This window comes from Amblyomma mixtum, chromosome 8 (assembly GCF_055824585.1).
Source record: "Amblyomma mixtum isolate Tamu chromosome 8, ASM5582458v1, whole genome shotgun sequence".
Classification (NCBI taxonomy): domain Eukaryota; kingdom Metazoa; phylum Arthropoda; class Arachnida; order Ixodida; family Ixodidae; genus Amblyomma; species Amblyomma mixtum.
This window is the reverse complement of record NC_143019.1, coordinates 103,335,452-103,407,540: the sequence shown is the minus strand read 5'-3', so window position 1 is coordinate 103,407,540 and position 72,089 is coordinate 103,335,452. Positions and strand designations below refer to the sequence as shown.

The 72,089-nt window shown below is 45.1% G+C and overlaps 1 pseudogene; it reads left to right on the top strand.

Moving 5' to 3' along the window:
- The first annotated feature begins 52,998 nt into the window (after window positions 1–52,998).
- On the top strand, window positions 52,999–71,065 carry LOC149333747 (uncharacterized; annotated as a pseudogene).
- The last annotated feature ends 1,024 nt before the right edge of the window (window positions 71,066–72,089 follow it).

Below are 72,089 nucleotides of genomic sequence, written 5' to 3'. Positions count from 1 at the left end.
GTAGAGTGACCACAATTGCTTCCCATTCATAAAGACATTCTTGGCGGTGCATAGTTAACACAACGAATCCAGAAGTGCACCGTGCCTTTCCAACTTTACCTCCTTTCAGAGGAAATTGGCGATCTTCTTTCTTTCACCTGTACATCTTTGATGTCCGTTCTGCGTACACATTGCAGTGATTGTGGCAGGGCGCAGCAATTTCATATCTGTCACCCAAAGCAGTATTTCCCAGCATTGCTGCGACTTGTTCCTCAATGGTGCCCAAGAACACGACAGCGAAAGTGGAGCAACTTGATGTCTGTGCTGCGAAAAGGTTATCACTGGAAGAAGTCGGGTTAAAGTCATTAGCATATACATTCATTTAAATTTCTATATCTGCTTTGTTTCCTTACTTAGTCCACGTTTGCGTAGGCTTCAAGAAGCCACGCCTGAATCTCGTATTGTTTTTGAAGCGTTTCATGAAATATAACGCGAAGGCTCCAAGAATGACATTGAAATGACATAGGAATTGTCAATGATATTCGTAATTCCATCCTCTAGTCTGTAATCCTTTACTCGACATTACAAGCTTTTATTTATACAATAAATTCTTAACACCTCGTACGTGCGAAGGCTTTAGGTAAGGGAATGGGAAGGGATGTGAAAGAAATGTAGTACGGGTCAGGGCAACAAATATGCATTCTTATCCAACATTCTCAGCCAAATTTTTTAAAAATTGAAACATTGTAAGATTGCCTTCAATATTTATGGAAATATTGAAGGTAATGGTCCATTCTTCTAATATGTAGGAAAATTTCTCTTAAAATGTTTTCATCGATCACATCGAACAGTTCAGACTGCCCGAGAAAACTAAACTGGAGCGCTTTAATTAATGTTAACAGAAAAAAAAACGGGAGACTGCCGGCGTGTGATCTGCGTATATATTGGTTTTTATGATGAAATCTTATCTTATATGAAAGAAATTGCGATTATGAACGGTTTTCCGCTGATAAATGCTTTTGTCGAGAATTGTTCAGTATGAGAAAATCGAAGAGGAAAAGTTCGATGCGACGAACGCTCATTCTGCGCTTTTAGGAATGTGGTTTTCCATTTGATGCATTTGCATTCCACCGCAAACCACTGCCTGAATGTTGCGCCAGTAAATTTTAGTTTACTTTGGAAGGCTTGCATGGTTCGCTGATAACTTTATTATCTACGATTGCTGGGTGTGCATTTAGCTTTATTCTTTCTCGCTTAATGGCTCCTTAGTGTTCTTGCTGTGCGCTTATATTTTTTGCTTCATACACATTGCCTTCTAGTTGGCGTGATGCGTTCGATAAGCCGATAACGCGCGCCCGCTCACAGGATACTCAGACAAGCGCTCACTTTCGGAGCCCCTTACCTTCTCTCTACACTAGCCGCATGGGGGAGTTGCTGTGCCCGCCTCTCTGCCTTCGCCGAGGATAATGTTTTCTTACTTCTATCGTCATTTTGCTGTTGTTGCTTTCAGAGGCTTTACTGCGCGGCCAGGCAGACACATACTGGTATTTCCGTCTATTGACGCACTACATATCCAGTCAAGCACGTAAATCATTAGTTTAAACAACAAAGAACACAGGCGCACACCACTGCACATTCTCAATTAAGAGTCCGGAATATAGTTTGTGTTGTACCAGACAAGTAAGTGCAGCAAGCTCAGAAAATAAAATAATCAGCGGCAACTACACGATTATGCTTCGTTGAGGTTCTTGCACTTGCATGCGAATGAGAAAATTCTACAAGTGCCGCGGCTCAGCGATGAATTTCCAACTTGTTGCAACCCAGCATTCCTCGCCGCTCGAGTCACCGCTTCTTTCCGGAAACGGCCTTATCCGTCGAGCGGACCGATATCCCGAGCGTTTTCCATTGCATTTTAAATAGCCTTAACTGGGGCTTTACAGCATGTCCGAAAGGCTCCCTCACAATGTTGAAAAAGAAAATGGAGCCCTAATTAGTGTCACAACTTGTGGCCTCTGAAGCATAGTAATGCGAAGAAAAACCATTTACCTCGATGTGTTTTGGGGAGGGGCTTCTATGCCTCAATATGCAGCTAGTTTTTTTTTTTTAGAATAAAAAATGCCGAAGTTAACAAGAATCACGCAAGTGTGCGGTGTGAAACTAACGCCTTCAGGTCCACGTGAAGTTGCTAAACTTCTTAACTAATCTGGTCCGAACTCGCGTAGCCATCTCCAGAGGCGTAGCACTTTCGCGCCTCAACGCAATATCGATGCTAATTAGGGTATCTGGGTGGAGCTTTTCCGAGTAAAGCCCTCCAGGACCACTGCTATGTTGCATGGAAGCCGAGGAGAGCATTTTAACAAAAATAGCTAGCATTATCAGGCTATACTGAAGAGTAAGTAAATTTGCGCTACCATTAATATTAAGCTGGTTGGAAAATTCAGCCTTTGTTCAGCGTCGCTCGCGAGTAACTCACGTAATACCTAGACGTATTACGTTCTTTTTGGTTAAGTTTTTGGGCACGTCATTATAATCAAAGTGCCTATTGTTTTCCTAGTGCGCTTGCACGCAGCCGTCTTGTGAAATTACGAACCCAAAAAGCCAGACCATCATTTATAATGGCTTATACTCAGGAGCAACACCTCATAACGATAGCGCTGGGAGTTGAGTACTAGTCCTTGATTCAGATCAGTTTTTGCTTTCACTTCGACAGCAGTGAGGGGAACTAAGGATCAGATACCTTTTTTTGTCGGCTTGTCCAGGTTTCTCGTGATCGCACTACAGTTATTTTGTGAGTGAACTCGACAGGATTCTTTACAAGAGTACTACCGGGCTGTTAGGGTTAGGGGCTCTAGCCATACAAACAATGCCAACAGTTACGCTGCTTGCAAGACAAGCTCTCCTGCTTATACTGGGGCAGTCATTTCACGTGTTTGTTGGCTAAAGAAGTTATCAACGATGACGCAAAAAGTCAGCGCTAAAATCGGCGCTACTTTGCATATTTTCAGCAAACGCCGAGTATTTCTTGCCCAGAGTTTCTCCTTGATTACAGCACCGCAGGATGACTCTTCAGAAATAAAAAACAAAAACAAAGAGAAAACTGAAAACCAAGCATTCAGTCTGCCAACTCAGATAACCAGAAAGGCTAGCATACGGTAGGGGGAAAGAGCAAATTCATCAATAACTCAAACTGGGAACGATGTTTGTCCGTAAACATATTTTAGGGGAACCCCGCTAAGAGTTTGTTTTTAACTAGGAACTTTGTGCGGAGCCTGCATAAATTTCGTTTGTAGCCGTAAGGCAGCGCTTGGGTGGGTGCCAATGTGTCATTATTCCCTTATTACACATCAACTCCACTAGGGGGATTGGCCCGAACATTGCACAAGCACAGCTTCTGTCCTGTCTTTGTTATTGATCAAATCACTCCCAGCTACCATATGCAGGCCGTCCCTGTTCACTTCGTAGAGCGGGTGCCCCGGCGAGGCTGTGGTTCCGTGTTCTAACCCTGGACCACGCCGACTATTCCTTCAATTACAAATTTCTGTGGAAGCTGCATAGGTTTCCTCTGTAGCCTCAAGGCTTCACATTGGTAGATGCGAATGACGAATTACTCCCTTAATATATCTGGACATGTGTCTTATGTAATGTAGAGGAACGTCTTTGTGTTTTATGCTGGTTTGTTAATTTGAAAATAACCATCGTCTGCAGCCAAGGGTATAAAGGCCAGCCAGTCAGCTAACTGTGTCAAACATTGTATAAGCACTGTATTCATCGTGTTGCAGTAGATTTCTTGTCTACATTGTGCGGTACATCCTGCAAGGAAGATGATAGTTTCCGCAAAATTTGGCAAAAGACATACTACTTGATAGCCACTTTTTTTAATATGACTTGCAGCACTTGTGAAAGATGAAGAGCCCAACCAGTTTACTTCTAAGCCGTTTGTTGTTGCTCTGGCAGCACGAGTAAAGTTCAATCTTGGAGAGCCATGAGGACGATAGCTTCTGTGCCCATCAAATTATTACTGATGCTAGCAGTTTACAACACGCCCAAGAGTTTGGCCCACATGCAAACGCCTTGGGCTATAAACATTTCATAAAAGCATTATCTTTTCACTGCCAAAGAAATACCTGTCGTCACGTAGTTGTGACTGCAGTCCGGCGAACAGGAAAACAGTGAGAATCGCTTCTAAACGAAACTCTTTATTTGGGCTGACTTGCGCCTGCAAAGAACTGAATCACTCGACGGCGGCGTAAGCAACAAAGTGCTCAGTGGTCGTTGAACAGAATGGCCGCCACTCTCGGCCGTGCTCGTTTTAAAGCTGATAGCGAACGTTCGAGATAAACCTTGGCAAGTTACTAGAACTCAGGAACAACGTAGAAACGCCTCCGCCTGGATGCGATCAATCGAGATAAATCTAGGCGCGTCTTGCATCACAAACAAAGCGATAAAGAACGAAGAATGAACAGCTTGAAGAAGCTTTGAAGACTGAAAAAACAAACACTACAAAGATTCGCGGCAGTATATTCTCAAGAAGATTTCAAGCACGAAGAAGAAGACTTCACCACACTTTTGGGCTCATCACAATACATCGAAGCTGCTGGAAGAATTGACGAATTACACACACCCTGCGGTGAATCATTTTTTTTTCCATTGCTACACTGAAAAGCCATGTTGAAATGCAGTAACTATGCCGTGAAACTACAAACAAGTGTCACCACCAATACGCTCCGAAGGCATAAGCACCGGGACACTAATCACGAAAGGGCGCAGCCGTAGAAATAGCTACGAGGCTATGTATCGACGCTCCACGTGGCTCGCAATTACTTCCGTGATCACAAAGCCCTCGGGAGAAACGGGCTGCCGAGTGAACTCAGGCTCATAGGCGGGCACCATTAGGTCTCGGATCGCGTCAGGCGCTTTGCCGAGCAATCGTTCAGAACAATGTACATGGCTAGACGCTCACGCTCCTTGGCTTTTGGTGCCTGCAAGCATCTCCGACACTGAAAGGCTTCTTGTCCTTACCTTAATTGTTGCATGTAAGAATAGGCCTAGCGTCTCGAACTAATCGCTTTTTCCTGGCTTTTAGGTGCGAAGTCTAATGTTTACGTTTAGTCTTCCGCAATTCGTCTGCTGTCTCCTAATTGTGATATGTGTGCGGTTATCCTTTATACATATTTACGTATGTCATCCACTGAAAAGTTGTAACGAGCAGGCAGAAATTGAATGGCGGCAAACGTATATTCGCTCCTTTTTGCTCTTGAGCCAACCTCCGCTAATTGCCAGCGCCGCTGTGCGCTGATCATTTCGCACCCAAACCATCCAACCGGAAATACTCGGGCACGTGGCATCGCGACGACTACGGAGGTCCCCCGCAGCTACCACGGGAGCTAAATTAGCACTAATTTGTTGATTCGCGCTCCGCCTACATGTCTGTATGATCGCCTTGGTGTGAAGCTCTTCGAGCCCCTTTATTACGTGTCTTCAACATGAGCTGCTATTTTTAATTATTGAGCTCTAATTTAACGTTGTACCACATTGAAATGCAGCGCATGTGTTGTTTTTTTCTTCACTCATATCATCCTCTTGCCGCGATCACAAGCAAGTTTGTGGCATAGAAGTTTTTCTGTAAGAAAAGCATGCCATATTATTTGTATTCGCTTGCCAGTATGGTTAGCCAAGAGGGGTTCTTTGGAACGTGATGAAACACGCAAGCTCTTTTTAGGATAAGTAACGGCCTTGAGAATTTCACATTGCAACCACAAGCATACACCTGCACATGTATGGTATTCTTTTTTGCTGGTGTAAATGAGTGAGAATTGTGAATTCTCGATGGGCGCCGCCGTGGTGGCTCAGTGGTTATGGTGCTCGGCTGCCGACCCGAAAGACGCATGTTCAATCCCGGCCGCGGTGGTCGCATTTCGATGGAGGCGAAATGTTACCGGCACGTGTGCTGTGATGTCAGTGCACGTTAAAGATCCCGAGGTGGCCGAAATTTTCGCAGCCATTCACTACGGTGGGCCGTATTGCCTGAGTCGCTTTGGGAAATTAAACCACAATAACCTACAGTAACGTAACCTAATTCTCAATTGGAGATTATTTCAGTGGAGTTAAGCGACATCGCAGCCCCGTTTAATCCATTAGTCGTCGTGCAATAGCCCTGGAACGCTAAAGGAGAGCTTTACTTCTTTTGGTCGATGTATGATGCCATAATGCTATGTCGAGCAATGTCAAAAAATGTACTTTTTGGTAAAATTCATTATGCATTACAAAAACAAATCACCCAAATTCTCTATTTTCCTCTCTACTTTGCCGAAATAACTAAGGCTGTGGCAGGAAAAAGACTAGACAGTCACAAAATCTGGTTTATGGCTTGGGGGTATCGAGTAACAAAAGAGCCCGGATTAGGAAAGCCAACCATTGAAGCAGCATTATCCGTTCTCAAGGAATATGTTGTTTATCGAACAGCCTAAATGCAAGTACAGCAGGTCGAGGTATTCAAACGCAATATAAGCTGGTGCCCTGATGTTTCCACGTATTGGCAAGATATAAACTTCAGTAGAGGTAAAAGTCCCCTAAGGAGCAGACTATCAGCTCATTTAAGACGCAAACATATATTCTTCGTCTTGAATCTATTCCCTTGGCACATTCTATAATGTAGTGCAAGACCATCAACTAGCCAGAGAGCGCACAGTGGCCAAGAGTGTTGGTGACCGCTATGTACTGCAAATGTTTGGAATTAATTCTAAAGCAGTACAAAGAGATAGATTTTTATGTCCGTTTTTTTTTGCGTTGAAACAGGCCTCCGGGCATAATGATCATGAAAAGGAGCTGAAAATACCATTGAGTGGCGTTAATAGGTTTTACAAGCGATTTCGTACCGACAATTTCTTTCTCGGTCGGCGCCCGTTCTCTAGTTCATATTGACGATCGTGAGGTTGACCTGCCAAACTGGGCTACCACATTCCGGTTACATCAGCGTCGTCGGCAAGCTACGGTGTTCCTGTGAACAGCAAGGTGGTTCTGCGATGTCACAATAACTGCGCCAAGTGAACCTTTATATTTCTTCATCTACGAAGAATTACCGAGCGGCTGCTTGGAAAACATTAAAAATCACATTAAAATATGTTTCACTACAAAACCTGCGACTCAAAACTGCTACAGGACGTCTTATTGTGCCCCTCAGACCAATTACGCTGTTTGTTTGCATTCAGATTTTTGTGTATTTGGCCCTTTAAATACCGTAATGTGTACTGATTCATTACGCACCTTTCAATACCAAAGCGGCACAATATTTTAAATGCATGATTTCACTCCCCTTTGTAGTACTGGCCGTTGCCAGTATGTGTCCAATATTGGGCCGATCATGTGTGCTGCTTGGGAAGAAGACTCCAGTCCACACTGTTCTCTGCTCAATAACCAACCTTCGGAGAAATGTCTTGAAATCCTCCGAGCAGTGCCAGTCACTTCGTAAAAAGCTGAGACGGTTGCAAACAGGCAAGACGAGAAAATATGAACGCGCAAGTTGCTTTTTACAGGCCACTGAAAAGACTAAGAGATTAAAGTAACTAATCAGCTTTTTAATGTTTAGTTTTGGTGTGCAATATAGTATTGTGAGCTTTTGAGGCAGTCAGTAGCGAAGGTGAACGCAGTTTTGGTACAGACAGAGTGATTTTAAGTGCATAATTTTTTCCCCTTGAAAGAGGCATACGGGCCTATAGCATCACCAAAATGAGCTGAAAACACGAGAGCTTTACGTGAATAAACCAATACCAACTATTTACAATTGCAGTTCAGCCCTTCATAGGTACCAGCGTTGGAGTGCGCTTTGACGTCACGGTCGACCGGCCAAGCAGGACTACAACATTCCTGATCAAGCCCGCGTCGCCTGCTAGCACTGGTCCTTTATGCGATCAGCCACTTGGCTCAGTGACGCCACAATAAAGACGGCAAACATACCGTGACCTAGCTCAATCTGCTTGTAAATGCCAAACGGCTCCCTGCACAACTTTCAAATTCATAACGAATTGTATTTCAATCCGTGCCTGTGACTGAAACTTTCTAGAAGGCATCTCCTTGCGGCCATGAAACAAATCATATTGTTTGTTTGTGTTCGAAATTTTCTCTGCCTACCCGTTTCAATGTTCTCACTGGGCCCTGTGACTCAAAATCTCGATTATAAAAAATGTGCCTCGAACAGGCGTCAAGCTTCGTCTTTCCATGTCAAATATTGATACATTCACGCCGCTCGGGTTATATTTTTTGCTGTGAAAGAAGTTAATCTCATTTCGGCAACGACACGCACACAGCGATGTCATTTTTTTGTATGAACTTTTGTGCGCTGTTCACCGCCTCGCCTTCTTGTGTAATTCGTTTTATTAAAATAAAACAGAATGCATTTTGTCAATTGTGCAGTCCAAAGCTACTGATGCCTGCAAGAGATACAATCTGTATTTTGTGCGCTGTGCTGCTTTGAAGGTCCATTTATGTTGCTTTTCTTTCGTTGATATTCTCCCTTTGAAAAGGTTTCAAATTTCCGTTTCCTCCGACTCTTCATGAGTCAGCAGCGGCTCGTTATCCGCCTCGAATTCATCAGTCTAAAGGCTGAATCCTTTGGAGGAACTGCAGTGCCAGCCGTTCTTCACTAACGGAGAATTCTCGTTAGAATTTTTGTCACCGCACTGTTTATACTACGGAAGTTAAGGAAACATGCTTGTATGTAAACGGAATCTTTCTAGGCGATCTTCTGCGATATCTACGCGAAAAGCTCTTTGTCGCCTTCTATTGTGTGTGTTTTTTAGAGAGATGTGCATTTATGTTCCACAGTCTGTAGCGCAAAAGCACCCCGCAAGGGCTTTTTTTTTCTTTCTCTTTTTTTTCTGGCCTATTTTTCTGTTATGTATCCTCATCCCCCCTGCAATAATGCCTACGGGCGCTGCAGGTATTTCCAATAAATAAATAAATAAAATAACGGGGATGCTGCGACCAGAAATTTTCTTTTAGACTGATGTGCATTTGTGTTCCACAGTCTGTAGATCAAAAGCACTCAAATTGTAGCAATAGCCGCGAAACAGCTTCCTGCTGACCAACAAAGATACTGCAAAATGCGGGCTCTGTGTGTGGTTTACTGATTGATAAGGCAGTGAAAGAAAAACACCTGACACTCAAATTCGGCGCATCTTTGAGAATCTGCTGCTGCCAGATATATAGCGTCTTGTGCGGCTCGCGTAGGAAAGATGCTAAAACGACCAAGCTGGTATCAAGTTTCGCCAATCTCCTCCTTCCTGCAGGTGCGTCTTCGCGGCCGCTACATTTTCTGTACCCGAGGAAGTTTCTGATATTTTAAAGCATCCACAGCCCGCGCACCGAAGCTCCTCTAGGTCGAGGAGAGTGAAACTCTTTGATGTTCACTTAGTCGTCCTTTCTCCTGGAGTTTTTTTCACGGATTTCGCACAGTTCCTCTCAGTATTTTTTAGGGTGATCAACCTCGATCAGTGTAGCAAGCACCTGAATGGCTGAGCAGTTAGAAAAAGATGCACCACACCTAACGTGACACATGCCACGATGGGATGAACTTATGTATGCTCACTATATCGCAATTGATGAAACTGTCCTGCGCCCCAGAAGAGTTATCACTCTAAACTCACGCAGCAGGTCTATTTTGTTTCCTTTCCAGTCATTTAATTTTTGGGGAATATTTATGCGCACAAGAAGTCAAACCGCCTATGCTCTTGTTCTTTCGTTGCTAACGTATGAATCTAATTAGTGAACCTATCCAATTTCTGAATAAACTGCGTTGCAGTTGAATAAATTGTATTGCTTCGGTTGCAATTAACGGTGACTATTACAGCTAGTATCATTATCTGCAGCAGTTACCCACTGAAAATGAATAAGTTGTTCTGCCAAGTGGTGCCAGCAAAAATTGAACCAATGGAAAATTTTATATGCCCGTAGCCTGCCAAGGTTCTTACAGACAGTTAAAATGCTAAAAGTCGTCCAACGGGTCATTATGCTGGTGCCAATTGACGTAATTGCAAAATTCTTAAGGGGCCCGTAAGCTAATCAAGAACTTTCAAGACCTGAGCTGTGTTTGTTCAGAAGTGTTCTCATAGCAATTCCTTTTTTCTTCTTACACACCTCACTTCTTTGGATGCCATTAGTGTTTGTGTAATTTCTTGAGGGGGGACCTTCAAATTGATCAATATTGTAAATACACTGACTCATTCAGAACATGTAAAATGGTGCTAATTCGCAACTGTCAGCGAGAGAAAAAGAGAGCGAAACAAAATATACATCGCGGAACTCAGAAAAGGTATCACTGCGGTCTTTTTTACCGCTTATAACTTGCTTATCAGCCAGCCGGAGGCAAGTCAAGCGAAGGTAGAAGTTAGGAAGCTGCCAGTTCTTCACGTGGCGCCATCTAGTAGTAAACTACGGAGCCACACTATACTTTAGTTTTTCTTCTCGAAGTTTCTTGCCAGAGCTTTGGAAGATACGTAAGCTTGTGCAGAGGTTGAACTAAGGGGCACTAATGGCCTTTCCTCGTGATCGATCAACTACGGAGTAAAGAACAACCCATTAGGCGGTTCTTCTTGATATTAAACATACCGGAGACACGATGTTCGAGCGTTCAGTTGCGATATCCTCTGTCACTCGGACAGGCCCCGTGTCAAAATAAAAGAATGGCAAATGCACTGCATAGGAAAAAAATAAACTGAGTGGATTTAAAGCGTGTGGCAACAGGCGAAAAATGTTCAAGCCAGAAAAAAAAACATGACAGAGCATGCGAAAGGCGTATGGCGACGACTTTTCTTTTGGAGTGACGTCCACAGGGGCACGGCATTTCCACCGCGATCCAAATAATGAACTTGTCGTAGTTTGAGCTACCTCAAGTGCCCCGTTCCACGCCGCACGCTGCACAAAAAGCCCAGGCCGAGATATATGTGAAAGTAAGACCGCCTCTAGGGATATGCACGCATCATTTTTCACAAAAAGACCATTATTCAAAGAAAGCAGGTGTGGTATAGCAATAGTATCTAACACTTTACGGGGTTGCCGCAGCTCAACTTGAATAAGTGGGAACAAATTTCCAGAGCAAGAAAAGGCACCTAAGAGGGTGGTAGCAAATTCTCACAGAGTTTTCTTTTTCTTATCGATGCTGGAATTGAGGGTAGTAACAAAGGTTTTCTCACTGCGCCGCAGGAATATTGCTCTTCCAGAAGATATTTCGTGTCGGCAGCTGCGCGCCACGTGATATTTAGAAAATTCTATATCAAGTTTTATCTCGAATAAAAGCGAGTGTATTCTCTTTTGTTATATATTTGCAGTGATAGCCGTAATGGCAGAAATTGCAGGAAAACTGGCTGATATTAGGGAATCTTACAAGGAAGCTTTAAAGAATTCAAAAAAGCAACCAGGCTGCTGATCTTCCAGCGTTCCGCAACGTTACCGAGAACACATGTTTCATTGTAATATTTGAGCAGCGGAGATCGGTCATCCATGCCAAAGTGAGAGAGCGAGTTGAGTAAGAAATGCCACCAGATGAAGATAAACGCCCGCGCGAGGCAAGATAGGCGTCTAATTCAGGTATCGCGCTGAGAAAGTCGTAGTGAAGTCGAGAAATTCGTGAAGAGGATGCAAAATCCTCCGAACTGGATGATGCTGTCAGAGTGGCGCTAACGAACATTTTGCAGAGATCTTTCGCTTCCTCTAGTTCAGTGCGGCATTCGTGAAGACCTAGGGCACGGGAAGGATGACTTTCTAATGGAGATGAATCCAAACGACGGGAAGGGGCAGCGGACGTGCGCCCGCCATGCCACAGGCTGAGATAGATAGATATGTTTATTTGAGTGTGGCTCAACAGCCAAGCGGCCTAAACGAGCGCACACTAGGTCAGATACATCAGAATGACCACTTAAAAACATTTAAAACCAGGCATGAAAACAACAATTAGGCAAATATGTCCGTGTCAATAAAAAATTGTTATACACGATTTGTAAACAAGTCATTGGACAGATAGTGTGCAAATCGGGATAAAATGTGTCGAAACATTTTGCGGCTTTTGCATGTGGCACACGAAAATTCAGCAACATCAGTAAAGCCCCACAGTTAATGAAACCGCGGACGACTCTTTGCAGGAGCTGCATGTCACGTAAGCGTCGCCTGTCGCCAAGGGTACACATATTGAGGTCTGCCAAGAGAGAATCATAGTCCTAGAAACGACGGTGACCAATAAATCTATCATAATAGATGCGTATGAAGTTACGCTGGACATTTTCAGTTTTCATGCAATAGGGGACAGATACGCGATTCCAGGCTACTGACGCGAACTCAAGACGCGCAAGGGCACAGTATAGAGTGCGTAGACATTCGTGCCGTCGAAGTTTTCTTGTTAGTCTAGAGATAAGACCAATATGCCTCAATGCGCGTAACACAATTGAATTTACATGTAATCTAATATCAAGCCTTGAATGAACAACAACACCAAGGTCTCGTACAAGGGCCACACAAGAAATTTGACCCGCAAAAAGTGTATAATCAAACGTAACTGTGTCGGGTTTCCTAGTTAGATACAGGACGGAAGTCTACTTAAAATTCAGTTTTAAGCGATTCATCAAACACCAATTCTCGACGTTGTTAATGTCAGTTTGCAACTGGCGGCAGTCCTGAATATCTCCAATATTACGGATTAATTTGAAATCATCTGCGAAGAGCAAAATTTTCGAGTTCTTGACATGTAACGGCAAATCATTAACAAACATTAAAAACAACACAGATCCTAAGTCGCAGCCTTGAGGTACTCCCGAAGATGATACAAAATCGTTGGACACAAGCCGGAAAATCGGACCATGTTGCGGTGGCTGCCAAGGTAGCTTTTGAGCCACCTGCAGTACATGGGACAAAGTCCGTATTTTTCCATCTTCATCAGAAGTACCTCACGGGAAACAATATCGAAGGCTTTAGTCATGTCAAAGTAGATTGCATCTACCTGACCACGATTAAATACATGTGGCCCAGTATAATCAAGAAAGCTGCATAAGTTCGTTTCCACAGATCGACCTTTTAAAAAACCGTGCTGCAGAATTGAGATCTTCTGTTTGAAGTATGAGCCATGCGTTCGCACATAACCACTTAAAAATCTTTCGCAGAAGAACAAATCATTGACACAGCTCGAAATTTGTTTACATCACAAGCATCGCCAGACTTGAATATAGGAACAACTTCTGACAACTTCCAATGACAAGGAAAAACACCAGTTCGCAAAGATAAGTTGAACAAATGCGCCAAAACAGGGCCAGAAATGTCAGAGCATCCTTTGATTACGAAGCTGGAATTTCATCAATTCCTGTTGAAAGGTTTGGCTTAAGTTTCTGAATCACCGAAAGAACCTCATGCTCGGTGACAATATCATAAGCTAAACAGTCAGCGCTGTCTTCAAGAGTGATAATAGCAGTTGTGCTATCATGGCGCACAAAACAAGAACTGAAATGATCAGCAAAAGTTTGGCACACATCTTGAGGTTTAAAACAGATACCATCGCGCGTATTTATCACAGCAGCACTAACATTATTATTACTTTGCTTGCGCACAAAACCCCAAAACCTGCTTGGTTCCTTTTTCAAAGTTCTGTTCAAGAAGTTTGTGGTACTCGGCTTCATCCCGTGCAATCAGCCTTTTCAGAATTTTTCTGCACAATGAATATCTTTGGAACCAATATTCACCTTGATTTCAAGTAGAGTTTGTGATACTTCAGTTTTTTTCTTGAAGTAATGTCTCAAATCGTCTGAAAACCAGCAAGGAAATCTACACTTCTTCCATTTACGGCGAGGTATACATTTTTTCATTATGCCCTGTAAAATTGATGTAAGTAGCTCAACGCATGTGTTTACATCCTCATTTTTAAACAGTTCTGACCAGTCGTGGGCCAGAAGATCACTGTACAGCCTAAGCCAATTGCCATACGCGTATCTAAATTTTTCTGGCACCATCTCACGCACTGAACGAGAAGACAAGAACGAAAAGGTAAACGGGCAATGATATTTGTCTACCAGACCAAGAGGATCTCGCACCACTTGCACGCCAAAAAGAGGCACATTACATAGAATTAGGTCTAAAATGTTTCCACCACAATTCTTTATTGCAATACATTGATATAAACCATGGAAATTAGTAAAATCAATTAAACATTCGGTTTTTTCTCGGGTTGCTATGCAGTCACTAGTGACCAAACAAGTGACCAATCGACCTTGGGAAGATTAAAGTCCCCGTAGATGTGAAGATTGTGCTTCGAAAAACCGATTTTTCCCCCAATATCCAAAAAATGGTCGGTAAAAACGTGGGGAGCAGAATTTGGCGGAAAGTAGTAACAGCAGGCTAGATAGTGCGATTTGTCACTCGTTCGAATTTCCAAACACACATTCTTCGTATGTCTCCACGCCTGGTCTCCTAAATGCACTTGGCACAGAACGGCAGACTATCAGAACTGCGCCCCCATATTTAATCTTGTCAGAATACACCCTATCGGCCCTGAAAACAGCGTACTCATCTGAGAAATAAGACGCACTTGAACATTGAGTTTAGCCACGTTTCCGTTAGAGACATGGTGTCATACTCACATTCGTATGCATTCGCGAAGAGAGCTTCCCTTTTAGTTCGCAGCCCTCTCGTGTTTTGGTAATACAGCTTAATTTCCTGTGCCATTTTCAGATGTAGCTGGAGCACCGCTAGGGTCATCAAAGCGCTGTGAGGGCCACAGCTTTCCATAAAAAGGGCGAAATACGCAACGATCAAGCCATACTTCCGGTTTTCTCACAAGTTTGAATAAATGTTCATCCAGAGAAACGTTGAAGCAGTAATATGTATCGTACTTAGTGTTCCGTTTTGTGCAAGTAACAACCTTGTTACCTATTGTGTCCGCCAAAAGTTCTTGTATATCCGACGCCGTTGCTGTATGTCCGACGCCAGGCGAGAAGCAAATAAGCTTTTCTTTGCCGGTAGTTTGGGCGCTACTTTAGGCATGGACTGCTCAGTTGGCCCAAACGTTGCTCGAGGCCGAGTTGGTTGGCTCACCACTTTCGACGGGCGTTGTAGATGAGTACTCTGGTCCTGAGCAGTAGGCTTCAATGGAGGGGCCGACATTCCAGCAGGCAGATTTGCCGCCACGGCTCAAGCATGGTTGCGAGATTCCGAGCACTCAGAATGCGAGCACTCACTCTGGCTGACGGTAAGAACAAATGCACTCAGGCCACTCAAAGCTTCACGCAGGAGCGCGTTTTCCGCACGAAGCTGTCGCACCTCATCAGTCAACCCATACATTCGACTAGCCATTTTTTGTAGCATTAAACTAACACTCGGGGAAGCACTGACGGAATATGAGTCTTGAAAATCCAGGGAAGAGCGCTGCACTTCGGGGGGCGTTTCCGTGTCGCCGGCTCCGCCGATAAGCTCTTCCGACGAAGGATAACGCCGCTTCACGCAAAGAACACATTTGTACGTGCTGGCCCCAGATTCCGTGAGGATGTTGTATTCCTCTGCCTGTATGTTGATGCATTTGCAGTGAAAACGCTGACTGCAAGACGCGGACGGCAAACATCGCTGCCTACCACGAATCGGCTGGGAGCAGCGCGCACATGCGTCCGCATCAGGCGCCATATTGATGACGTATCCTGGTTAACTGATCTTGGTTAGCTCACAAAGAAAAAAAAATACACAGAAAAGAGGTAGAGCTACTAGCAGGAGACGTTCGCTGACGCCTCTTCTTCCTCCTTCACTGAGGTCTGAGAAGATTCCAGTAGGAGCCTGGCCAGTGGCATGTGTGTCGGGGCGGGGCGTATGCGGTTGCCTCAGAGACGAATGACAAGAAATGTTTAAAGTTTTCTGCCCATACCAAATGGTCAGTTTTACAGCTGCTCATTGAAAAGCGCGAACCTTTGACTTCTGCGTTTCAAATCGCATAGAGCCTAGCTTTCCTGTAACTATCAAAACTAGCCGGAAAAACGAGCACAGACCAGAGTGCACATGAGTCACAACTCCTAAAACGACTCGGTATGCAATGACTGCTTCCAATAACCGGCAACATTTGAGTACAGGCTCGCGAATTCCATGCTTGGATTTAAGAATGTAGAGCGGTAGCGTAAGCCAAAGAGAATGACATGGAGAGATGGTTCTTTCAACACGCTCTAATTACACACCACGTACTAATCTCTCTTTTAAGAACGTCTTTTAGACCAGGCTGAGCAGATCTTCAGCTGTTGGCAGGTTTGTTCAGTACCGATGGCGTATCCACAACAAATTTTACTTCATTTTATTTGGTATGAAATGTCTGTAGGCGTTCCGCGAGGCGTTACCTTCACCTTCCAGACTTTTCACTTTCCAGTCATCTTCCACAGTTTCTCTCGCATGTGTGGCCGATACCGTCGAAAATTGTGGAAATACCAGAGCTATGAAAACACGGGCGTTGGCGTTTTTGGCCTGCCAATGTTGAATAAACAAATTTATTGCGGCAATGCACACATCCTAAGATGTCAGGCAAGGGGCGGGTATGAGGATTCCGAGTTCAATATCGAACGAGCGCCAAACTGAGCGAGTTTTCCAATAAATCAAAGTTCATATTGAAACGCAGCCGAAACCCGTCCTGTAAAAGGTTTGCGATGCTTACAATAATAAAGTCCGACGCAGCCTGTACTGTATATGTGAAATACCAGTAGCAATAACCTCCAAAATTGCTGCGGTGTAAAAAAAAGTCGCATTTGACGGGCACTGAGTGAGAGTTGGTCGATGTTTAGAGACACCGTGGACATAGTTGCCACAGCGATGAACCGCACGAACCTTGACAGCATTTACCACGTGGCAGAGAGCTGGTGCGAGGCATGCTGGTAGCTTTGCAGTAGCGCACGCGTTTAGCTCAGACCGCAAGACTGGAATGCATGATTTTCCTTTTCTAGCGTATCTGAGACCCGCCGTGTTCGCTGAATGGTCAGAGTGCTCAAATACGGAGCCACACTTCCCGGGTTCCAACCCGCCTGCGGCAGCTACCAGGCGATGGAGCGAACCTCGTGCGAACCTGTGCGACGTTAGTGCACGTTAAAGATTCTAGGTTTTCGAAATTACCCTAGAGCCCTCCACTATGACACCTATTCTTCTCTTTCTTGTTTCACTTCCACCTTCCCCGCTTTCATTACGGAGCGGTTTGGGTGTCGACCGTGATGTAAGACAATTACTGAGCCATTTCCTTTAATCAAAATTCAATTTCCAGAAACCAAATTCCACTATATGGCATCCATATTTTCAGGGTAGAGAGACAGGAAATAAAAAGAAAGTTTGGCAATCTAACGATTTCTAGCAAAGCGAACGGGTATCGTTGTTTACAGCGAATGGAAGAAACCAGGGCACCCATATTTGAAGAATTTGCTTCTGAAAAGCATGTGGGATACGAACAAAGGAAGGTTAAGAAATCTGTACGCGCCAGGAGAAAACGAGCTCACTGTCATAACGAATACAGATGACATGTTAATGTACTCAGTATTTCTACACAGATCTCTACAGTAAGCAAATAATCAGGATGCCGCTAAGGTAGTCAGTTCTGTCGACGAATTTCGCATCTCGCAGGCAAAGAAACATCAAATAAAGAAAGCTGTGTAAGCAGTGCAATGGTGAAGATATGCAAGTGACACTCAGATGAATGCAGCTTTGTTTAGTGGCAATGAGTACACTGTGCCAGCTAAATATTCCACACAGGGAGTGTCTCATGGCCTTAGCGCACCGGATCCTGGATAAAAGCTGAAATCAAAACGGGATAGAAATGACTTTCGAAAAGTTAGAGACCAATGCATTTACTATCCTTCGTTGACAAAGTTCTCACTATGGTCCTCGCCAACTGAATTAGATCGTTCCTACCTTTAAATCAAACAAGGGAGTGTTTCGCATTTTGGAACAGCTACAGGACAACAATCCATACTCTTGCCATCAGTCAGGATTCAGAGAAGTACGCACAACACAGTGAACATAAATAGCTTCAGTAAACTAAGAAAGCATTTCACTAAGTCTAAATATCGGCAGTCACTCAGGCTTTGTGTACCCAGGGACTGGCACAGGCAAATATAAAAAGGTGCTCGGAAGATTCCTACAACGGAAAAGTGATTCATGCTATTTCAAAGGGTGTCCGGCAGAGAGACACGCCATTTCTGGTACTTCTCGCCGCGTGTTTATGGGCGTATTCATAGAGTTTTATTGGGAAGAGTTAGAGGTAAATGTTTTCAAAAATTACTCATTAATATTTGATTAGTAGGTAACAATGACTAGATAAGTACCTCAACAATCTCCAGAGCGCGTTTCACAGACAGGCAATGCAGAAATGTTTGCCTAAAAGTACATGTTCAGGAAACAAATTATTTTTCCATAGTCTCGGAACTAACAGTAGTTGATTCAAACCACGAGAGCGAGGTAACTAGTAGAATAACAACAGGTTGAGTGCAATTCGGACAATAGACCTTATTCACACTATTAGTGAGGCGATACAGAAATGCGCAGAGTATAACCAACCCTTATAGAGAGCCTGTATTGACTGCGAGATATTTCACTCAGCCCAAGCTTGAGCACCTATGCAGGCATTGCAGAACCAGGGTGTTGAAGACCCTTAAGCAGAAGTACTGGAAGATATCTATAGCGAGTGCACAGCTATCATAGTCCCAAAAAGTCTGCATTAAAATTCCAATAAGAAAGGTTGTCAGGCAGGGAGGCACGATCTTGCCAATGCCATTCGCATCTTCTTTACAGGAGGTGCCCAGACGCCTGGATTGAGAAGAGTTGAGGATAAGAGTTGTTACAGAATACATTAGTAATAGGCAGTTCGCTGAAGACATTGCCTCGTTACGTCACTCAGGGGATCAGCTGCCAAACGCGATCAAACATGAACATGCAGAAAACCAAAGTAATGTTCAACAGTCTCGGAAGAGAACAGAAATTTACAACTGGTGACGAAGTGCTAGAAGCGGTAACGGAATACGAGTACTTAAGGCAGGTAGTGACCACCAACATAGATCACGAGGGTGAAATCACTAGAAGCCTAAGAATGCGGTGCTGCGCATTTCGCTGATTTTCTTAGATCATAAAGGGCTGTTTATCAATATCCCTGCAGAGAAAAGTATATAACAGTTGTATCCTACCGGTACTCAACTATGGGGCAGAAACGTGGAGGCTAAGAAAAAGGGCTGAATTGAAGTTAAATTGAGCGCTGCGAGGTATGGAAAACATTTATAGGCGCAACGTTAGGAGATAGCAAGAAAGCCGAGTTGGTAGATATCAATCATGTTAATGGCATCCTAGTCGATATCAAAACGAATAAATTGTCTTGGGCAGGGCATGTAATGCGAAGGAAAGATAACCGATGGTTTTTAAGGGTAACAGAGAGCATTGATTGGCTTGGGAAGCATAGGAGGGGCTGGCAGACACTTAGGTGGGCAGATGAGAATAAGAGGTTTGCGAGGAAAGATTGCCGCAGCTGGCGGAGGGCAGGGTTAATTGGAGAGATGTGGGAGAGCCCTCTCTCGTGCTATGGGCGTAGTGAGGCTGATGATGGTGATGAGTGCGGTTTGCAAGTACTTTCGGGTCATAAATAGTCGTTTTGCAGTATCCCTGAAAAGGGAGGTATACAGCACTGTTTTTTTTTACCAGCGCTCACGAATAGGGTACTAAAATCGACGTTCAAGAAAGGATTCTTGGTGGCTATAGAGCGAAGGACCACAATGAAAATAAGAGGTGCATCACGACACTAGAGCTCGTGTCATATTTACGCGCTTCTTCTTGGCTCTTCGCGCTGCTACCATTACGAACACAATTCAACTATTCTTTCTTTCTGCCTAACTAATAAAAAGGATTTAATTTAATTTCACCACCGCGCAACAATGAAGGATAAAATGATACATGAATCGTTAAGGGATACATGAATCGTCGAGAGTTGAAAGGGTCAAGGAGAAAAGAAACTCGTGCCAATGATATGCCAGTTAAATTGAAGGTAAAATCAACATGAGGCAGGCATGAAATTAAAAGGCTAGATTACTTACGCTCATTTACGGAGACGAAGTGAGTTCCCAACAGATGACGAGCTCAGCAGGTGGGCGGCGGCGAGGCACTGCGGCGGATGAGATCAGGATGTTTTCGGGAATAACACCCGCAGTCGGCACAGGCAAGGGTTAACTCGAGGAATATGGGAGAATCCTTTGTACTGAATTGTTCGTGATTCATCTGATGATTATGATGTGTAATCGTTTTTAAGACTAGTCGGCTATTTCTTGTCCGTTAAGGAATGGCAGCAATGAAAAATATCTTGAGGCACAATATGTTGCGTCTGTGCATTCGTGTCATGTCCCTGTCTGTTGCGCTGTTTGCTTCACCTAACTTCTTGTGCCAGGTAGGCAGCCAAAAAGCCCTACTATACATAACCCATTGGTACACACAATTAGGTAGATTACACGACAATGTATCGTAGACAAAGGCGGCGCAGTTTCTTTGCCGGGACGATATTAGCCTATATGGTATTCATGAGAGGCCGTATCCTGCAACGATCCATTTCACATCTTGTTTCATTTGGCTGAGACGTCGATGTGTGCTATCAAATAGGCGTGCACTCAAATGGGCGGTAATCAAACGCCGAATTCGTAGTGGCGCCGCCGCATACAGTGTGGACGAGTCAAACGGACCATGATGGGTCAGCACGTCGTACAAGCAATGCCTTTTTTTTTTAGCCAAGACTGGATTAGCGCCGGTAATGGTCATCAAGCGAGTCTATGTCGTCATGCTGCGTCGTTCCTCGGCCTCGGATTGACAGCGGGACATATGGCTCCGAAGCGTTAATGAAAGTGCCTTCGTAGGCTTGTTTTTTCACGACCAAAGCAACTTGTCCTCCGACGTCCTGCGTCAGTGAGACCAGCGACATATCGCATACGACCAACAGTAATTGAAAGGCGATGAATCGTTGCAGAATAGATCCCGAGGGATCTCGCATGTGTTGTGTTGCTTCGTCATTCGTCAGAATCGGCGCCAGTGTGCCAGCGGGACATGATCAAGGGAAGGGATAAAAGATTTTACTGACGTTGCGCGCATGTTTCTCTCAGCACCGGTGTGTGACTTCCTCTCCCACTATCTGCGTCATTGCACGAGGAGTAGCGGGAAGGAGCTGACCAAATAAACAAATAAAATATCAGGGGGCACTTTGTTGACCCCAAGTGCGGTGAGGCGAAAGCCTTCAGTGCGTTGTTGCTGCTTGTGTCACTGATGCGTTGTTGAGATGTTAGGCTTCGCCTCTAAGAGCGAAACGCGGCAGCGTCTTGTAACGTTGGCAGGGAGTCCATACAACGCCATCGTCCGTTCGGTTCTACGCCTTGCTCATCGGTGAATTGGTTTTTGAGGCAAGGAAATGTATCTGTCTCGCATATCTGGGTGGACACCTAAACGTCGCCGTAGCGGGAATAGAGGAAGATGGGAGTTAACGAAGACGCCATATTGATAGGCGCGCCTTTGTTCATTCCAAACCACCGAGCTGGCATGGCGGAGTGGTTAGCATTCTCTTCTCACACTCCGAAGACCGGGGTTCGAATCTCGAACACTACCAGTTTCCTACTCGGTTTTATTTATTTATCAGGCCTGACTAGAATGGTTAATTAGGGTAATTGGTTAATTAAGCAATTAACTACACTCAGCCCCATTTACTTGGAGCATCACTGTACGATCCCTTTAAATGGTTGCATGGTTACTAGCCAAAGTACAATTGGCCCCGTTTGAAATCCGTGCACTGTGACGCTAAGACCGCTTCGACCAATTGAAAAGCGTGACATTTCTGTCGACAAGTCCTGCTTACAACGGCTTCTGCCTTAAAAGATTGGTTTTTGTTTACTTGTGTTCGACGTCCCAAAGCGCCTCAGGCTATGGGGTCACAGTACTGTAGGGCTCCGGACATGTCGACTAATACACGGCACTCTATATTTTCGCCTCCATTGAAATTTCTACCGCCGTGGCCGGCATCAAACGCGTCTTTCGGGTCAGCAGCATAATGTCATAACTACTAAGTCCCCGTGGCGGCCTGAATTAAAAGAGTGATTTGAAATTGCGGCTCCTTCCTTTTATTCCCCCCTCATGCACTGTCTCACCATCTCCACCCTGGTTTTTCGCATGAGCATTAATCAAATGGTTTGGTTTGTTGGGGTTTAACGTCCCAAAGCGACTGAGGCTATGAGAGACGCCGTAGTGAAGGGCTCCGGAAATTTCGACCACCTGGGGTTCTTTAGCGTGCACTGACATCGCACAGCACACGGGCCTCTAGAATCAAATGTTATCTCCTTCGACGGTCACGTTCTCACTATGCGAAAACAGCACAACGTAATCGTACCACGGGCAGGTGGGGGAACGTGGTCATCCATAGCTTAGTCTACTACAAGCTAACTGTCGTTGGGCGGTCGCTGCGTGAACGTTCAAAGACAGGCACTGGCCTAACGAGGTCTCTGACGAGTTGAACCGTGCACATTCAAGCATTTAAAACTCTGTTTGGTCCGCTGGAAACAGGCGGCGATCTCGTACTTTCCGCGTGTGATTCAAGGCCACCGCTGGCCATTTAATGCAGCTCGAGTTTTCTGGTTGAGCTACTCTCTAAGGGTTCAATGCATCAACCATTGAACGCTTATAAAAAGACCATGCCAAGTAACTTTAATTGCTTGTTCCGCTCAGCCGTGTTAAGAGGCGACTAAACTTTCTCTACAGCCCTAGACAATGGTTCCAGTGTGGTAGCCCTTTGTCAGCGGAAGCGGGCAATTCTTTTTTTGATAAAGAAGAGCAAGTCCAGTAAGGCGAGGTTCGGGTAGTTTTAGTGCGCTTGGTTAGCTAACACTTGATGCATACATAAAGGCTCTCTTTCCCGGTGACACATCACACATTGTACAAAGGTAAAGTCGCGATGTGTAGGATGTAAATTTTTTAATTCAGGTTTTTAGTTTTATGTTCAATTTTGCTGCATTTATAAGAAAGATTACATATTTATTTATAAAGATATTTCCTGTTGCAATCAAGTCACAGACAGAATGACGAATGCCGAGACGCAGTAGCGGCTTTGACATTGCTTCGCGGAGCACATTTACAAAAACATAAGTCAGAGTAGAGAAATTATTTTAAAATTAATGAAATAAATGTAGGGAAAAGACAGCAATACTTATTCCCTGTTAAAGCCTTAAGCTAGAAAAATAATAGCACTGATTTGAAAGCGTTATTACCTTCTCGAACCATAACGATGTGTTGTATGTTCTTGATTTTTGTGTTTATCATGGCTAGGAACTGAAAAAATGCTTAGAGCCGGGATTTTCCCTGGAAAAGTTGAGTGTATTAAGTCTCAAATGTGCATATCCTTTCACTCCTAACGCTGTGATGCATTGATATTTTTTAAATATAATTGGTTATGTAGATGCCTAGAGAACTGTCAAAATTGGGCATCGAAAAACATGAATGCAATGAATATAAGTTTTCTACGACATGACGCGATCTCGAGTGGAGATGGACATTCTGCAGCGATTTCGAATGCAAGAGCGCGAACTGAAAGGAAACTCTAACGACCAACAGAGGCTTTTCACGGAAGCGCCATTCCTAGGGAGCTGCTTTTATGATGAGAGTTTGGAAGAAGTCAGGCTGAGCTTCATCATATTGCGCTTCTTTACCTAATGCCATCCTTTGTACAACTTGCGGCCTCTTTGATGCATCTTCGGAGTCTTTATCTCCAGTGGAAGGTTTTCTATTCTGACCCGCCCCGAAAATGTTCCGACGGTCCCAATGGAGCCTCTTGCGAATACCATAAAAGACGTACGTTCTCTCCTGCAGCCGTTTCACCGAGGCGGCCTTAGAATAAGCTCATGTCCAATGCAAGGCTCTCACGAACCCTAACCTAATTTTTTTTCGTATCCAAGAAGTAGAAAAACAATAAATGAAGCTGGGAGTATGAACTGTGAAAATGTCAGTTCTGGTGTTTTTGTCTTCATTTAAGGGGTATCTGATTATGCAGGGGTTGATTTAAATGTTTCTGTCGTTTTCAGTGCAGTTTTCACCTCATTCCTTTTTCGCTGCTCGTTTCGCTTGCGTAGAAAAAAACTGCAATTGGTTCCGTTTTTGATAAGGCTGCTTTACACTGCGATCTACGAGCGCACCATTTTTCGTGAATTCAAACATTCAAGTCCGTGATTAGGCTTTAACAGAGCCATACTCTGAACTGCCTAATCAATAAATACATCGCTTTCAAAGCCATTCCACCAAAAAGGCCGAAAGAAAAAATACTGATTGATAATACGCGCTATCTCCAAAATACATGAAGTGTGAAAATCTTGACGACTAAGACATGACAGTCTTATTCATCGACACCTTAGCATCGACGAATAAGAATGAAGTGTGAAGGTTTTAAAAATGGTTTGGTTTATGAGGTACAACGTCCCAAAGCAGCTCAGGCTAGGAGGGATGCCGTAGGGAAGGGCTCCGGAAAATTGAAATTCAGCAAATAAGTTTTAGGTCAGAAAGTTTAAAATGATGGGGAAATTAGTACTCATAAAATTAATAGGGGTAACGGTTTTAATATTTATTTCAGGGCAGCTTCTATGAAAGCTTCTAATCCTGATTAACTATTTACTATCACATTGTGTCTAGCCTGTCATATTCAGTACACTTGTAAAGTGAAGTCAAACTGCGACAGTGCACTTCGCAGTTGAGTCAGGTGGTATATACTGCTCATACAATTGTCCACTACTACGCTTGACTGACTGAAATATTGCTATGCTGTTCACCGCTAGCTCAGAAATGGCACCACCCCACGCAATAAAAGTGGTTCAAACAGTACTGTCCCACATATTTAAATGGACAACAAATTGAACTAACGCACTGAACAGACTCAGGAGACGAAGTTGACAATACTAGCGCAAACTTGCAAAACTTTTTATTACTTTGAAAGTAAAAACTTCTGTAGGCAATAATAAAAAAGGCATCCGCGAAAAGGAGGATACAATTCAAACCAGTGTGCAAGTCATATGAAACGCTGCGAAAATTTATATCCCAATTCTGCAGAGGAACTAATGAATCACTGACGCAGGCATCAGCGGTCCATTTCACGCGATTCGCTTAAAAGAACTGACAAGCTAATTAGCTCCTGAGCCTACCTATAATCCTGACGTTCTCAAGTCATGTCTCAAAACACTTGCATGCAATGTAGTGAGCGGCCACGTGCGACCGTTCGTTATATTTCATCGATAGTGCATGTTCCCTTCCCCGTTGGTAACACAGCGGCCCATCTACCCTTTGTAGACTCATTTAGACATGAGCGGAATTTGGTAGACGATAGCCGTGGAACATTTCACAAACTCTCTGTTCTGCTTCGTTCCGAACCCACTTGGTCGAGTTTAGTCTCCACTTACCTTGAGACATAGGCCAGCGTGCTTTTGTGGGGATGAAAACACCTCAGGGACTCCATGTCTGTTTGCCACGTTCGCACCTCATGCTGGTCAATTTGAAAAGTTTAGTTTTATTTTCAACCACTCATTGTGGCTTTTAGCAGTCAAGAACGCTCGCAGATACTTAATTTTTTCTAAAAAATGCCTGAATACACGTTAGAGATCAAATTAAAATGTGGCAAGTGCACCTGAGGAAGCAAAGCATCGAAACAAACAGCCGGCCTCGTAATCTACCGAAAAGGGCAAGGGCACCATGGTCTAAAATGCTTTCTTCTCGGCTTGAGGACTGTTTACTTGTTTTACGAAAAGGGAGTAAACATTCATTGTTTACTACTTGTTTTATGTGCCACATCTTGCATCTATATCAAACCCTCAGCAATGTATTTGTTTTATCTATTCGACATTCGGCTTCTGAGCCATCGTAAACATGGGCCACCGCGACGCGCGCTTTAGCGAAGAGAATGTGCGTCGCAAGCACACACGGTAACGAGAGGTCAGGCGCAGCTTGATCTGCTCAAGGGGAGCCGTCTTCGATTCTCGCTCGGGTCTGGCTGCTTGAATTCCCCAACGGAACGACCTAGGGGCAGTGTTTACCGAGAGTTCGCCGCACCGCTTGGCTGCGGTATTTTTTTTTCTTTGTCTTTCACGCCGATTGACTGAAGAGACTTAAAAGAGGTCGGTCTTGAGAAGTAGAAGTTGGATGTTTACCTTTGCGCCGTAACTGCCTTCTCGCGCTGTTTTCCTGAACTTGATGCCCTTCCGTCTTAGTGAGCATTTCCTATTTGCTACGTGAATTTATACGCAGATCACGCCTACAATACTTTTCTCGATCCGCGTTCTGGGACATTTTCTTCTTTTTTTTTTCTAGACTTCTGCCTAGGGTTGTGTGAATACTTTTTTTATGGGGAAAGTGGGGGGGGACGGTTGGCACAAGCCAATTGCCTTTGTAGAAAAAACTTTTGAAACCACATTTTTTTACTTATTACTGAAACCTTGCTCATATGCGTGGCAAGAGTAAAAAGAATGCGTTAAAAGGCGCTGAAAGAGCTCCTTATTTGGCTTATGTGCTTCATTTGCTTTACCGGCCGGAATAAGTTTCGTATGGCCCTGGAGGTACCGAGCGTTGTGGATTATTCCGCCTACAGCATACTGACTCGAAACGAAATAAAATGCCTAACATGTATGGTTTCATAAATGAACACTTGAATATTTGAGAAATATTGCCGTGCAAAGAAAGGATTACGACTATAATTTGATGTTCGTGAGTATTGATAAAAAGGTCGCTGCATGGTTTTGTTTTGTCTTACCTCCTGCACATGCTGGCCCGAATTCTGTCGTTAGTTTTCGGAAAATAACGGATAGGATCAGTTGAGCAAAAAAGCCACTTTTCTTTTTGAGCAGTAGGCAGCAGCGCAGATACAAAGCTGCCAATGACGACCAAGCATTTTAAATTCTTCAGATGGAAAAAACTGGCGGCAATGCGCCGAAGCCAGGCGAACGGTAATTAAGTTCGTAGTAGTGAGAAAGCAACAGCATATGGAATGCGATTAGGTGACTGAACGCCCTGAAGACCAACTGAGGACGTTCCAAGTCCCTAAAAACCATAGTACTCTAACAAGTGGCAATGTCTCCTGTCACAACTTCAAATCGAGAGTCAGTTAGCTCCAAATCAAGAATGTCTTTAATTGTGGCCGCCGATAAACATCATATGAGTGGTATGCCCACTATTTTCACCTGCAGGTTACCTGAATTGTTACGTTGATTTTTTAATCAGAAATATCTGTTTCTGCACCTACCATTATTATCTCCCCTCCATAAGTGCATGATGTAGTGCTTTGTAATTTATTCAAAAAAATGTTCAGTGCATTTCTTCTCAATAATAATTTTATCGTAACCGCTATTGTCTGAGACCTGAACCAACATTTGCACACTCCGATAAACGTGTAAATGGCGTGAATTAATTCCTATTAAGATGGAGCGGGCCTCAAATGTCATATTTCAATCCTGTTTTGCAACGCTAGCACGGTCGTGACGACGGTGTTGCGCATCCCTAGCTACCTGATGTTAAGGTTGAAAAACAGCGCACAAAAGACCTGAGACAAGAGTAAAGGCAACGACAGGACTCTTGTCTCTAGTCTTTTGTGCGCTGTTTTTCAACCATGAACCCAAACCAACTCGCTCTACTTAACGTTCTACTAAGTCATAACTGGTGTTAAGCTCGCCACAAGGATTTCACGCAATCTTAGTAGAGGTTCAGTGATCTTGGCTTGGTCGTTAGGCGAAATCCTTTCTTGGCTCATTAGTGGCGGGGACGGGGGTTATAGGTAGAGGCGGTCTACAAAAGTGTCCGCTCGAACTGCCAATAAAAGGAAAAGAATAAGGAAAGAAAACTGGGGTCTAGGTGGGAATCGAACCCGTAAAGCCGGTGTGCGAGACGGGGAGGATGCTACTGCAGCACGACACTTTTTTTTCTTTATTGCCTTTCTCGACAGTTTGCAATAGGTCACAGGTTATGTTCTGCACTGCACTGTCAAATGTCAGGAACGAACATGCGTTTCGCTCCCTTTAGAAACTGACAACTGTATCAATGAACACAGCTGCCCCTGCAAAACATGGACGTATTTAAGCTCCGCTACGACAGTTCAAGGTTTCAAGCTTAAGAAAGGTGCGTCTTGCGAATGCACAGATCTAAAAACATATCGTTGAGATATGCACTAAGGCATACATCAGTTATTCTTAGCATGCCAATTACAAACGTCGCAATCAAGTGGATACCAAATTTCATCCGTTTTCGGTAAATTTCCCCCGTGCTGGGCGTGCAGTCGTAGCGCTATCATGCGGCACCCACTGAAAAGCCCTTCGCAAGTACGGCGCTGTCCCAGCAGGTGGCGCAGGTGGTGGACCACGCACAGCTTTCGCATTTCCGCACGTAATGCTAATTAATTCCGCCTTATATATTTTTGTAAAGCATAATGTCATCTTGGAGGCATTTTCTTCTCTACTTGCTTCCAATTACTTTTCGTTCTAAGTGGTGAAAACTCTTCGTATTCTCATAATGAAATGCACAATTGTTTTCAGAATTATGTCTCCTTCTTTCTTATATGCAACATCATTACTTCTCAAGCAAAAACTGTAACCTACCAGCCTTTTTTAACAGACGAATGAATATAGACCGGTTGCTTCAACGGAGCGATTTTGAGATTTATCTGCTGAACCGTTCCTCTTGGTTTCATTTGCAACTTCCACAGCCGCATTCGATGCAGGTAAGAAGTAAAAACGATTCTGAGCTAAAATTTCTTGCCAGCTTACGAACTTTAGGCGGTACAATTTTATCTGTGATCTGAGACTGCACTTTACCAGTTGTAGTCCGCATTCTCTTGCATTGGCATTTGATAATTTCAGAATTTAATAAGATTTAGAATAAAAGGAAACCTATATACTTGAATACTACTCTTCGAGGCGTGTTTTTCACTAAAGAATAAAGCACAATTACGTTTCCGGTGTGGCGGAGAATAGGAACTAAAAAAAAATTTCGAGATCGAAAAGTACTCACATAACGTGTTACAAAATGCATGGACATGCAAGAATGGTGAATGTAAGCAATGCGAATGCATTCCTTTGAGGGAAAGCATAAATTTCATATGCTTCCCATATGTAAACTTATCTTCCGTTGTAACTTGATTTCTAACGGCAGAAATAAATTTCTAAGGCCAAGATATGAAAAACTTGTGCCGTGGCGTTATCAGTGTAGGAATATATGGGCATGGAAACTGTTTTCTGACTGAGAATGTCGGTCCACGCTTTTGAACGAGCGCGCTATCTGAAGGAATACATGAAGAATCTACCTGAAGAAATACCAAATTAGAACTGTTTCAGTGAGCCCTGTCGTCTTGAAAGAATATTATTTACTCGTTAGAATAAAAAAGTCAACGAGCAACAAACCACACATTGCTATTAAAGTGTGCGTGCGCATGCATTTCCTTGAAAAAAACTGCCGCGTCAATTAGCGGCTCTCAGAAGACCTGAAATTGTATCGCCTTAAATAGGCAAAGGCGTAATAGGCTAGACTAGAGGCCATGGAGTATATTTTACTGCTCTTGTATGCACCCAATTAACCTATCTTCTAATCTTCGGCTCGGGCTGCTTAGTACTGGCCCAGCATGCTCAGGCGATGCTTGAGCACTGCTCCTCGGTCTGGTCGGCGGAGTAAAGAGTGCTTGAGAGTCAGTAGGCGTTGCTGCTCCTGTGTCAGGCAGGTAGGGTTAATTTCGTTATTTCGTTCTGATCAAGCTTGCAAATGGGCTTTGCGCAAGTGGGGATGCCTTCTTTCTAAATTCAATTGGTGCCGTGTCTAGAGCAATGAAAAGAAATAAGTACGAGTAAAACGCTTCCTCATTATGGGTAGTCTATAGGTATGGTAACATAACCAAGCGTCATTTGAAGAATATTCCTATTTGCACCATTCCCAACTGACAAAGTCCCTACAGAAAGTTATTTCTTAGACGGGTTTAAATTTTTTTTTAAAGCTATGTGATACAATGCTCGAAACTGAAAATGTTCTCTAATGTTGTTGATGAGGGAACACTTCATTTACTAGCCAATGATGTTCCATGATTGAATAGTAGTGCTGTCTTCGTTTTTTTAATGCTAGGATGCCTTCTGGCCAGTTCTTCGAGCATCAGTACGTGCTGCTGCGTGAAATACTGCTTCGTGCATCGTTTCAAGGTTGGTCGTTCGAAATCAGCTCTCGCGATGTGTCGTGTGCCGTAAATCTTGTATGGTGAACACGTGGCCAGGGTACCAAAAATAAATAAATAAAGTTACACCTAGGTGGCATGCCTTACCAGCAGTAGATGATTACATGCCCCAGCCAGTAATAAGATCTGTCGGCTGCAGACACTCGTAGGCGGGCCAGCCAAAGAAGCTTGGGATTGCGGCCGCACGCTGGGTTCTGAACGCTTACTTGCGCCTAATGCCGGCCCAAGGACAATCGATAATGGGTTTTGTTCCTTTGCTTCATTCCTCGCAATGGTTCACAGCACCAAGGCTGTTCTTCAAATAGGAGCAAAGAAAAAACTAAGAACTACCAATACTTCGCGATGCCAGTTCAATTTTCTCGAGGTTTAAATTTCGATAAAATTTCAACCCTGTAAGTCTGCATCACAAATTAACCCCTACAACTGCTCATACAAGAATATAACTCAGTGATAAATATAAACACTTGCGCATTGATGCCACGTATTATTCGGCTCAAACCTAATTTTTGTGCTCTTAGCTTATTGGTGAAGTAAATTGTTTCTCGGTCGCAAAATACTTTGCGGTGGCGTAAACCATAGTCATACACTGAACCGCGCGCTCACTGTGTTAGATTTTTGTCATTCTCAATTTTGTCATTCTCAAGGAAAAGTTATTCCGATGTCAAATTGGGATATATGTACGGCAGAGAGAATGTTAAAGAAAAGTGTTGAAAATCTGCACGTTTTTGTTGGCAGTAATATGGAAAGCATTGTTACTTTTTTGTGTGCGTCGCGCTGCGTATGATTCAATACCGCTTGATTGGTATATCGAAAACGAAAATTTACAGGTCACTCCCAAAACAAAGCAAACTTTCGAATTTTCATGGAACCGGAAAACATCACGTGTTTTTTTTAGATACACAGAACCTTTGGTATTTATGTTTCCTAGGAAACCGGAAACGTCGTGTTTATCTTTGACTTCGGTCAGTGAACTTGAAACATTTTTTTTTCAGATATTTTACGAATGTATTTGATTTTGCGAATGATTCTTATTTTAAAGTAAAACCGCCAAAAATAGTTCATATACTAACGAATTGTTCATGGTGGTGTATCATGACAGTAAAGTTTCGCCTACACCAAAGCGAAAAGGTTCTTTTTCTCTTCCTTTCTTCCTTTGCAATAGGGGTGCCCCGTCGGAGACGACTTTTGATGACTTGAAGGCTGAATGAAGTTCTGGCTCTTTCTACACTGGCACAAAGCGGTCCCGGCGAGAAACACGCGTCTTTCCCCGAAAGGGGACAATGGAAGGCTTGGGCGAACCGGCCGCTCTCTCTCTGGCTGCTGCCCGCCTTGAGCGCTAACTGCCGCCTCCCGCTTTGCGCCCTCCTCGCAGCCCCCCGCCGGGGGCTCTCCGGAGTCTGCAGCGACGGCACAGGAGGCAGAAAGATGGGCACTCCTAACGAAACCGCGCGCATCCACAGATATTTTTGAGGCCCGCTCAACGGCGAAGCTCGCCTCCCTTAGCCGCGAAGAAAACAGGGGGGGAGGGGGAAATAAACACACATGGCGCATGCTAGCCCTCTACACGCCCCCCTCAAAATTCATCTAAGGGTTGCAGCACGCTTAGATGAATAAACACACTCAAACAAAAGGGCTAGTGGCTTAACTACAACGCCAGCAGTCCCGCAACTCGGTTACAGCTTCCGCGTTACGCGCTACCCCTGCGGCTGTAGTCGGTCGTTCCCCTCCCGCGTAGTCAACAAACAACGTCGCGTAAACACATGGCGCGAGACAAAATAGAGACGGCACTCCACACTTGCTCTCCATGCCAGCGAGGAAATGCCGTTCAAGCCGTGCTTACCAATGCGAGTACAAACAATGAAAAGCTACGGCTTCACGGTCTGCATGCAGTGTCCTTCACAGCCCGCGGCACAGTGTTCTCATGTCCGAACTGTGCCGTTGGCAGAGTTCGCACTTTTCACCACACGTTCACATCACTGTTGCGGATGACCCCAGGGGTTCCTCCCCGTCCTCCGCCACGGCCCGTACGACGCCGTCCGAACGCCAACAACAGTTATGTAGCCGAGATAATGCGTCAGCGTTGCTATGCGAGCTCCCTTTGCGGTTCCGCACCACATTGTACCTTTGCAGCGCTAGCGCCCAACGTGTTAGCTTAGCCCCGTGGGGAGTGCTGAGCGTTAGAAACGCAAAGGGGTTGTGATCCGATACGCCTGTAACCGGTGCACCGAAGAGCCAGATGTCGAGCTTATTTAGACCCCAGATTACCGCAAAGGCCTTCCTCTCAATAGTGGACCATCGGGTTTGCGTCGGAGAGAACTTGTGGCTCGCGAAGGCGATCGGGACCTCTGCACTGTCCTCATTCCGCTGAGAAAGGCAGACCCCGGCGGTGAACGCGGAGGCGTCTGTATAAAGAAACAATGGCTTGTCCTGGCCCGGAGACCCAAGAGCAGTGGCCTCACAAAGCGCAGCCTTGAGGTGCTGGAACGCGTGGTCGGCCTCGCTAGACCACGGAATTTTGTTCGTGACCCTTTTTCCCGTCAGTGCTGTCAACGGCCTCGCCACCTCAGCGCAGTTGCGCACATACTCTCGATAGTGGCCGCACAAACCTGGGACGCTGCGGAGCTCTTTCTTCGTCGTCGGCGCTTTCAGCCTCTGGATTGCGGCTAACTTCTCTGGGTCGGGCGCGTGCCTCGCCGAACCGACGGTGTGTCCCAGGTATCTTATCAACTCTCGCGCTACTTGACCCGTTTCTACCTTTACCTTCAGGTTCACGCGCCTCAGAGTCTCGAAAACCCTGTGTAGGTGCTGCAGGTGTTCCTCCAGGATCTCACTGAACACCGAAATACCATCCAGATACGCACACGCGTACTCCGCATGTCGCCGCAGGAGGTCGTCCATCGCCCTTTGAAAGCTTTGAGAGGCGTTCTTTAGCCCGAAAGGCATCACCTTCCAAGCGAACTGCCCCCGGTGGCACACGAATGCCGCCAGGGGTTGAGCGGAGGGGGCCATTGGCACTAGCCAGTACCCCCTTCGGAGGTCTAGGAGTGTGATAAATCTCGCCGTACCCACTCTCATTATTAGTTCTCCCGGTGGTTTCATAGGATGGCCGTCTGCGACCGTTCCCGCATTCAGCATGCGGAAGTCTGCGCACAACCTTATGCTGCCATTCCGTTTTGATACGCAGACGACGGGATGGGCGTGCGGGCTCTCGCAGGGGACAATTAAGCCGAAATTCAGCAGCTCATCTACTTGCTTGCTCACCTCCCTTCTCAAGCTGGTTGGCACCCGGCACGCATGCGACGCTCTAGGCGCAAAACCTTCTGCCAGGATTATGTCGTGCTCTTTTACTTCAGCCACCCCGGGTTTTTCGTCGAACAGGTCTCGGTACCTCTTAAATATGTCCCGAGTGGCACTTCAGTCCCTCTGCGGCATGTGGGCGGTCATTTCCGCAGAGAGTATCTCTGTTCCTGGCTGGGAACTCTTTGGGCTAGGTGCACATTCAACTTCCCCGAACGCGTCATCGTCCTCAACAATGACGCTGAGTGTCATTACCCTACACTGATATGCGCGGAGTTTCCCGGCATGAACGATCTTTTTACCCCCTTCAGGCACCTGTACAAAGTAGGAATGGTCGCGGTACTTGCCGGCGACCGTACCTGGCCCCTTCCATCTTGGAAGCATTTTCCCTCCGCGCTGATCGTCAAACACGAGCACCGCTTCTCCAGCCTCGAAGGTTTTGACGGAAGCACGCTGATTATAATGGCAGGCGTACACGTTCTGCTGCTTTTCCCTGATGAGCTCCGCCGCTTCCCCCGCTTGCCGTAAGTGCGCTTGCAGCTGCATTACCGGCTGCCCCACTATCCTATCCGTGTGGTAGAGAAGCCCATCGACTACCGACGTACCCCCCTTGCCTGCCTGCGCATCTTTCCAGGCCTTCTGTAAAGTCTCATCTTGCCTTTGCTCCTCCCTAAACACCTCCGCCACGCTTTTCGCATTCCCATGCGTTACTGTGGGTCCGGCAACTTCACTCTCCTCAGAGCCTACTCCTTCGTCGCGTAGAGAAGTCTGGGCAATTAGCGTACCACCTGTCTCTTCCGCGGCTTGCTCTTTATCACATGACTGTATGAAGTCTGCGGTTCCCTTTTCATCAGAAGCTATAATCCCTTGGGATTTTCCTTCCACCTCGAGGGACTCCCATGCCTCCTGCAACAGCAGGCAATCGGTTTGCGTAACCAATTTTTCGGTGAGCGCGCATAGCACAGGTACGGCTTCCATTACGTCAGCGAAAACTCCTGTGTCCTTGTGCATAGTCATTGGCAATACCGCAAGCTTGGCTTCCACCTTTTCACCGAATGCGGAAATCAAATTTATTTTCCCATGAGGCTTCGTCAGCCCGGGTGGTACGACAGTTTCCCTCACAAACGTAATTTCCGCGCCTGTGTCAAGGATAGCGTTTATTTCGTTACCTTTGCAACGGAGTGCCACGGCCGTCAGCTCACTACGCCCGCCTCCTACAGACCTCATAGCTACCCGAGCGGACAGGCTATTTGCGTTCTCACTGAGTGCCTTCGGGATGGTCTGGCTTGAGCTATGCGGACAGTTCGATTTCAAATGTCCTGTTGAGCCGGACCTGAAGCAGCTGATGAAGCGCGACTTAAAAAACACTGCGTAGCTCGACGGCCGTGGCGGCCATGTTGACGGCGGCAGGCAGAGGACCGGAAGAGCGGGCTTTCTGCGCTGCTATTGGCTTGTTTCAGCCGCCGCTTCCCGTCTCACCGGACGCCGCGCGTCAAAATCTACCCCGTCCTGATCGGCTGCGGCGGCCGTTTTTCTCGACGCCGGGCGTCAAACCTGTGCCGTCGGGCGAAAATCGACAACTCGCCGCGGTAAAAACGCTCCATGTATTCCGGCCTTTAGCGCTCGGCACCTGAAAATTTAGCGTCAACGGTTCACCCCTTTCCTTGGCTGGCGCGATACCTCGTGCGCTGGGACCCTAGAAATTTTTCTGCTCGGACTTTTTGCCGGCGCTATTCTTACCCTCAGCCTCCTCAAACGTTTGAAGGAGCGCGGCCATCTCGGGCGCCTTCACCCACTCCTTCCCTTCTTGAAGGATAATGTACTTTAGCGCTTCCTCCGACAGGTGGCTCTTTACCTGCTCCGCCACCAGTGACGCGGTTGGTCCCTCTAGGGTTTTGACTCCTCTCGACTAAAGATACAGGTGGAGCTAGCTCTGGATGCGCGTTACAAACGTCCGTCACCCTTCGCTCGCTATCTTGTGCGAGCCTCGGAAGCGGCTGCGGTATTCTCCAGCGGAAAGCCTCAGCTCTTCCAGCACCGCCCTTTTGAGCGCGTCATAATCTTTATGCTGAGATGGCGTCAGCCTAGTTGAGAGAAACTGCACTTTTTCCGCTATTAGCGGGAAGATGATCTGCCCCCATCGGTCTCTTGGGACGTCGTACGCCTGGAGCGTGTTCTCCGCGGACTCAAACCACACTGGAACCTCGGCGTCCGCCGGAAATTTTGGGAGGGCTCCTGCGAGTAGCTTCAAGAAGCGCCTCAACTCCCATGCCTCTGGCGAGCCCGAGCTCTCTCCTCCGCCTCTCCGCTGCATATTCTGCAGTTTTGCAAGCTGAATTTGTTGCTCTACGAGCAGTATCTGTTTATCTAACATCTGGTCCCTCGACGCAACGGGCTCCACCGGAACATCACTCGTTCCGGCGCCCTAAACGTACTCCTCGCCACTCATTTCCTGGGGTTTTTCTCTGTCGGGGTTTATGTGACCGAAGCGTGTTTCTATGCACGCTGGAAGCATTATTCGGACAGCGGCGTTCGCACCAATGCGAAGAACGAAGAGGACTCGCCCCTTTGATGTGGAGCACTGCTGTCCCTCGCAGATCGTTGCTGTCCCTCGTGAAGTTGGCCGCCTGTGATCAGCTGCCCCTTGCCGCCCGCTGGCCTCGACTGCCGCCGCTCCACTGGTGCCGGCGTCAGTTGACTTCCGATGACCAGACCTGGCTTCCTCGACGGCTGCCGCTTCTCTCCGCCTGCACCTCGTCCTCCCGAACTGCCGATGTTCGACTTGTTGATGCCTGGACGTCTCCCCTTCCTTGCCTTCCCTTTTCTTGTGCTTCCTTCTGATAGCAACAGGATCCTGTCGGCTGCGCCAGTAAAGTTTCTCCTACACCAAAGCGAGAAGGTTCTTTTTCTCTTCCTTTCTTCCTTTGCACCACGCGTGCCCCGTCGGAGACGGCTTTTGATGACTTGAAGGCTAAATGAAGTTCTGGCTCTTTCTACACTGGCACAAAGCGGTCCCGGAGAGAAACACGCGTCTTTCCCCGAGAGGGGACAATGGGAGGCTTGGGCGAACCGGCCGCTCCCTCTCTGGCAGCTGCCCGCCTTGAGCGCTAACTGCCGCTTCCCGCTTTGCGCCCTCCTCGCAGCCCCCCCGCCGGGGGCTCTCCGGAGTTTGTAGCGGCGACACAGGCGACAGAAAGATGGGCACTCCTAATGAGACCGCGCGCATCCACAGATAGCCTTGGGGCCCGCTCAACGGCGAAGCTCGCCTACCTTAGCCGCGAATAAAGGAGGGGGGAGCGGGAAATAAACACACATGGCGCATGCTAGCCCCGTACAATGACTTAGGAAGGTAAAACTGCGTGTAAAGCGTGCAAACAATTCTAAAATGATGGATTCCAGAATTTGCCACTGAAGTAGAACCGTGTATGTTTGAAAGCTTCAATTCCGGCAACAAAGCAAAAGCAAAACGCTTATTGGCGTTTTCCTATGCATGTCTTATTTTTAAACTCAATCGAAAGAGAATATCGATAAACGTTCAAGTCCTTGCATGATACTGTAAAGATCGGGTAAATAAGGAGTCTCTGCTGTGCGCGACCGATCAGTACAGTGTGCGCACAGCCCTATCTTTCGTGGAGTATGCTAAACTCGGTGTGCATTGGGCTGGGGCGGGGGGGGGGGGGGTAGCATTCCAAAGGCACTCAGACTATGAAGGACGCCATAGAGAACAGCTCCGGAAATTTCGACAGCCTGGGGTTTTTAAACGGGCACTTTCAGCGCACAGTACATAGGGGGTGTTCCACAGTGACTCCACTGTGCCAGGAATGGACGGAATATATTGTCGGTATATACCCAAAGATATACTGCCAATCAGTGGCACACATACGTTTCGAATGTTGCTCGTAGACCTATATTAGCGACTAAGTTAGTAATGTACTGGGAGCGCCAAAGTTCCGAGGCTAGAATGTTTTCTTTTCAGGCGTATATTCTGTCACATGAGGCGCTTATCAGGCTGACAAGCTTCTTAGATGGGAGTACGATACTCTTCTAACCCCCATAGAAACTTAAAGGTCGTGGTGCTATATACAGGGGGTTTCACCTAACACTGCGCAGTTTTTAAAAATACGCTTTTTGACTTAGAGAGTGCAATTTTTTTCGGCGTAGCACTGTAAGCGGTGTAGTGCATTAGAATAAATCTACGACGTGCTAACTAGCAGGCTGCTTAACTAATATCGAGGAATTAAATTTTTAACTCTGACTGTTCAGACTCCCTAATTGTTCAGGCGTGCAACACGGCGTTAGTAATATCCATATCAGTTTTTATTATTTAGAAAACGCCGCTACCCTCGGCAATGTGGCCCCACAAATTTGGGCTATATCGACAAGTTACCATATCTAGAGAGCTTGCTTTGCCTTCAAGCTTCCCGAAAGAGAATGTATTAAGATGGAAGCTTTTAATGCCTCATCGTTGTAAGCAGTTGTCGACAGAAATGTCACGCTTTTCAAGTGGTCGAAATGGTCGTGACGTCAAAGTGCGCGAATTTCAAACGGGCCAATTGTACTTTGGCTATTAACCATGCAACCAATTAAAGGGATAATATAGTGATACTCCAAGTAACTGGGACTGAGGTTAGTGAATTGCTTAATTGACCAAGCAGCCTAATTAACCTTTCTAGTAAGACCAGATAAATAAATAAAACCGAGTAGGAAATTGGTTGAGTTGGGGAATCAAACCAGGGCCTCCGGAGTGCGAGACGAGCACGCTACCACTCCGCCATGCCAACTGGATGGTTTGGAATGAACAAAGGCGCGTCTAGTAAATACGGTGTCTTCGGTCACTCTCATCTTCCTCCCTTCCCGTTACGGCGAGGTTCAGGTGTCCACCGAGATATGCGAGACAGATACATTTACTTTCCTGAAAAACCAATTTACGGACGAGCAAGGCGTAGAGCCGAACGGGCGATGGCGTTCTGTGGACTCCCTGGCAGAGTTGCAAGACGCTGTCTCGTTCCACTCTTAGAGGCGAAGCTTAACATCTTAAACACACATCAGTGACACAAGCAGCACCACTGCGCTTTTCCGACTCATCGCACTTTAGGTCAACAAAGCGCCCCCCTGAATTTTTTGCCACGATGAAGCCAAATTTGTTGGGCCAATGCGCCGAGAGTGCCCACGTTTTCGAAATTTTAAAACAAAATATGGAGATTACTTATTGCGCGCTAGACATCTCTGAATAATAAGTGTGCCTAACAGTAACAGCAATTCAATATTAGTTAACCAGCCTGGTAGGTGTGTTAACGTCGTAGGTGTATTTCCGATGTACTGTACAGCCGAGAATGTTGTGACAAAAAAGTGCTCGTCTAATTCACAAAGCCCATTCTTAAAAAATGCGTAATATCTTAGGTGACAGACCTTGTATATTCCACTACCTAGCGCATACGGCGGCCTGTTAACTTTTGATGTCATTTGTACATAAAGCGAATTCAGTTAATAGCAAAGAAAGAGGAGCGACAATAGAAAGGAAACCCAAACTTAAGTACGTTTCTACTTGTTAGGTGTGGTTGGAGAATTGTGCCTTTTTATTCTTACATAGAATGCAGGGTTTTAAAGAAAGGGTTAAACAGTGCTTGTTTTCTTCTCGCATTTCGTTGGTATAGTTGACTCACAGGGCTAAAATAGTTGCCTCGACGGACTAAATAGTCACATGGATCCCAATAAATGCGTGTAAAACATATTTCGGGTAATATTGTTATATGTACGGAAACAGGTAAGACACTGCCAGAGCTGTGTGTAATGTAATATCGTACGCCCAGTCTGGATCGGGCGCTTACCATTCCGATGAAGAAAAGGTTACCGCAGGAAACTGCGCTGTAACGGTCACAGCAAAATCAATATGCGCCTTCGCGCGATTAACGTGCCGATGAAGAATGGCGTAAGGAGAGGAAACGTGAAGGCCTTCTGGCAGTAGTCTCATCTACCAGAGCAAAACTGGTATGATTTTCATGGACATAAAAGCAAAGTACACACGATCCCAAACACCATGTGAAAATAATTTGCCCAGCAGCTTTCTAAAATTATTTAAAAACTAGAGCTAAGAATGCGAAGTGTTGGCTCCTCAAGTTGCAGTATATAATAGATATAATGGGAGGACATGTCAGTGGGATCAAGCCGGATGCTTCAAAGAGATGATCTGTTTGTAAATATGTGCTGAGTCACCTTTCATGATTTCGGATCTTGTGTGTTTTCTTTTGTTTTTCTTTCTATCTGCATTTGTGCAACTAACGTTGATAAGTGTGTTTTCATGGATAAAAAAGCAGCTTTTATTTAGTGCTGTCCAGTCCTGAATGTCAATGTCTCAGAAGTGCAGTGAAAGTGAGTGAATACGAACTGGCCTGGATTTCTGTCGCTCGTAAATGCATGTGCCTAATACAAATCTGCTTGCAAAAGGCGAGTGATGTCTGATCTTTCATCCTTTGCACGGATACTAAAGGTAATCAGGTAGCTTTACATTCTGAAACAAACGTTGGTAGAATAAATTTAGACAAGTTGACATGAGTGAAACACAGCCCGATATTTTATTCTCTTCTTGGATGCAACACAATCGAGTCCATTTATCGTAATGTAATCCAGCTTGGATATAATGCGAGATGAAAGGCCGATCGCTCGGTGGCTCTATATCATGGTTTTTCCAATGCGTCAAGCTATCATTTGTGAGTTCTTGGGCTATGGGCAGCATACTGGCACACAGCACTTTAACAATTCACGTATTGGACAGACTGCCATCCAGCAAGCCGTATTGATGTGGGGATCCGCAAAGTCTTGTAAAAATCCTTGAGATTAGATGGGAATGAAATTGTTTGCATGTAGCAGTATATGCAATAATACAAAGATCAGCGTTGCAAGACATCATCATCATGTAATCCATTGTATTTCATACATCATAAAAATTTTGTCCAGGCTGACTTATCTGACGGTTTAATGATTAAGAGCAAAAAGCTACAGGATGAAAAATCGAAGAAGGACCAGGCTCAAAATGTATAGATACCCCAGGATACCTCTTTTTTGAAATTTCTAATTCTTTTTGGCAGTTGGTAGCTCGAACTGTAGAATTCTGTAGGGGAATAATTGTTCTAAAGAATATATGACGAAAAGCTTTGACCAGCCAAGTAATAAAACATTCTTGTCTTCTAAGTTTTTTATTCTTTCCAAGTTCTGCTTTCCGGGCAGCGATAGTTTAGTCGCGGGGGTTGCAGACTTCCGCATTTCACTTCCTCTGACTATCTATCCTAGAAGTGCGCCCGTTGTGCTTGTGGCGATGCGTTTACGCCAGTGCTACGTTTATTTCTTTTTCTTAGCTGGCCCGATTAACGATGGCCTGGACGTGAAGGTAACTTTATTATAAACGATTCTATACCAGCGATGGAGCTCCTCTTATTGCGGAAGCTTATGCTGGCTACTGTGACACGCGCGGGTTGACCAAGCTACCGAGATGCCACAAGAAGGCACCCCAGAGAACCAATTCTTGCAGTCCGCAGTTTATTGTCTTTCTTCATCTACCTTAGACACTCCTCTTCCTTTTCATTTACTGCTCATAATCACAACAGCTTGTGCTGCTCTCGTCAGCGCGTCCAATCAAGCAGAGTTCTATTGGTCTTGAGCAAGACACTGTCTTACTTCTTTCCTTTTAGCTATTTCGTGCCTTTAGATGCAATTTGTGCCGAGCCTACCTTCCGGACACGTTCACTTTCAGTAATAATGGCGCTACCCGATGAGGTCACACTAAGCAACTGCCCTCGTGATTATTTTCCCTGATTGGGTGCTGCCTTCTCAGGGTTCTTTCGGCTGACGTCATGACGCACCCCTCTTTGCTCCTGTCTTATGTGGCTAGCTGCTGCTTATTGAATTGGGTGCTCGTCACTAGCGTGCTCCTTTACGGCTCATGATCGCTTGGTGGTAACGTCTATACATATAGGAAGCGTTATATTGCAAGACTATATAAAAAAATGGTTTTTCTTTGTTCCTGTTTAGCTGAGTATGTTTTTCATTTTGGCTTTTCATTTTAGTATTTGAAATCTAGTTACAATGCGCATGAAGTGGAGGGAGCACTGATCATATCCAACAATTCTGGAGAAAAGCATTTTTGAACCGGAAAGAGTTTATGAACGCATTTTTTCTCCATATATTGCAAGATTTCTCTATAACAATCCATATAACCGAAGATATCTCGTCGGCGGGCTTGCATTTTTTGCTGTCAACATTTTTCCTATCACCAAAAGCGTTCGCCATTGGTTTTCTATGGCAGTTTTAACTGTCGATGCAAACGATGTGTGCACTACAAAAAAAAAGATTTTGCTACACACGAGAAGAATCCCGATCAAAACGCACGACAGAATTTTTTGTCGCGTATCTGTCGCGCGAAAAAATTTTGTGTCGCGCGACAAGCTCTCTTGTAGTGCATTGTGTCGTGCGACAGGGGCTCGTGTCGTGGGTTCTTTCTCGCGACAAAAGTGTTTGTAGTGGGTTCTGTCGCACGACAGTCATCATTCCTGTATTTTGTAGTGTGCAGAAGGTGCCTGTCGCAGGATTTGTCGCGCGACAGGTTTCTGTCGTAGGTGCTGTCGTGCTTCAGGGAGAGTCGTGCCGCGCGACAGGGCCTGCGTGCCTCGACAGAGTTGCCTGTCGCGGGTTGAGTCGCGCGACACTACAGCCTGTCATGGGTTCTGTCTTGCGACAGATACCTGTCGTGGGTTGTGTCTTGGGACATATATATCTGTCTTGGGACAAATAGTAATCGTCCTGCTATCACAAAGGCAGCATGTATGTTACGCACACATGACCCTGTATAAATGATCAGGCGACTCCCGTATCAAGTTTCCACGTTTCAGTTTTTAGTCGCGCATGCTGCATGATCATCATAAAATAAATATATTTTTTTACGACTTCGTTCATTGCTTCCACTGAAAATTTCATGACAGTGACACAACCACCTCGCCAAATATAACAGCGTACACATCCTAAGGCCCCAGTACATCCTTGAGCATATATGTTTGAACACGCCTAGAAATATAAGGGCGCGCGCGTGGACCGTTGCGTCGATCGCGCCTTCTCTGTAATTTCCCGAAGGAGCAAGAACCCATGTATTTGTTAGTCGACATGGCGTTGTACCTCGCGACGCCAAGGATTGGGTGGCGAGTTCTGCGACATGAAGTCGTGCCGCAAGAATTCGGTCAGCGAGTGACTTCCCCATGAGGACTTGTTCGGGGCTCCCCCTCCGTGACCAAGGGGCTTAATTAACTCGCGCGAACTCCGACTCCCTACTGTAAACGTGCGTTTAATGCCCATTCACACTTGCAATAGCAAAGGGCATGCGACCAGCAGTCACTTGCGATCGGGCAGCAGCTCCGCAACACTGTTCCTCACACCTACAAGAGTGACATAGCTGCAGCTCGCCTGCTCATTTAATTCTATATAATTTGGTGAATCAATCCGCTCTTTTACAGACAATTCGCAAAATGCTGCGTTCAATGGCTAGGTTTAACCAGTGGGCCTGTGGGCGCCACTTTTATATTCCTTTGCCCATTCCTTATGGCTGCCAAATAACTGGCACATTTGAAGATCATGATGGCGTTCCTTGAAAACAAATAATTTATGAACAGTGGGACTGTCATTGTCACGCCTTTCTGCCACTGATGCTCTCTACAGCATCAAATTGGTAACAATAGTCTTCTCAATGTAAAATCGGTGCCCTCCAAATAGTGCTTATAATTTGACATGCAATGCTCTTCACCAAACGGCACTGATGCTAGTATTGTTGGAGCTGCATGACTATTATATCTTCAGGAAAAGTTGCCAGTCTTCCCGAAGTGAGTCACATCACCAGGCACGACTGCTCACTGCAGGCTGCAGCTTGCAGTTCTGCATTCTAGCACTAGATTAGTAATGTTGGGACAGGAAGTAGGCATTGAAATTATTTATTGCCAGGGCCTTACAACAACACAGACAACCCAAACATTTCGTAAGGTCAGAGTCAACACAGCCCTCATCATCTGCAGAAAATTCAATGTAAACAAAATACTTTTGTTACAATGGGTACAGTCAACAAACTACTCCAACCAACCACCATAGGCACCAGCTGTGCTGACTGCATAGTTGCACAATGCACATGTGGAAAACAAAAACTGCATTTGTTATAGTTATACTTCACCTATCAGATGCAATTGTTGTCCTAAGTGATGGCACACAATACAGTCATAGAAAAACAAAGAAACCGTGGTGAACTTACTAACAATGCTTGGTGATTACAAATGGCAAAAAAAAATGTACAGGCGGGGACAAAAGTAAACAGAGCACGCAACTGTCTTCAAATATTTTTCACGAGTCACCTAATTGAAATTTCCAGCAGTGGTACGCACATGCTGGTAGAGGAGGTTGGTGGGCTTTCTTGTAGACAAACAATGCTTCTTCATTACCAATAAAGAAAGCGTGATATGCACTTTGAACGCAATAGCGTGCTCCATTTACTTATGGTCGCGCCTGTACACAGCCGCATTCATGCATTCCTGTACCGGGGTACTCGAAATGCAGAACATAATATACCACAACTTTTGTGGTATAATCACACCACTGCAAAACCACAATCGTAATCTACAAAATATGCATATGACAATATTGTTATAGGGAAATGACAATATGTATACGCTGCCAAAGAAGCAAACATGTTTCAGAAACACAAACTAATAGTACAGGAACAATACAAAATGCTGGTTACATGTGCTGTAACTACATGTGAGGTAAACTAAACACATTTTCAGGTAACAAACAGAAAAAATTGATGACAGCATGTCCTTGCTAAGAACTTGTTGGGGCCAATGATGGTTTGTCAGGAGTGTGCAGAAAGGCCAGGAGGCCAACAGGCAGGACACAGGGCCACAAAATGAAGAATGAGAGGGATTCTTGCAAAATGGTACTTCATGTACATGCGACCTCTGGGCAAAAAACAACGCCTACACACTGAAAAACAGCTGGCTTGTAGAAAGTACAGTAGTTGAGTCGAAGCTATCCTTTTGCATGAATGACAAATATAAAGGTCAAGCAGAATATGAACAGCACAAAGAGGTAATTTTGAGTTCTGCGTCACCAAGAGCAGCACAGCCATACCTTTAGTGCTTTCTTCTGTGGTGAAGGGTTGCACTAAAAGTAAGTTCTGACTCTGTTGCACATCACTTTAGGTGGGGTTACTTCTATGCCTGGCAGCTGCCTATTAATGGACCTTGCCAATCAAGTACATCATGTGCAAAGATAGTGCTTGTGAATGGTCTAGCTTATAACATCAAGGTCTTTACCCTCCATCTGGCCCATGGCTCGCCAGTGTTCTGCCATTCTACACCGGCAACTGACAAAGGACAGGGTTAATTGGAGAGACATGGGAGGCCTTTGCCCTGCAGTGGGTGTAGTCAGGCTGATGATGATAACACCAGCAAGGACTGACTGTACAGCTGTGTGCTGAAGCAATGTAATGCCTGTGTGACCGGCTTGCACAGAGCAACAGCATCAAATAGAAACACTAATTTGGTAGGTGCAGTCTCTTGCACTGGATCACATCAGATATAGTATGCAAAATAGTTGGCAAAATATGCTGGGTACCTAAACTGCAGCTGTAACCAAGTGGTTTAGTATGTGAGTATCCCGTGCACCTATCTTGTATGTGATAGGTGCATGGTTCGATCCCCTGTGACATTCAGTATAGACTGGCATAAGATGCCAGGCACCTATACCACAGCAGTGGAAAAGTGGTTTGAACATCTCCCTTATATGCAAGAGGTGTGCAGCTAAATCCCTGCTGGCAATGAGTGCATGAGCATAAGCTGACTGCTGATGGAAAAGCAAAGGGTCTACATCTGGTCTGGTGATGTGCTCTTCTGAGGGGAGAAATGCTTGGAAAATTAATCTTAGCCCCACCTTACGCTATGGCACTGTTTGGCCAAGATGCCCCTGTGATATAGAAAAACATCGTCATCATGACAAGTAGCTCCAGCTGCTCAACCAAAGCACACTTATTTACTTATTTAAACGGGCTGCCACGATGGCTCTGTGGTTATGATCCTCAGCTGCTGACCCTAAAGACATGGATCTGATCCCAGCCACAGTGGTCGCATTTCGGTGGAGGTGAAATGCTTCAGGCCCATGTACTGTGCAATGTCTGTGCACGTTAATGAACCGTAACTGGTCGAAACTTCCAGAGCCCTCTACTATGGTGTCCTTTCTAGCCTCAGTCGCATAGGGACATTAAACAACACATAACCAAACTAAAAAAACCTATTTAAATGGAGAAAAAGGTCTAGGAAAAAATATTAATGAAATCACAATTATTAAACCTCCATAGAGCATGTATTTGTATGTATCGATTTCAAATATTCCATTTAAACTTCACGCAAAGCGAGCCCTAGTGAACGCATGTTATGTAAATGTTTTGTCAAGAGCTTTGAGGAAATTCTGCTGCAACGATTTTGCTAAAATGCATGGCACTGGCTTCTCCTGACAACATGTAATGCAGCAAGAGTGAAATTAACCCTGCATAATACAATTACAGCTCTAAAGTTTTAAGTTGTTATAGAAACAGCATATTTGTAATTTTCATTCAAAATACATGTTCTTTTAAGACTTCAAAATTGTGACTCCAGTAATAGAAATTTTTTAGGCCCCTATTCCCCATTTAAAGATTGCAGTACCGAGGTACTGAAATCCTTCTTTCACTCAATCTATGTTGTAATTGTTTGCAATATCGCAAACATAAGAAACATTCTCCATTTCAAGCAATACACACTGGGCAGCAACATCATCAGATGAGTACAGACAGAGATTTCGACTCGCAGGAGCACGCTTACAGGGGTGCATGTACGTGACACTTCGGAAGACTGCCTGGCAGATTACCAACTCTTGGCACACGAGTGCAACCTTTCGGCCATTTATGTTGAAAGAGCAGATGTCTCTCACAAGGCAGTAAATGCCGTCAATCATCCTCACACAGTAAGAACAAGTATTTTCAGGCCTATTGTATTGAGTACTGTGAATGGTGATGCCATTTATCTCCAATCGAACCTAATGTAACATTACAGGCACTTCTCCATACTGAGTAACGAATATTCCAGCGACAGCGTCCTCCAAGTGAATCGATTGCAGTGGTGCTCCTAGCACATGTGTACCCGTTGTTTGCATGTCACGAACCTTTAGCATTTTGTTTTTTCTCTCCAAGAGAGTTGATGACAGGCCCACAAACCTATTTGCATTCTTGAGCCACATTTTCATCACGCAACGCTCCGCCACCTGCAATGGCACACCTTTTGCAGCTGTGACATGCCGTACCAGTTGCCCATTGCCATTCTCAAATGGAAATGTGGAAGTTCCCCACAGAGGCCCGAACATTTCCACACTTTTAGCAAGATGCAGCAACTGGTGCACATTAAATGAGGCATTGCTTTCTCCATACAGAAATGAAAACCTATTCACAAATGACGACAGCAGTTGCTCTGCTTCAGTGAGGTGGACACTGCTCACGGAGGTCTGAATCAGCAGAAAAATGCCTTGACACAACAATGAAAAATGATTTAGGTGCCTTTCAGGGATCAAACCCCTTAAGCAATGGAGAGCATAATACAATAACCAGAACATCCACTCAGTAGCCTTCCAATATTTACGCTCTGAAATTGGTCTAGGCAATCGGCAGAACATAATCGGAGGCTTCAGTGGCTGAATGCGATGCTCAAGTTCATGAACATGCCTGCCAATATAAAAAGGTTTTCCAACAGCAGTCAGCCATATCTCGGTTACTTGTTGTGTTACCCCCTCAAGCACACAGTGCATATAATCAGGTGGCAGACCCCACACAAGATTGAAGCCTTGGAGGCTGACAAGTGGAGAAAGTCCTTTTACCCCACGCACGGTCTGGCACTGTCTGTGGGCAGACTGCATGTCTTGACGCATATTAGTGTGCGTGCGTGGAGCTGCTGGCTCGCCTCCTTGGACATACCGAACCGTGCCTGCAAGAGACAGGCACAGGAATTAAGCACTTACAATGCTACAACATCATGGTGCAAAAACAGAACAGACGGCTGCAAAGGAGCAAACACAGTTGCCTGCTTTCCTTCCATTATGCCTGTGTTCATTCTATGCTGTGCCTTCATTGTGAGTACAGACAACCAGGCTATCATTATCAAGAAAATCATAGCAGCTGCTAAAGTGAAATAAAACTTCTGTAAATATGAATATACGATTGCCTGTGCTACAGCATTAACTCACAATCAATGGAGTAACAAAAATTCTCTGTTGTGCAGTGTGCTACAGCCACTTTCTTAAAGGGGCTCTGAAAATGCTTCCGAGGAAAGTGCAACTGGCTAAATCAGTTCATTGTGCTCTCCTGAAAACCTGACCCAAACAATACACTTCAACACGCAGCATAAAGCAGCTTTTTCATTTTCATGCTCGCACCCTCCTCCATCGCCTGCACCTGAGTATGAGAGCTGACTATTGGTTACATTCTTTCAGACGTCAAGCAGCTATGGTGGCCGCGGCCACTAAGCGGCATAGCTCTGGCAGGTCAGGAAGCTCTGCTCCCAGAAGTGGAGTCGGCGGAGGAGCGTCTACCTTCCAGCGTAAAAAAAGTGACGAGAGGAGAAGGAAAGGCACGAAGCTGCTGAAATTCAAGTTTCAACTACAGATCACTCAGCTTCTAAAAGCACATAAAAAACATTCTAGCTGGTCAATATTCGTAAAGCAGCATGTTTTAACATCCAAGGCATACAGCAGATTTATAGAGCCCCTTTAAATATGTGCAGTGGTATATCACAGCACTGAATTTGGCACCAGCCTGTTTGTGAGGCTTTTTAATACCGTGCATCAGGGCTATGTGTAGTACACGAAGATTTTTGGATGCCTTAAACATGAAAGCAATGCTAGCAGTGCAAGGCTGCAATCATGGTAAGTATCTTGTGTCCTGCCTTATGTCGAAGAATGTTGTACTTGGATCTTTAATGTCAGACTATACACAACCATTAAATTGTACACCATACAATAATGAAAACTTAATATTCAAGGTGAAATGACAGGATGAATGTCAATTTGCATTAATAAGCATTTTCAATGCATGGTACTTCGCAATTTATTAGACATAACAACGCAAAATAGACTGATTTTTCCATATACTCCGCGCCCTGCTCAGAAGAACCACAATCTAATTCATCTGGCCTCCACATATTCTGTTTTGTCTTTTGCCATACTGGTCATACCAACAGTTCATGTTACTTGCCCGTCTTTGTCAAGCGAAATGCTGCCAGGCTTAACCAACTATAAGCCATGATATAAGTTTCAGAAAGTGTACAGCACTCATTTATGCTCATGACATGAAGTTTTTCTCATGTCATGGACTGTTTCTGAGCCTCGTGATGCTACTAGTAAGTGTGAAGAGCAGTGTACAAGAGCAGATGCCACAATGTCAGGCAGCTGTGGATACAAAAGATTATATTGCAAATGCCATTCATACAGGTGCCCACCTCGCAAACATTACACATACCTATGCCATGAACAAACAGTGCAAAAACAATAAAATTACTAGTTTGCAAAAATATAACAAAATATTGATGTACAGGTTAAGCAAACCTTTGACACTCAGCATACAAAACAAAGACCCCTTAATTTAAAAGCATTTGGCAGACCACAATGCAAGTTAACATGAACACAAGCCCGATTCCCCAATAGAAAAGGCTTACCATCGACTGGAATTCCTTTGTGAAGGCACCAGGAGCACCCAAAATATCCATTGAACTGCTTCATGTTAAGCAAAGATGCCCTGGCTGGTGAGTCGACGCAGCAGCACGCCACAGTCACACTGGACAGCACAGTTTCAGTGGCATGCTTCCACGCTATGGTGCCAATGTCATTAAATGCCTTGACAAATGCCTTCATAAATAGATGTTGAGGAGGATGGGTCTTCGCAAACCACAATGCCCCCACAATCACATTGTGGAACCGAGTGTTGAAGGGCAGCTCATTTATGAGTAGCTGAACAGGCCATACACTAGCCTTACTAGACTTAAACACTGGTGACCCATCCGTGTTCATGGTGACTGTCAGGTCACTCCATTTTGCTTTCAGTTGGCTTCTTGTGCTTCGATACAGCCGCCCATCTGTGATATCTGCGTACATGGAGGGTACAGTCGAGGCCATTTGCTTCAAGCGCTGAAACAGTATCCCAGAGTACTGCGAAACGATGTCGTAGATCTGTTCTTTCAAGTTGAAAATTAGAAAGAAACTGCCTCTTGCTATCAGCCGCCGCACCGTCTGTGTGGTATTGCAGTGCACGCATGTGAATGCGTGCGTTGTTTCTTTCCTCCTCTTGCTTCCAAAGTAACCAAAACAAACTTGGCAAAAGAAGTGAACCTGAAGGGAGTCCATTTCAGCCTCCCACATCTTTCTAAACATGTGCGCGGTGTCAGGCAACACGTCACTGCCAAAAAGCGTGTTGATCAGCTTCAACAGCCCCTCTACTTGGGTCCAAGAGAGGCCTGCGTGTACAACGTACGTCAAAATTAGAAGAATGGCCTGCGCTTTGTTTATGGCCTGGTTGGGCAGGGTCTCTTCGGCACATTTTTCGAAATAGCGTCTGAAGTTTTCGTCGCGTTCACTGAATGACGCTGGCTCTTCTTCGTTCGGAGGACCACCATCGTCACTCTCGTCGGCCTCACTGAAAGATGCCCGTTCATCCGTGTTGGGAGTGCCGCGTTCGCTACGCTCGCCGACGTCAGTGAGCGATGTCGACTCGCCCGAGTTGGGAGGGCTGTCTTCGGTACTCTCGCCGACCTCGCTGACCGACGCCAACTCGTCTCCGTTCGCAGGGCGGCCGTTGTTGCACATATCCGCAGGGTCTGATCCGACAGGGTGACCAACATCGCCGATTGCCTCTTCGTGGCAATAAAAAAAATCGTCAGGCGCTTCACTGCCATCAACAGAGCTAGAATCGTCTGCTGAGTGGCCGGAACTGTCCGAACATCGGCTTCCGTGAGCATGGTCGGACTCGTCGCCTTGTGTCACACTATCCAAGTTGCTAGCGTGAGCGCGTCGAGCTCTCACCAGCTCATGGTTGTACGTCGTCTGCCTCGGCACATCCCACGGCTGTCCGGGCTCCAAGTACTGACGGTATCGCTTGCGCCGAGGAGTACTCATCGTTGTACGAGGAGCAAAAGTGCTTGCGGTGATGCCGGCCTCACGTTGTTGTTGTTGTCCTCAGAAAGGTTGTTGGATGCGACTGCGCGCCAAGAAGAAAAAGTGAACGCGGCCGAAGCCTAAATATAAACGGATTGCATTGGGTTGGATTGTGGAGGGTCGGCCCACTCGTTGGTTTTGCTGGCCGAGTGCTCAGTCATCGTCTCAGTATCGAGCGCAGTGAATTAACACCTCAGGTGCCGTTTGAACCATCAAGCCACGTACCGTGGCGGGGCTTACTAAAGGCTTCCCGGGATCGAACCTAGCCGCGGCGGCCGCGTTTCGATGGTGGCGAAGTGCAAAGGCTCCCGTGTGCTATCCGATGTTAGTGCACATTAAAGATCCCCTGGGCCGAAATTATTCCTGAGCCCACCACTGCAGCACTTCACTGTTCATTTCTTCCTTCAATCCCTCCTTCATTCCTTAACTTAAGGCGCTGTTCTGGTGTTCGTGCACTCAGTTGTGGGACAGTTACTACGCCATTTCTTTCCTCAAAAACAAATTTCTTATTTCTTTCCCCGTCAAAAAAAAAAGTTGACCAGGGGCTCAGACGAGTCAACCGGCTAAACTGGTGGCTTTTTGTTCGCTCTCCGCAGAGCCTGTTCGCCGACCGTCACTTGAAATGGGTCTCAATGGCCTAGAGCAACCCCAACTGGGGTCCTTCAGTGAGCTGCCTAATTTCCTGTTTGGGAGGCCGCTATAATTACAACCGGAGGAACGTGCGCATTGGGTCAGAATTTCAAAGCTCAAAAACTTTCGTGCTATGTTGTATGGCTCATTGCATGAATATATCTCTTGAAGTTGAACTCGTCACTTTTCCACCGTACCGCTTATAAATATGAAGGCTCTGCGTGAACCGGCCTCGCTGCACTTACTCGTTTCTTCACAAAAGGGGACCCAAGTGTCTGACTTGGGGAATTGTGTATGAACGTAGAAGTGAATATATGTATTCACAGTTCAAACGCTGTGATTGCATATCGAAAGGAGACAGTGCCGCTTAAATGCGCATTGCCTGCAATTCTAAGCATACATACGCGTACAATCGCGATCGAAAGAAACGGGAGCAACGCGGAGCGTACGCGCTCAGCTGTTCGCATTTCTTTTCACCGCGCTTTTACTTCGATGGTAGCAAAAAGACGCTATAGAGCTGTCCGTGATGCATTCTAGGACGAGTTCGTCGATCATGTAAGAGTGCGATCAAAAGAAATATGAACAGCGGAGCGCGCAGGCGCCGCGTTATTCGTGCTTCTTTCGATCGCGATAGTACGTGCAACAAATTGAGCAAAAAATTAATGTAGTAACTGCATAACGATGCAACTATGTATAACACACAAAAAGAAACAAGGAAGACGCCGTCAACTTGCATTGATCATTCTATTGCTACATGCTATTTAATTGTGTCACCCCTCTTTACGTCACGACACGTGTGTTATGAATAACCCATAGAATAGCCAACTATTATATAGCTTGTGTACGCGTACACTCTAGCTAGTGAAAAGAATTTGCAAGACATATGCATGCTGTTGATCAGTTAATTCTGTTTTCGTCTTTTTTTTTTGCGATTGACACCATTAATACGCCTGAACATTTTAAAGGACATGAACTTTTTGCTGCCCTCTACAGCATGCACAAAGTCTTGCGAATATGTGCAGTAGCATTATTGCCTGATCAAATTAGCTATAGTATATTTACTCGAATCTAGGCCGCGGCCATGATTTTAAGCCAGATATATTTTATTTTTACATGCAGCTTGTAGCGGGCCAGCTCGCGAAGACATCATATCATCCATAAACCATTGCAATAGAGATACAGTGAACTAGAATAATGCGTGGGAAGCAAGAGCCATCAAGTCCGTAGACATAAGGTTGGTCACGCCAGTAGGGCTTCAGAGTAGTTCTTGCACAGAGGCTAGAAGAAACCTTCTAGCCTCTGTAGTTCTTGTTATCACCGCAAACATGGTGGCGCACATTGCTTGCTACACTCAAGGCACTCAGTAAAAACAATAATAAAACCTTAGCGTAGAAAACCGAAATTAATCATATATTCCTGATAGACTAAATTAAATTAAACGTTAATTAAATATGACAGATAAATGCTTGTTTACAAGAAAAATTGGTGCGGTTTGGTTTCCGACAAATACGAAGACATTTGGTCAAATCGGTTGCCGGCCATGACTAGGCGTAGCCATACCGCTTCGGAGAATCCGCTTAGCGTACAGAGGTACTGAGGTGAGCACGCACGTTGTTTGAAGCAACACGATGTACGTGCTGGTACAATACGAAGGCGAAAATAAGCGGTACGTCGTATCGGACGCCGACGTAAGGAATTTCCGTCCCAATGACATCGACGACTTCGAGAGAGGGAAGTCGTACGATGTTTTTTGGGAAGGCGACAGCACCACCCGGGGCGGGTTTTATAAGGCGACCATTGTACATATGACAGGTAAGTGTTAGGACCCTTTCCGGCGTTGCCGAACACGGTTTTGGCGTTCACTTATCATAATTTTGCGGTAAAAATTGCAGAATCTGCAGAAGAAATGAGGACGTGGCGGCAGAACAAGCGCATGGCCTCGCGCAAGTCTTCCTCCAAGGAAGGCCCGCCGCGGAAAAAGGTGCGTCCAACCGGCTTTCCTGTGCTTGCTGAACATTATGCGCTTAGTCCACATTAACCGCTATTGTCGTTGAACCAGTATCAGCATGTGTACTGTGTCCATGTTCTTGATATTATTGCTCAGTTTTTGGATCAGTGATGAGCCTAGGAGATTCATGCACGCGTTCCACGTTTTGCCTGCACAGCTTTCAGGTGTTGTCGGTCACACGGCAGCAATAAAAACGTCGTTCCAATAGATTTTTTGATTTGCGGGAGGGCTTAGCGCGAGAAAACAGTCGTTCCAGTAGATTTCTTGATTTGCGGGTGGGCTTAGCGCGAGAAAACAGTCGTTCCAGTAGATTTTTTGATTTGCGGGTGGGCTTAGCGCGAGAAAACAGTATACAGGACGAGCGCTAACTTGCTACTGAAAGAAAGGGCAGGGTAAAGAAAAATGGGGGCCCTGGGCTAATGAGAATGTAGGCCCCCTCTCCCTTTCTTACCACTGACCCCCTTGTCCCCATGCTACACTACTCAAATAAATCCCATGTTCCATTGTAATTACACCTAATTAAAAAGAACGAAGTGCAACCAAAAGGATTCATGCAACAGTAACGCAGTAGCATTACATTTACAGCGCACAAAACACAACGCGACTCTTCGAACGCGCGACACGTGTACATCTGTGGTCGAGCGCCGAACGCCACGGAAGAGCCACTCAAACCTACCGACAAGTTGCGGGGCTGCATTGCAGTGCGCTGCGCGCGCCGCCTACTCTCCTCTTTCAATGACACTGTACGCAAGCCGACAGTGGGATTTTTGTTCGCAGCACTGTTTGAATGCTCACGCATTAAAGAAAAGCAGGCTGAGCCAGCTTCCTGCAGGTAAAGCTGGGTACTCCGGCTGCCGGCAGCGACTAGGAAATAGAAACACTCATTAATTAGTGTCCTGAGAGGGTATTATTGCAAGTTATTAAATTCATTTGATTATACATCGAACGTTTGCTACTACTCTCACGGGGCACATTCGAATAGCAGCATTTAAGTCCTGGATCAGTGGTGAGCGTGCTCGGCGCTGAGCCGAGTACTCGGGTTCAAACCCAGCCGCACGGTGGCCGCATTTTCATGGAGGTGAAATGCAAAAAGTTACTCGTGTGCTATGCGATTTCAGAGCCCGTTAAAGATCCCCAGGTGGCCGAAATTATTCCTCAGCGCTCCACAACGGCACCTCTTATTTTTTGCTGCCGCGGTGGATCAGTGTAACGTTATGGTGCTCAGCTGCTCACCCGAAAGACGTGCGTTCGATCTCGGCCACGACGGTTGAATTTCGATGGAGGCAAAAGTCCAGAGGCCCGTGTACTGTGCGATGTCAGTGCACGTTAAAGAACCCCAGGTGGTCGAAATTTCCGGAGCCCTTCACTGCGGCGTCCCTCATAGCCTGAGTTGCTTTGGGACATTAAACCCCCATAAACCAATAAACCAACGAAACCTCTTTCTCTCCTTTCATTCACACCTTCCTCCCTCCCCTCAAGGCACAGTTGAGGTGTCCACCTAGAAGTGAGGCAGTTCTGCGCCTTTTATTTACTCGAAAATTAAATTTCACCTGGCTCTACAAAACCGATCCCAAGAAAAAAGAACGTACAAAATAAATTACCCCGGTCATGGCGGTCACATTTCGCTGGAGGCGAAATGCGAGAGGCATGTGCACTATGCGATATCAGTGCACTTTAAAGAATTTGAGGTGGTCGAAATTGACTGGAGCCTTCCACTACGGCGTCCCGCATAGCTGGACTTGATTTGGGACGTTAAAGCCCATAGTGGCCGCCGGAGCACAAAGTGAAACTGTGGGAGTTCCGAGAAGCTAGCACAGCCTGATTAGTTTTTCAATTTGGTAAAGCTAAAGAAGAAAACCTGGTGTTGTATATAATTCTGATGACCAAATGTCTTATCTGTGCAAAATTCGAACATCCACCCGTGTGGCTAAAAAAAGCATTCTACTGCACGCGTTTATTTTCTCAACAGTCTGTATATGATACTCGCACACATAGACGCCGCTTCAAATTTTGCTGCGCATTCTAGTTTCGTTTTTGCCTACCCTGCTCTAATCATACTTGTGACACTGATGCGTTGCATTGCCTTATATTTGTATGCCATGCAGAGGGCGCCAAGAAAGTATTTTTTACATCGGATATATGTGCGGGGTTAAAAATTAATTAGTGGATTTTTAGCGGATTATGAAAGCCATCCCAGCAGAATTCTTGGTGGCGAGGCAGGAGCCCCACCTGTTATGCCGACACCAGGATTCTCAAACACACTACACCTTCAGACGCCACTGGACAGGGGGATTGACAGAAAACCACGAAAACCCTTCCGGAATCCGTACACAAACGCGTATATCGCTTCGTAAGAAAGGAGGCCCCCTCCGGGGTAGCAGGGGATTCCTGTTTTTGCAGCTCGACAAGCTGCGCCCAATTGATTAGGCTAAATGAAGTTACATAAGGTGGGGGGCCCATCTTCTCGTTCTGGTTTTCATACGCTTCATACGTGTCGCTCGAAGTTCCATTGCCCGCGGTTCCATACACTAAGCAGGTTAGAATAAGTGGGCCCCTTCTCCTGCTGTCCGAGGTGAGGCCCTGGGCTGCAGCCCCCTTAGACACCCCCCCATAATCCAGCGCTGAACGGAAGCAGAATTACTAGCTCGAGGGGCTCTTTCCTCGTTGGCATTGCATAACCCTTCTCGCAGCGCCGCCTCTCCTCCTCCGCTCTAAGAGTGTGTTCGTCGTATTTTCCCGTTTTCGTTTGTTTACTGGATGTTTCTATTGCACTGATCTGTGCACTTTGTTTGAATTATTCGTAGCGGCGACTTCGGTTTTCTTATGTTTGCACTCCCTACTTTGCGCACTGATGTGTGCACCTTGTTTTAATTATTTGTAGCGCCAACTTGGGTTTTATGTTTGCACTCCTTACTTTGCACCAGAGGGAAATAAATTTGTGTGCAATTGACCTACTGCTTGCCACAGTCCTAGAAGGAATGCATCCAGCTCTCAGAAAGTCTACAGAGAGAATAGTGATGCTGCATCTAGTTTGTTTCCCGCTGCACTTGCTCAAAACATAAATTAATTTCTTGCCTTTTCCCTCGAATGCCAAATGCAACACTTATCCTGCAGTTCCTGAACGTGGTAACGTTTTCGCGGTATAAGTGTAAGCTCAACGCGGGAAAACCCAAGTCGCCGCTACGAATAATCCAAACAAGGTGCACAGATCAGTACACTAGAAACATCCAGTAAACAAACGAAAACGGGAAAATACGACGAACACACCCTCAGAGCAGAGGAGGAGGGGTGGCGCTGCGACGAGGGTTATGTAACTCCAACGAGGAAAGAGCTGCTCGAGGAACTGAATGCATGCCCAGCTGTCCACTGAGGATAACAAGCAAGTTTGGCGTGGAAGTTGTTTTCTAGGCACCTCGAAAACTGTCGAGCCTTTGCGCACTGGCGAGCCAAAGCCGTAACAGACTGGCTTGCAGCATCAAGCTTGTAACCATGCATGCTCGTTGCGTGCAAATTTGGTGTTGTTTACGAGGCCCCTCTGAGTTGTAGCAGTGTCTAAATAGGGCAGACCGGCCGTTGCTTCAGTGAACGCCTAACTGAACACGCTGCTTCTTTTAAATCATCTCAGTCTAACAGCCTGCTTAAGCATTGTTTGAGCTGCAAATGCCATCCTCTTTTTGGAAAAACAAAAGTTCTTGGCCGTTCTAAACAACAACTAGCAGGGGAGCTGCTTTAGGCTTCAGTTATTCATAAGTTAGGAAGCAATAAGTGCGTGAGTGACTCTAGTTTTCTGCTGTGAAAAGAATCTGTTCCTAATTTCTGATTAATTTCATGGGTATTGCTGTTTGAAGGTGAAAGAGGTGGTTCCAGTTTCTTTCTGTGCCATTTTTGTCATTGTTTAGTCTGAGATATTGCCTTTATCCAGCACTCATCAGTTCCTCGGGCTCGTAATTCTGCTTCACCGTGCCCTCTCGCCTACTGTTTGTCTTGGCTTGATGCCTGTATGCTACTAAAATGATGCTGACAACATAGCCTTCATATGTATGTCACTACAAGCCAGTCTGCCCTATCGTTTTCTGCTCAACCGTCTGTGTTTGCATTAGCGAGGTGGAAATGTGATGCGCTGAAAAGAGCATAATGGCTTTGGAAACAAAACGGTGTCTTGAGTAGTTTTGCCAAACACTGTGTGTTATCTGCCTACGACTTTTGATGGGGGGATGTGGTTGTGCATACTGCCAACTAAAAAAAAAGTTTTTTGCTCACCTTAGCCTGCAACAGAACTGTAATTATGCATATGACTAATGACACCCTAAATGGCAGCGACTGAAGTAAACCCCCAGTGTACATATGCTTCCTGACCCTCTCTTTAAATCCAATACAGCTTTAATCACTTCATTGTGAACAAAGCTCCTGCACAGGAGGCAAAATGACTTGTTATAATTTTTATGGTTGCAATTTTGTCACGTTCTAATGTGATGTCTAATCAGAGGAGTTTCTGTTAGTCTCATTTTTGTACCAGTTTTCTCGGGGTACAAGCTGCCCCTTGACGGGGTAGTTGGCTTTCCGTGGGCTAAAATGCTTGGGAAAAGGTTTAGGACCAGTGGTTATGGTGCTCGGCTGCTGACCTGAAAGACACGAGTTTGATCCCAGCCGCGGCAGTTGTATTTCGATGGAGACGAAATGCTAGAGGAGTCGCTTTGGGACATTAAGCCCCATAAGGCCTAAATCATTCGTTTGATAAGTCAGTATTTCATCCTGCTTGCAAAGAGCTTACATCCACTTCATTTGGTGAAGGACCAAGAATTTGACTAAGCACTTCTTTATTTTTCAGTCCAAAATGAACCTTCAGTCCAGGGCTAGGGCCCTGGCAAAAAGAAGGGCTGAAGTGATCTGATGGAGAACGACATGGAAGGTACTGAGGGCTCAAGGGAAATGAACCTTCAGTCCAAGGTTGCGGAGCTGGAGGCAAGAGTAAAAGAGCTCGAGAGCCTCAACATGGAGCTACAGAAGGCCCTCTGTGCAAAAATTTTTGATAAGGGTATGTGAATAATTTGTGCTGTAAATGCGTGCTTGTTTAGCAAGTTTGCTTTTTGCACCACGCTGTGAGGGGGTGCCCTCCGTCTGCTATTTCGCATAGGCTTTCACCTTTGGTCACGAAGTGACAGCTTTTGCGATGCTATATACTTGGCTAACAGTGGAAAAGGGCTGCCTTCCTGCAGGAGGTGCTCACTATTAGTAGGATTTACACAGTTCAAGAACTGCATGTGAAAAACACCTGCACAGTGTTTAGGTTGCATCAAGACAGCTGTGCGCCATCAATTGATTCTACCTTTGTAATTTTAGGTATGAGAAGGCAGGGAGCATTTCTGTACAATTTGTGTGCTCATCTTCAGCATTCTCAACCTGGCATGTCTGTCCAGTAATTTGATGCTTCTCTTTGTAAATTCTTCTCAGATTCTTCCATATCGGAGTCCAGGCATGGGCTATTGAGTGCAAACTGTGTGCAGCCAAGGCTACCTGAAGCAGCAGGTTCGTAAAGCTCTTTTGCAACGCAGAATGGCATAGCGAGGTTGCAGGTGTTTCAGCATTTGCTATTGAATCTAGATTATAGCACTATTTACCCTGGCCAGCGCCCACGTGACCAATGGTGTGAACAAAAAAACGACAAAAATGGCTGAAGCAAAATGTCATCCTTGGAGTGCACCTAAAACATGGTCGTTGTGGGCAAATCATTGTCTCAAAGAACGAGTGAGAGTGCCACCTGAAAAAGCACTTCTGGTGTTGAAACAGGTTCTCTGTGCCGGTTTCGATGCCAAAAGTGTTTTGTCAGGTGGCGTTCTCACGCCGAGCTGCAAGGACCAGAATGTAGAGGTGGGGTCTGTTGCTTTTGCCCCCAATTTTCTTGGGGAAAATTGCCTATCATGCCTGATGTGGTTTTGTTCGAAATTTTTTTGTTTAATTTCAGGGAACCTACTATTGATAAAAATGTGTTGAAGTTTTAGTGGAAATGAGCGATATTTCCTCATATTTTAAAAAATGAGCACTGCAGTGCCAAGGAACAATGATTAATAATTTTATATTGCCATTGAAAACATAAAACAAACTAAAGTGCTATGTTTCCATGAAACCTTGTCATTATCGGTGTATCCCACCGTGTGACTACAACTCGGTGAAACATTACTGATTTGTTGTAAAAGGCTCAATGCTTTCTTCTTTCATTATAGTTTACGCGTTCTCTAGTGTGCATTTCAATGAAAAGTTATGCTCATTACATTGGCAATGAAGTGCATTGAGCTTGTGTCACTAGACAGCGTCGCAGTTCTTTGCATTTATTGGATGAAGCAGTAAACATGATCCGCTGAAACTTTTGTCGACGAGGCGTATGTCACTGCGCCATAACAACTTCGGGCATGAAAACTCAAATGGATGTTGCTCTATACTAAAACTGAAATTGTTATCTGGAAGGTCAGGTTTGCATTATACTTTGGTACATTACTTTTCCTGGTATGCAATTGGTATGCAACTGTGCACTCTGACATGGTTTCCAGAATTGGAATGCATAAAAACGGGTGCATTCACTGATTGAAAAATTGTTTCTAAAGATATTCTGCAGCATTTCTTACAAAGCTGTTGCAGAATCTAGCATCTTAGACAGTAATAACCCTATTACATGGGCAGTTTCAAGCAAAGTTGTTGATTAACTTACTCTAGATAAGGCAACAGCCTTTTGTGTGATTTGGTCGTGAGAAATTCTCTTGACTAGGTGAGTGTGACAGGTCCATTGACGTCCATCTTATCAGTGGACCTGTTCAATTTGGGCCGCTGACTTTAGTCAAATTGAAGTGTAGTTCAGATCTCAATGGCTGTTGGCACTGGCTTGTAACACAGCTTACTGCTATTCAGTTGAAATGACAGTCAGTTGAAATGGTGTTTAAAGGGGTCGTGTAATAGGGGTGCAAGTTTTCCATTGCACTGGAAAAGTTGGGTGCTGTCAGTCCCATTTACATTTACTGATACAGAGTGGAAGGCTAAATAACACTAGTGTATGTAAGATGCAGTTCAGATGCAAAAAGCACTAAGCCAGGCAGAATATAAAGGGAAATGCAAGGAAGTCAAGTTGCATAAAACTAAATTAAAAAAATAGAAGAATATGCAGAATGTCAGAGATATTCGCTAAAAATGAAACGATCTCATGTGGTCATTAAATTTCCAGTCCCCAACCGTGCTTCTGAGGCCCTGAGCCAGTGTGCCAGCAGCAGCAGCAGTCCTCCACAGACTCTGTCTGCTTCACCTCCGCTACAGGCAGCAGGTATCAACTTTTTGTGCTTTCATGCTTTTGAGACACCCTGATGTTGTTTACCTCAGTGCAGAATTTGTGTTAACTGCAACAAGAATTTTAATGTCAGGGCCTTAACTAGTCCGTTCTAAGCAGCATGAAATGTACCGAATTTGCATGATTGTAAGGTGACCCCCATATTGCGTGTCAGAAAAAAGCAAACAAACTTGGAGGTTGCTTAAGCTTCGCCTTTAAAAGTAGAATGTGATAGCATTACCCGGCCACCGCCACTTATCGTCAGCCGCTATTGGCAGCCGCATGCAGGCATGGCCGTGGTCACATTCCAAAATCAAAATGTGTCAGTCACTGGGCTACTCATCAACACTTGCGCCATAGTCCTCACTAGCACTGCCTTAGTCGTCGCTGCTGCGGTCTGACAGCACGTCGTTCTAATACCGCCATCCAGGGAAATCCCTCACTGCGAAAACAACCAAAGCACGTGGTTGTTCACGAAATCCTGCACTCGCAAACAGCCACAGCACGATATCACATGGAACAACTGCAAGTTTTGCCTCGCTGCAGCTGCCACACCTGCCTGTATCCCTCATTCTGAGATATCGAACTTGCAGCCTGGCACGTAGTTGTTCGTTCCTTCAGCACAAAGAATGGCAGCCATCTTAAATGTAGCCGTCAACAAGCACTGGACGCTTAACAGACCCAGAGCACAAATGGTGATTGATGAAGCACTTCATTAAAAACTGGTAAAACGTGGCCGGCAGTTGTCAAATGCATCAAACAAAGCCACAAAGAAACTACATGCGAGCACCGTCGGCTCTTCTATCAGCTACCAACACTCCCCAGAAGTGCTGCTATTCTAAGTGGTAATGCCGTCGCGATTGGTACTTCGGCCCTTCCATCAACTATCGGCATTTTTTTACTGCTGATTGCATTGTTGAAAGTAAAAGAAAAAGCCTTCTGAAAAAAAAGCAGGATGGTCAAATGCAAGCATAAAATTGCAACCACGCGCATCCCTGGTATCTCGTTTCTCTCGCCTTTATTTACGGCGCTATGGTTTGGTTTCGATTGTAAGTCGAACCTACTAATTCAGATTCTCAAATTAGAAAGAATGGGTCGACTTAGAATTGTGTTAATGCGCTACATTATTTGATCATTTCGCTGGCATAGATTGGTCCAGCTACTGCTTTTCTGGACAGGGTGCAGCCAAGCCTAATTGATTTTTCCTGAAAGGAACAAAGCTTTCACTAAATATAAACTCTTTCACTGAAAATGAAATGATCTTATGTGCTCATTAAATTTCCAGTCCCTAGCCTTGCTCCTGGGACTCCGAGCCAGCATGCCGGCACAGCTTCACCTCTGCCGCAGCCAGCTGGTATGAACTTTTTGTGCGTTTATGCTTCTCAGGCACATGTTCACCTTAGTGCAGGAGTTCAGTTAACTGCAGCCTTGCTGGTAATTTTAAGAATTTTAATGTTACAGCCTTAATTTGTCCGTTCTAAGCAGTATGAAATGTACAGTATTTGATCATTTCACTGCCATGCACTGGTCGTGCTACTGCTGTTCTGGACAGAGTCCAGCTAAGCCAAGTTGATTTTCCCTAAAGTGAATGAATCTCACTAAATATTGTCAGATAGCAGGTATGTTCTTGTTGGAAGCACTGCATTTGTTCATACAGCCGTGCCTTGTTAATATGTATTATCGGGGGCAAAAGTCACTGGTCCATCGCGCATGGTTGTGGGAGCAGCTGAGAGCATATCACTGCGCACTCTCGCGGCCGTGCACCTGGTGAAGAGACCAGTGCTCGGCGCATGCCAGTCCTTTCTTAATTGTGAGTGCGCGAATTCTGTCCCTCCTAGTTGCCGCTCATCGTTTGTTGAGCTCGTGCCGCTAGGTGTTGTTGCGATAGCAGCACGCCGCTGACTCATCAGTGCAGAGAGCCACCTCTCACTCGGTTGTGCAAGTGCTTGCACAAGATTATAATTGCGCTTGTCGCTCGTCTTCGCCACTTTTCAGTGCAGCGCCTAGGGTCTCAGGGGTCCCTCATGGGGAAATTTGCTAGCTTACTGATTTTTTGTTTCTGTAAAGGCACTCCTCAATGCTTGCTCAAGTTTGTAGCATCTTGCTTGACCTTTTAAATCGAAGAGGCAGCAGCGCGCGACTGGTACGCTGGAAATGCGTTGTTCGTGGCATTGAATTTTTTGCTTTATTTCTTTAGTATGGCTTTCTTTAGTATTTCTTTGGTATGGGGGAGGGGCCACCCAGCGGCACCCCCCCCTCCCAACAACTGTTGATTACCGTGAACTGCATCCACAGTGAGCTATCTAGGTATTGCGCAGATGGCTCTGGGGAGCACATGCCTACCACTGCACAGGTGTAGTTGAGTGCCCGCGTAAGCGGATCACGGTAGTGGATCGCACTACATGAAAACTGCAACAACTGTTATTTTTTCTTTTACTCATCAATTTTCTTTTCAAACATAATTGCTAGAAATGGCAAAAGATGCTGCATATTGGCACGTCCTTTTTCACCGTATATAAGTTGCATCAATGAGAAAGCTAAAAAAAATACTTATGCACTGGAAAATACAGTATGTGTTTGACTGCGCCAGACAATCACTTTTGTGCACCAAAAAGCATTTTTGGCGGCTCCAAAGTGGCTTCGGCCAATTATATCACTGCATTTATATTGAGTTCATATTAGCAAGGCACAACTGTAGACGTGCATGGCTTGTTTTCATAGCAAAGCCATTTATTGGCATGACAGGCCTTGGATATTTCCTGTCAAGTTGGGAATAGTCGTTACAGGCCATGTGAACTGTTCTCTCGCTGCCAAGATTGTCATTGTGTTGGATTGGCACTGTGTAGGAATGCTGTGCTATTGTTCGTCATTTGAAAATTCTTTTAGAAGGTAGGATATTTGAATGCAACTGGCTAATGTGCCATTCTTGTTTCGTGAGCAGTGAGCGACCCAGGATGCGAGGCGCCTTTTGTTGCCGGCTCCAGCCTACAGCCGGTGGCAAGACGGTCAAAAGGTATGTATGCTGAAGAAAACTTAAGAAAGAAGGCTCAGAAATATGTTATTAAGCTATTCTTGGATGCATTTCCACGCTTCCCTCGCAGTAATAATGCCTTGGAAGTAAAAACAGGCGTAACTTGGGTTGGGAACACATAGTTTCATGTGTGGCCAGCTTTTCTGATTACCAAGCTTCGGCAGGCTATTGGCAGCTAGCAGGTTCACTTGTGACCAAATATCGTGTTGTGGGCAACCTTCAGAGCATGTTCTGTCCTGAAGGGTGGCCTCATGGGCAGAGAAGGGAGCTCTTCGCTGCATCACGTGCAGCTGTTTCATTGATGTGCTCTCATACGTAGTAGAGATAACGTCAAGTTTTGTGGGATGCGCATCATGAAGGTTTCAAGAAGGTCAAGGTTCGTCTGACTGGAAGAAAACTATATACGACAAATTATACTTATTTAGTGCAACCAGGACAGAAACATGAAGAACGAAAGACAAACAGCAGCAATACACGAGTGTTTCATTCTTTGTGTTCCTGACCTGGTTGTACTAAAAATATTATATTTAAATATGTATAGTTTGTCAAATCCAACTAGCCTAACATCTAGCTCTTTTAAAACTATTTGCGCTCGACTCGAAGGGTACTCATTGGCGGCTGCTCATTGACACAGTCATCCCTTCTTAGATGGGGTTGAGAGCCGAAGACAGGAAAGTGGGACAGAGGGCAGTTCAAAGGAACTAAAGTAAAGACATATGGGAGAGGGATAAAAGTGTGCTCTCCGCTGAGCGGTTCAGTGTGGGAGAATGTCTAGTGTGCCCAATTGTCTTTGTGTGCACAAGTTCTTAAAATTATCTAAAATTTTAAATTAGTGCTGCTTTCATGTTCAGAATCAATAATGCATGGGGTGTACTACTGCCCATAGGGGCCCAGAGCCATCTTCGGCCCTGCAACTAATGTAGATAGGTTGGCTGCACAGATACATCCTCCTTGCCCCAGTTCTAGAGGGTCATTTAAAAGAAAGGCTGGTTTGTAAAATATACCCAGCACGCTTTCCTCATGTGACCTGTGAGGAAGGGCTGAGGCCTTAATTCTATTGCAGTTTCAGCAGGACTTGTGGGCTTGAAAAGTGAAGCTTTTCCTGTAACTTGACAGTACCCTTCTCTTTTCAAGCTCACATGAACTGAAAATAAGTGCTCAAGTGTAAGTCAGGGTCTGAACCTTCGAGAAACAGTGAAAAACATGTTACAAGTTAGTAAATTGAGATATTTTCTCCAACCCAAACTTTTTAAGGGGTGACGAGGGTCTTAAAACTAACTTTTTTGTTTATGGCTAGAATCTCATGAAATATTGCACACAGATGCATTTTTCTCTTCTGATTCCAAATATGCAGTCATAATTGAGCTGGTGGTCTTAGATCTTGCGAAGTCCAGAATGTAATTAGGTAATTTCTTACGCAGCTTTAATGAACTTTATCATTGCAATTTGTTGCTTTTATTTACATGAACTGATAGCCAGAGAGTTTCCATACCCGATGACATTCTTCGTTTTTCTCTAAAGGCATGCCATCCTGACATACTATGTCGAGAGTAAAAGGTCACACTAGGTATATTACATGGCAACTCGTTAAGCTAATTGTAAATTGCTATTTATAAGTGGCCTAAACCAAAAATGTAAGAATGTCATCGGGTATGGGAATTTGCTGGCTATCAATTCATGTAAGTAAAAGCAACAAAATGCAATGAGAAAGTTCATTAAAGCTGCGTAAGAAATTACCTAATTACACTCTAGAATTTAAGATAACTTCTGATCTAAGACCACCAGCTCAATTACGACTACATATTTGAAGTCAGAAGAGCAAAACGCATCTGTGTGCAAAATTTCATGACATTATAGCCACAAATAAAAAGGTCTGTTTTAAGGCCCTCGTCCCGCCTTAACTTAGAAGTTGATACAACAGCTGGTGTTGAGAAAGATAGCAGCCTGTGACATTGCTGTGAAAGGTTGTAATGTTTGTCCATGCTGAATGTCACCGGCATGCAGCTTTATCACAATGTGACGCGAGATGGAACTAGGTTTATCATTCTTAAATGAGCGCAGCAATCTGCAACTGCTTCCATGTTGCTTCAGATTGTCGTGCTTGCTTTCGTCCCTTTATCTCATAAGTTGTTTGCCAGCCATAAATTGAGTGCGGCCGAAAGCAGTCGTCGTTCTGACCTTTGATGCCACCGCCAAGTCAAGTTTTTGTAGGCACAAGGCAGCCGAATAGAGAACATCTATTGAAAGCCTTTCACTGTCTGTCAGACTGCCGTCACTACCATGTGAATGTTATCATTAACCATTGGAAACCAGTTCCTGCAGCGTACAAAGGATCAAATAGCATAGCACGTAATGAAGCAGTCTTTCGAGCCAATAGAAAAAAAAAACTACGTTTTTTGGTTGTTAATTATCCCACTGTTTTTGTGCAGCTCTTGGGCCGGCAGCACAGGAGATTGACCCTACTGTTGGGGTCTTAAATGAAGCAGGAGAGGTGGGTAGTATTTTGCCAATTTCTTCGTGTTATACTTGTCAGCAGTGGAGGGGAAGAACAATCATTTCTTGAGGCATATTACACTCATGAAGGTTGTGATTTGGGCGAGTTGGTACTGATTGACTGGCATATTAGATGCCATGCATGCCTTTTTTTTGTGTCATGGTTGTGTCCAATGCTTGTGACCTGGAAAAATTTTAGTACTGTTCCTCGGTTACATACACATTTTTACTACAGGAAAAGTTTTTTAATTCACATTTCACAAAGATAATGAGTTTAAATTAAGTTTTATTTGAAGAATCAAAAGTCATTGAAAAAAAAAGCCAAAATTGAGATCATGGTACAAAGTACTTGCAACTCAAAATATTTATTGGTGATGATCTGTTGTGACTTACTGCTTATTTTCTGTGAAAGTAATAGTCATCACTTTGTCTCTAGAAGCGTGAATGTGATGCAGAGCATGATATTTGCCCTCCTCAAAACTGCAAAATAGGCGCGCGACACCAGTTGCCTCCCTCACTTGTAAAGCACTTGGACGCAGCAGTCCCATCGGCGTAGCCTAAAAGGAGGCGCAATCCAAGCCAAGAAGTGAGGATCCTAAACTATAGAAACGCAAGCAACGCAAGTGGCAAGTCGGTGCACCGAACGTGATTGCCTAGCCCAGTGTTGGACATTCGACACATTCGACCACTGGTCACCGGTAGTGCAGAATGTCCTTTTTTTTCATTATTTTTCTCAGTGCTCTTGCTGCAGTGGTAGTGCAGTTACTCCTATGGTTTCAGTTATTGGTTGTACTGCTGGCACCGTTCTGTTATACTGTAATTTTTTGTATTTTATCTCTAATTTCTTATTAGAAAGCAGACGGTATTTTTATGTGTTATAATTTTTTATTACCAAACTGGTAAAAATTGTTCTTAACTCACTTTAGGTGCTCTCTTAAAATTTTGAAGCATGGTTTTAAATAAAGCCTCATGCAGTATGTAATGGCATCGTGTGTTAGGAAAATAAATGGTTTGGAAATGCCTACTGTCATTCAGCCTTTTTTTAGTGCCAGAAGTACTATTCAAACTATTCGCTTCGAAATTATTCGAAGAAATTGCTATTCGCTTCGAATTCGCTTCGAATCAAAAAACCACTATTCGCACACCCCTAGTGTATTGTACTGGCAGCATTTGGATATTCTTGAAGCAGTGAGGTTTGAGAGCCTTTCCTATAATAGGGAGCTGCAGTTTCTCTGTCCTATGCATGTTTGCCACATTCATGACTTTTATGCTCTTGTTCTATTTCCTTGCACAGCTATCTTCGTTATGTGTCATCTTGCTTGGCAACAGCTGGTAGAAAAGAGTGGTTTCGTCCACATTGAATTCTGCATAAACGTGTGTAGGGGCGGCAGTTTTCAGGGTGTGGCCCATATACGCGATGTGCAAAAAAAAATTTAAGTAAAAATGCCAACAGGGGAGCGAATGGCATTTATTCTACATTCAGTCATTACTCACGGAGTCTTCCTACTCTTGGCTGGTGCATGCTCGTCCCACAAGAAATCGCATAGCATGTCCGTTGTCAATGCGTAGCCATTGATCTGCACTTCTATCACATAGCAGAGCAGCTGTTCTTCCGGTTCAGGAAACTGGCGTGACTTGCCTCAGGTAGCATGCTTTTTGCAGCTTGTGTTCCTCAATGCATCCATCCTTTTGGTTGTGCCGTCGCCGAACGCACTACTTGTCCACATCGAATTTCCTGCCTTCCGCATGCTTGCCATGTTCGAGTCTAACTCCCAGCCGTGTAGCTATTAAAAGAGTAAGGCACCTAATTTTTGTGGCATGTTTTCGTCTCTACAATGATGCGGCCGGAAGACACTATGCATGAATCACCATGGGGTACTCACCTATGACCACTAAATAATTTATAATCGTATTTTTCTGTCACGCTGTTTAGTGCTGTGCCATATATATTTCTTGTTTTTAGACCGCCATCTTCTGTGCTGTTTGCTGCAAAGAATGAGTACCAACTCGCCCACCTGATAGCAGTCCTTAGCCTGTTGGTCTTGCGATGTTCCGCAAAAAGGTTGCAGGTTGTGAGGGGCATATGTTGTCACTTGGTTACTGCTAGGATGAATAAGTGAAGATTTAGAGGTGCTTGATTGCATCTGCAAAGATGATCTGAAGCTGTTTTTCAGGAATCACATTAAAAACTGTGCTTCATATTTCTTACATCTTTTACATGTCTTTTGTTTTGCCTCATAGGCCACAGAAATAGGTATTCTCATATTAGCGGAGTTTTAGGTCAAGTGAGCTCTGTATCTAAAACAATATTACAAACCATTTATGCTTTGCTCATATCTGTTCTTCAGGTACATGTTGACCATGGCAACTACTTAAGTAGCTGCACATGGGAGCGGCTGCTGGGGTCTGCCATGGACTCCACCTTTTGCAAACAATTGGCGGTGTCCCTGTGGGGCAGTGAAACCCTGTCGCAGAGGAGCCTGACAGGCACTCTGTCGAACAATGCCCTTTCGAAAGGGCTTACCAAAACCTACCCTCCACTGTCCCCAGTGAAGGTGGCTTCAGTGTCAGGTAAGCTAAAACCATTAGTCTATCGCAGTGCACTATGCATTTCAATAAATCTGCTTTCAGCTGCATGCGTTTCATCATCAATTCTTACTAGTGTCCTATACTTTTTTGTTTTAGTTTGCAATGTGGCCCATTGTGTTCTGTATAAGGTACAGTCTTTGTCAGAAGTTTTTTAGAGTCCAGGGGGTTCACTTCCAAGCTATATACTGGGACTCCAGAGCGTTCCAGGAAGTCCTACTTCTTGCAGGAGGCAGTACCAGAAATCTTCTAATGTCCAGGAAATTTGGAGCACTAGAGATCCATTAAGAACGACACAGTGCGGCTCAAAAGAAACCCCCTGGGCTCCAAACTCGCATGCACTGTTCGCTTCTGGGGAATCTTATTTTTCTGCTGCCGTCACAGTGGCTGAGTGGTTGCGGTGCTCAGCTGTTGACTTCAAAGACACAGGATCGATCCCGGGCGCGGCAGTCGCATTCTGATGGAGACAAAGTGCTGGAAGCCCGTGTACTGTGCGATGTCAGTGCACATGAAAGAACCCCATGTGGCTGAAATTATCAGAGCCCTTCACTGTGGCATCCCTCATAGCCTGAGTCACTTTGGGACGTTAAACCTCATAAACCTTCTCAGTTTCGCCGATGGCCTCTGCAGGCCAGCGAAAGCTCCCACAAGTTGACGAACGGCAGTTTTTTACTCCATTTGTGGCAGTTTTTCATGCGATTCGTAAATGCCTACATAGACGCTACATCATTGGCAGCAAAGGTTGCCAGACGTGCAAGCGTTTCCGGTAGTTTTTCTCTGTTGCTTTCGTCATGCAGCTTGCAAAAGATGGTTTACTAGGCTAATAAACGGTGAGGTTCTTTGTGTTTTTAAGGTGGCGCAACGTGACAAAACAGACATTTAATAGACATGCCATGCTTTTTTTATAGCCAAAGGCAACTTTTCGCCTTATTCTCACCTTCATTTGCCGTTCATGCTTCCTCGAGGGACGGGGGTTGGAAGAAGGTTTCTATAGCAGCTCCTCGTCTGCAGAAATGCCGAGTAGCATTCTTCAATCCTAACTGCCCATCAAATGGAAGAGCAATTGTTTTCTCCACTCCACAGAGTGGAGACAGAGTGTAGAGTTGAGGTGCACTTCTGAATTCGGCGGTTAGCCTTTCATAGCCAGCAGAGATGTGCAATAAACTTTATTTGCTGTTAATCTCCCAGATAAGCACTAAAACCTCCTCATTTCTCATCAATGCACACACTGTGTGTAAGGAACTTTGTCACTCCATTTGTCGCCACTTTGATGTATGCCATCCCAAATTCAGGGGCTGTATAATTTTTGAAATTTTGTTGAAATTGCTTGAAAACCTTTGCAATTTTCTGCATCTCTCTTCTGTCTTCCCCCAAGTCCTAAACCTATGCAAGTGTAAGTGGGTTTTTAAACTCCAGCTAAATTTTGTTATTCATTAAAGGGCTTTTCTCTCTACCGCTTTGCTGGGTGTATCTGAAGTGTGATATTATGCACCAGTGTGTGAAGCTTTGTTCCCCAGAGCTATTGGCCCGAGGTAGTAATTTTAGAGCGTTGCGTTCTGAGCCTGGTTGCGTTTTGAGCCTCAGAGTTGTGCTGATATCATGGATAGAATCCAAGATGGCAGCCTCAAATGCAGCAGTGTATCCCAGCAGTTGCCATGGGAACCGAGGGGGTTACATAATGGAATAAAATAATAGCAGGTGGCAGTGTGATGCTCGAGCACCACAGCTCGAAACTAAACTATGTCGATCAGTATATGTATATCTGTCTGGCACGCATTAAAGTCTGGCTGCTTAGTCTCGACATTCGTGTAATATTTGTGGGTGAACCGTTTGGCACAGAATGTACCAGATGGTGTCATACGTTTCAGCCTGTCGTGCAGCATAGACTTACTAGTTAGAGCCTATCTCGCAGCATGGATTCAAACTGGCGACCTATGTTAGGTGTATTAATGCTCGTTATTCGATCACTGCCTCAGCATCTGCTCATTTTTTATATTCAACCACACTAACATTACTTATTACTCCATCTGCGCAGATTCCTTCTGGCACTATCTGAAGCTGAAGGGATGCTCGGCCGAGGACCTGCAAAAGCGCCACAAGAAAGTGACGCGCTACCTGGCACAGAAGTGCTGTGACCTGCGGCGGTAAATATCTGTTCAAGCCAATAGTCTTATATGCATGAATAGATTGGGTGAGCTCATGTGCTCACAAAATTCGTAAACTTGATTGTATTTCCTAACTGTCTGTATGGGACACTTAGGCACTGGAATAACCTGCAAATATTACTGGAATTTGCCTACTATAGTGAGGTACTGCTTTACCCAATTTCTGCTTAAGGGTAGTCGACTACTCATATGAGCGCACGGAAGATTATATTTAGGAACCAGACTGTTAACAGCACTTATGAACCATGTTAGCAGACAGATAAAGCAAGGATTGGGAGTGTTTTGTAATGTTCACTGGGCATTATTGAAGATAGCATCCTTGTGATTATTTTCTTGTCATCCAAAGTAAACGATCTTGCCTTTGCGCTCATGTTTTGAGACTGTTGAGACCGCGCGCAGCCAGGCTTTTCAGCGTGGAAGAGACGGCTTTAGACAAGGCATGCAAGCGCTCTGTTCCTGCACGTTAAGTAGATGTCGGATGAATCTTGAAAAAATTATATGAACGTCACGCCAGGAATATGACTACTCCAACCCTTCGGAGATGTGCAGCGCGCAATATACGGCCGTGCCAGCGACATGTCTTTCTGTTCAAACTTTCTCTAGAACCGCTGTCACTACGCAGAAGCAGGTAGCAGTATCTGTACTAAGAATTCGTATCTTAAAGGAAAAAAGAAAGCATAATGTTCACCTTTAGCATGATTTCTGCAGTGATGTGCGTTCTGCCGGCTGACAGTACACCGCTTGCTTGGTGTTGTCGGCCTAACCTGTGCTTTACTCAAGGTGTAGCGGGTAGCACTTTTGAACTAGCCACCAGCGATCACAGAAAAGTCTACTCTTTTTACCGCCTCTACAATAACTTTATGGTGGTATGAACGTGCAGTTTATTTCCCCACCGTCCTCGTAAGTGAAGCGCGTGGAAAAACTGGCCAGGCGGACCGCCTCGCACTGATGGATGTGGGTTGCGTGCACGGACGCAGTCTGAGCCGTCGGCAGAACAGTCATTACAGGCCATGGTGCACTTGGTCACACGTTGCATGCACGTCTCCGTCTTGATTTCTATCTGGAAACAGTTTGGTTGACATCACTTCTGTCAATAAAGTGCTCTGCATGCCAATGTCTCTCCCATT